Source organism: Schistosoma haematobium, chromosome 6 (assembly GCF_000699445.3).
Source record: "Schistosoma haematobium chromosome 6, whole genome shotgun sequence".
In the NCBI taxonomy this organism is placed as follows: Eukaryota; Metazoa; Platyhelminthes; class Trematoda; order Strigeidida; family Schistosomatidae; genus Schistosoma; species Schistosoma haematobium.
The window spans coordinates 21,026,078-21,098,166 of record NC_067201.1 but is presented as its reverse complement, the minus strand read 5'-3'; the positions used below and the strand labels follow the sequence as shown (position 1 = coordinate 21,098,166).

The 72,089-nt window shown below is 35.5% G+C and overlaps 3 protein-coding genes across 5 annotated transcripts in view; 1 reads left to right on the top strand and 2 right to left on the bottom strand.

Moving 5' to 3' along the window:
• MS3_00008766 (uncharacterized protein) overlaps positions 1-11,692 on the top strand; it is a 17,826-nt gene extending 6,134 nt beyond the window's left edge. Inside the window, exons 3-6 of the mRNA XM_051217109.1 lie at positions 2,529-2,647; positions 4,459-4,783; positions 6,917-7,266; positions 10,673-11,692. Of these exons, the coding sequence (XP_051065742.1) occupies positions 2,529-2,647; positions 4,459-4,783; positions 6,917-7,266; positions 10,673-10,858 (980 nt within the window). The 3' untranslated portion in view covers positions 10,859-11,692. The remainder of the gene's footprint in view (positions 1-2,528; positions 2,648-4,458; positions 4,784-6,916; positions 7,267-10,672) is intronic.
• A 4,168-nt stretch (positions 11,693-15,860) lies between these two features.
• Positions 15,861-34,352, bottom strand: DMAP1_1 (DNA methyltransferase 1-associated protein 1). Of its 3 annotated transcripts, none has more exons than XM_051217105.1 (12): positions 33,976-34,352; positions 33,358-33,940; positions 33,228-33,313; positions 30,108-30,228; positions 28,562-28,645; positions 26,885-27,106; positions 25,924-26,127; positions 24,597-25,007; positions 23,607-23,675; positions 21,327-21,399; positions 19,503-19,657; positions 15,861-17,392 (listed from the first exon to the last, which is right to left on the bottom strand). In XM_051217105.1, the coding sequence occupies exons 2-12, from the start codon at positions 33,457-33,459 to the stop codon at positions 16,880-16,882; spliced, it is 2,040 nt and encodes a 679-aa protein (XP_051065740.1). In that variant the 5' UTR covers positions 33,460-33,940; positions 33,976-34,352; the 3' UTR covers positions 15,861-16,879. The 3 variants fall into 3 exon arrangements, with proteins under 3 accessions (XP_051065740.1, XP_012796371.3, XP_051065741.1); XM_012940917.3 differs by having other exon boundaries at positions 33,358-33,478; positions 34,309-34,352; XM_051217106.1 differs by lacking the exons at positions 33,228-33,313; positions 33,358-33,940; positions 33,976-34,352 and having other exon boundaries at positions 24,376-25,007; positions 26,885-30,729.
• A 4,776-nt stretch (positions 34,353-39,128) lies between these two features.
• Positions 39,129-69,362, bottom strand: MS3_00008763 (uncharacterized protein). The gene is made up of 8 exons (XM_051217104.1): positions 69,125-69,362; positions 68,780-69,076; positions 61,119-61,427; positions 55,511-55,835; positions 53,043-53,323; positions 50,809-51,302; positions 46,990-47,716; positions 39,129-40,770 (listed from the first exon to the last, which is right to left on the bottom strand). The coding sequence occupies exons 2-8, from the start codon at positions 69,069-69,071 to the stop codon at positions 40,364-40,366; spliced, it is 2,835 nt and encodes a 944-aa protein (XP_051065739.1). The 5' UTR covers positions 69,072-69,076; positions 69,125-69,362; the 3' UTR covers positions 39,129-40,363.
• Positions 69,363-72,089: the final 2,727 nt, after the last annotated feature.

Here is a 72,089-nt window from a genome sequence, read left to right as displayed (position 1 = left end):
TTCGAATCTCTCCGCGGGGGTGGTGCGGGGTCATGGTTGCGCACTGCTGAGAAGTTCCATACTAGGACGAAACGGCAGTCCAGTACTTTCATGTTTTCAATGACGGTCTAGCTTCAATTAACTCATGATTTCAACTATTGAAACTGAACTTATTTCTGATTATTGATATCAATTCTCTTCATAAGTTTGAAATGTATCTTGGTGATAATTCTTAATTTTAGGTGAATTTTTTTGGTGTTGTTTTTATACTATGTAGTGTATAAGTTTGTATACATTACAGATATGACAATGTAACGTATGCCATTTAAATAGTAAAGATTATCTTATTGAAGTTGATATGTATATCCATTGATCATTTGTTATAGAATAATAATCTTATCATTTGAATCACATGTAAGATGATATATGAATTGAATAGTAAAGAAGGATTAGTTAAACGTATCATATATGTAATCGAATGATACAATAATGTAATGCATACTTTATTTTATTCATATCTGATCTTGAATGATATTACTGATGAATAAGTTAGATCCTGGGTTCGAATCTCGTGGGGGCAGGATTGTGGATGCGCATTACTAAGGAGTCTCATACTGGGACTAAAAAGGCAGTCTAGTACTTCCAGATTCTCCATGGTGGTCTAATTTCAATAGACTCATGATTTCAACTATTGAAATTACTAAAATCTCCACAAAACCCCTCCTGATGATATATAACCATTGATTATTTATTATAGAATAATAATCTTATCATTTGAATCACATGTAAGATGATATATGATGATATGAATTGAATAGTAAAGAAGGATTAGTTAAATGTATGATTTATGCGATTGTATGCATAGTTCATCTAATTCATATCTGATCTTAAATGATAATACAGATCATTAATTTAATAGTTGAATTCATGAATTGATTAAAGATAGATTACCATAGAAAACCTGGGGACATTGGGTGACTGTTTCGTCCTAGTATAGCAGTCCTCAACAGTGGGCATTTATGATACTATACAAAAAGAAGTAGAATCTAGGACATTTGAACTCGCGCACGAACTACTAATCTTTGACTGCTGAGCCGGTATTCAATGGTGTTAATGTTTAACTTCAACCAATTCATGAAATTGTGCCATCGACTCATGAAATCAACTATGAAATTACTACAACCTCCACAAAACTCACTTTTCGGTAGTAATAATCATCATGTGCTCACTAGTGAATGAATTCAGGAGGTATTTCCTGGACTTAAAGTGAGAAGCCGTGACCAGTGGAGTTCAATCGGGTCAGTTATGAGACAGTGGCGCAATTTCGTGGATTGGTTGAGGTTAGACATTAACAACACTGGATTATGGCTCAATGGTATAGAGGTTAGGATTTCGCGCGCGAGACCAAAGGTCCTGGGTACGAACCCCGCGAGCTGGATCATGAATGCACACTACTTTATTTACTTATTTGGACACATAAAAATTAGTACAAAGGGGGGCCGAATACATATGCGCCACACAAGTAAGTCACTTGATTTGTGTGTGGGTTATGATACTGTCCGGCTGCCCAAACCGAGTTAGGTGGTTTTCTAAGGGGGCCACGCACAAAGCCTTCAGTTTAAAGGTCTAATCCACGAGACAGTGGAGCAACGTAAGAAGATGCAGTCCCATGGTAGCCGCTGACCAATAATTGGTTCACACACCATTTTTTCCTCCACGATCCTAGAGCTCATGTTCACCATTGGTTTGGAATCAGGGTTTTCCAACTCCTCTAGATATATCCTCCATGTCCACCAACCAGATTAAAGCACCGGACATTCGCTTTTTGTCTTCTTAATTTCGTAACCAACTACTTTTAATAACATCATTAATGTTTGTCCTTAAAATGGTGAAAATTAGAATCTGAAAAACAGTAACCATAAACTTAAGATTACAAATACTCGTTACTTGTAAACGATTTTGTTCATCGTTGACCTTGTTTACTAACTAAAGGATAGTGTGTTTTCTTTTTCTTTTTTATGGCCGGAGTATAAAAGAAGCTCCCCTGAAGCTAGTCATTGTTGTCTAACCTGCGTCCAATATGTTTCACCGATTCCAAGCACCTCCAAGTTGTACCTGTTTATTTCTTCGGCAATTTGGATGATTTTCCCGGTCTCCCACGTTGTATGAGCATTTCGTGTACCTAACTTAGTGGTTACTCTAGTTGTTAGAATGGGGATCATCCTCATGACTTCCGAAAGAACTCGGCTTCCACCCTGAAGCATCATAACTCTTCTAAATGAAGACCTTCTAACTCCCAGAGCAGAGTTTAAATAGTTCAAATTATTTTTTTCTGGTTAGCGGGTTTGTTTTTAGCAAGTTAGTTTTCTACAGGATGGGGTCGCTAACCTTATATCCAACCCCCCATCTTTATCCAGCCTTTGGACCTGCAGTGGCTCCAGATGGGCTCCAGACGAAGTTGTTGTTTCCTTTCCATACATTTCATATTTATTACCTAAACTGTTTTTACATTTATTCTATCTATGTTTATGATATATACTTATTCATAGCTGGTGAACAAATTATCAAAAATCTAACTAATACATGTGGAATACGTAAACAAGATAATAAAATAATAGAAAAAATTCTTGGCGGTAAATCAGCTGAACCACATTCATGGCCATGGGCTGTAAGTTATCATATGCATAGTTAATTTGATATTTTCTTATGTTGGTACATTCAGTTGAATGTTTAAGTTATAAACCTTTCGACTGTTCTTTTTTTGTGCTTCTTTACCTAGACGATTAGTTCAAGTCTTTGAAAATGACTTGATGATATTAGATTCAATGGTTATGATCATGAGTCAATTGAAGCTAAACTACCATGGAAAACCTGGAAGCATTGGACGGCCATTTCATCCTAGTATGAAACTCCTCAATTGTGCGCATCCACGATCTCGCCTAACATGATTCGAACCTAGGACCTATCAGTTTCGCGCGCTGAGGAGTCGCACAATAGGACGAATTGGCCGTCCAGTGCTTCCAGGTTTTCCATGGTGGTCTAGCTTTAATCAACTCATGGATTCAACTATTGAGCACTACATTTGTTGGAATATTTTCACTTCTAGTTTATTGTTTAAACAAACAAAAAACGAATATCTTGCAATTCTTACACCTTATATACGATGGATGACTAGAATACTTGTAACAGCTAAACTTATAGAAATCTAAGAACCATACAGTAAATACTTCATTTACAAAATATCAATCAATCGTCTCAGACTTCATAGTTTCTTTGTTTTTACAGTAATCATTCTCTGTTCTCGTTCTCTTTCCTTCGATCTTCTTAACCTTCTGGTATCAGGCATTTCACTTTCGGTTGATCATACATACTACTTATATCTGTCGAAATCAGTAGCACATACCACAATTGTATACAAACATGTGTACGATCAATCTCAACTCTTCAGTGTAGTTTTATATCATGCAAGATATGCTTAATTTCTCAGGTTAAAAGTTCACTCTCTCTAATGGCTACTAGTTATAATGTAGTGGACGAGAACAAAATTGGGAACAATCGAATGTATTCGAACATAAAATTACAGCACATCTTAGTAAAATCTAAGAACCATACAGTAAATACTTCATTCGCAAAATATCAGTCGATCCTTTCAGACTTCATTGTTCCTGCAATTCCATACTAATCATTCTTTGTTCTCGTTCTCTTTTCTTCGATCTTCTTAATCTTCTGTTACTAGGCATTTCAATTTTGATTGATCATATATACTACTTATGTCTGTCGACATCAGTAGCACATAACAAATGGTGCTTAGAATTAGATGGTGGTTGGAGGTAGTCAACAGGAAACCGTGGATCCAGGTTTCGTGCTACTTGGCACCTATAATCTTGAGGGAACTGGTGCTCGATCCCGTGTCATCTAGCTTCACAGTCAGAGACGTTAACACTGAGCTATCCGAGCCGCGACCAACCTCCCGTAGGATTGGAATGTAATCACAATTGATTGATTACTGGGTGGTGACCAATGTCATGTGTGTCAAGTCCTTATTAGTGCAGATCGAACGCTATCGACCATGATGCAGTGTGGCCACCAGTCTAGGTGACTCGAATTATTTACTGTAATCGAATAAAGGATATTGAATACAATTATGATTTTTATATGATCCTGTAATGCATTATAAGCGTTTATTTCAAACCGAGATCTACACTATTAGATGTTCTATGTCTTCTTTAATAATTAGTTGAAAAAATTCTGATGACATTGTTCAAAATGCTGATAAGAAATCAGTAATTAAGTCATCTAGTTCAAAGAATACAGCACTAACAAAATCAGCTCTTTTTATACACCAGTCTTATAACAGTACGAGTAACCTTTATTTAAGTTGGGTTGCCATGACAACAAAGTACATATTGCCGAAGTATGTTCAATCTTAAATTAAACAATTATTAACAAATTGAATTCATATTTATTCTTATATTAAAGGTTCGTTTATCTGTGAAGTTACCACATCGAAGACCAGTTACATTCTGTGGTGGGACATTAATTGCACCACAATGGATATTAACTGCAGCTCATTGTGTTCTAGTGGAAAATAAACATATTCCAGTTGGAAAACCAGTTATGTTAGCTGATCATATGAAAAGTACAATCTATGCACATTTAGGTGATCATGATCGATATAAAAAAGAAGCTGCACAAGTTGATCATCGTGTTACTGTTGCTATACTTCATCCAAATTATCATAGAAAATTACAAACTGATGGATATGATATTGCATTGTTACGTCTCTCAGAACCAGTTAAAACATGTATGTCTATTCCTGACGTTATCTGCTATATATATCTTATAGTTTACACCATTAATTAATCTTAGTTAGATTACTTTTGAAAACCTGGAAGTCATGAACAGTCGTTTAGTCCCAGTAAGGAAATACTCAGGGGTACACATCCATAAATTCATCACTGGGAACCGAACTCATGGCTTTCATTCTCGCACTTGAAGGTCTAACCTCTAGACCATTGGACTGGAATCAAATAGTGCATATGCTTAACTTCAATCAACTCACGATATTTGATGACTGACTGCTAACAGTTTCAAACTCGAGATGGTTGAACTCCATTGGTCACGACTTCTAACTAAAACTCCAAGAATTCCATCTTGAAAGTAATCATCATTGGGAACATGGTTACTGTTAGTGGTAGGAACGTTTGTGGAGATTATTAAATTTCCTTTTTCTATGTTACAAACTACTCCTAGAAAACCATTAAAAGTCAAGAATATGTTTTATTTGTTAAAGTGTTCGATAAAATTGGTACATAATTTTGAAACCTTTCATATAAGAGGCTTTCGAAACATCTAGTCTATCCAATAAGTATTCGAAAGGAGATTCCAGGTCACATTAGTATTACTTACTTACTTACTGAAATGGTTTGAATTATTTTTGCTGGTTAGCGTTTTTTTAGCGAGTTAGTTTTCTACGGGATGGGGTCGCTAACCCCATACCCAACCCTCCTCCTTTACCCGGGCTTGGGACCGGCAGTAAGTTCGGAAAAGCTACAGGTGGAGTTTCACATTAGCATTACTGACGCCAAAATGCTTAGTCCTTATGATGATGCATTTGTCAAACCTCTGTTTCCATCATTCAACTGCATCTCTAGAAGTTCCAGAAAATCAGAATTTTCAACTTCCTACTCGTCTGATATTATATAGTTTACGCATTGTCCCAAGATTATTGAGTACCTTTAGGGTTTTGTATATTTCTACAACATATAATAATGATAACTGGTACAAGAACAGAAAATGAATAATAATCAATCACAAAAAAGGGAAGAATCTACACATTGAACAGGTACAACGAGTGATTTACAGTTATACTAACATAGAAATCACATCATTTATTCATCGGTAGTTAGACAAATATAGACCATCATGATCAAACTGATTGAGAGTACTAGGGGTTGTAGAACACTGATATTGTCAGTCGGTTAGTCAGCTAAAAACGTAGGACAAGGCACATATATGCATTGGTCTAAGATGCCGTACATCATTAGCACAGTAAGATGAACACTGAATTCATAGAAGTAGTCACTTCAATGGTAGTAATATAGAAAAGAAAGACTGCATATAAGGATCTAGTACAAGAAGAGAGAATTAGTTGGTAGAGAGGTAGAAAGTAATTCTAATCGCATAGTTTAAGGAAAGACAGAGAGTGTACATAGCTACGCCATTGTGATCGATTCTGATCCATGTCACTTACAGCCTCCAAACATTGATATTGACAATTCTTTTGTTTAATAATTATTAGAGGTTCATTTTAGGTTTTTTACTAGATATATTATCCAAATTCTTGACATTTTTTTATTGAGATCATGAATTGATTTATGTTAGATCATCATTGAAAATCTGGAATTATTGAACGGCCGTTCCGTCCTAGTATGGGACTCCTCAGTAGTGCGCATCCATGATGCAGCTCACGGATTCAAACCCAGGGTCTTCAGTCTCGCAATCGAACGCTTAACTTCTAGACCACTGAGCTGGCTGGCATTCAATGATGTTAATGTATAAACTCAACCAATCCACAAAATTGCGTGACCATCTTGCATTGTAATGAGGTAAATACCTGTATTATCCAACATGGATTAACTCCATTGGTCACTGCTTCTCACTAGAACTCTGAGAATTCCCTCACGAATCTAGTCACTAGTAAGCAAATGGTAATTATCAGTATGCGGTTGTGAAGATTATTAAGTATTTGATTGAGATCATGAACCGATTGATGTTAGACCACCATTGAAAACCTGAAAGCACTGGACCTCCGTTTTCCATCCTATTGTATGACTCTTCAACAATGCACATCTTCGATCCACGCTCACTGGGTTCGAACTCACGACCTTCAGTTTCAAATTATTCATTTTAACTTCTGTTTTTTTCTTTTTTGTAGCACCAGAAATTGATTTTGCATGTTTACCAACAAAAGATTTAAAATTAACACCGAATTCCAAATGTTATGCTGTTGGTTGGGGTAGTAATAAAGGTGCAAAAATACCAACATTTGATAATATACATAGTATATTAGAATCATTATTTTTACCATTTCCATCATTATTTACAACACCATTTAGATTTGGTAGAAGTGAATCAACAATATGGAATATTAAAAAATTAGAAGAAGAAGAATCATCAAGAGAATTACATGAAGTTGAATTACCAATTGTTTCTATAGAAGATTGTCGTAAACATTATGCTGATATTAGTTCTAAAGTTCATGTATGTGCTGGTGCTAGAAATAAAGTAAGAAATGATTTTGTTTATTCTTTTGGTATATACATTAAAAATGAAGAAAATTTATGAAAATCTCAATCAAGAGCTTAATAATCTTCATAACCATATACTTATTAGTGACTAGTTTCATGAGAGAATTCTCAGAGTTCTAGCGAGAAGCAGTAACCAGTGGAGTTAATCTGTCTTGGATAATACAGGTATCTACCGCGGTAAAATGGAAGATGGTCGCGCGATTTTGTGGATTGGTTGAGATAAGACATTTACATCATTGGATGCCAGCGTTCGAGAGCGAGACTTAAGTCCCTGGGTTTGAATCCTGCTTGCGGAGATCGTAGATGTGCACTGCTGAGAAGTCATATAATAGGACTAAACGGAGATCCAGTACTTCAAGGTTTTCAATGATGATCTAACATTAATCGGTCCATGATCTCAATCAAAAACTTAATAATCTCCACAACCCCATACTGATAATCACTAATAATAGAATCCATCTACTGATTCATTCTGTTTGAAACTCATCAGTTAGATGTACTTGCAGTTCAATGTTCATGTACATATAGAGATTTGATCATTAAAGTGTTAATCTCTAGTATTAAAAAAAGAACCTATGAGTAAAATACACTTTCGTTGATATAAATAAATGAATAACTGAGAGTACTTACATACTTACTTACTTATGCCTATTACCTCTCACAGAGGAGTATAGGCCGATCACCAGGCATCCTCCATCCAACTCTGTCTTGGGCAATCCTTTCCATTTCTTTTCAGTTGCTATTCATGTTTATTAATTCTTCTTTTACAATAGTGAGACGATATATATTCAAAGTATAAATACATGAACTGAGTATCTATCCTAATATACCTTCTAATTAAGAAATTATCTGATTAATTGCATATACAATTACAACATATAACAATAGGCTGATGAACTGATGATGACTGATGCTTTTAATATAGTGAATCTGTCAGTAAAAGAACTGAAATTGATCGTTTAAGGATAGTTTAAGAAAGAAGCTACAAGATCACATATGGTTCTAGATTATACTTAACTGACAAGGTATTTCATCTATTTTTTTGTTGTTGAAGAAGTTGATATTTTAAGTGAAATACTAACCCCCTTCATTTAAGATCAACATTAGAAGTGGTATCACTAAGCTATTTGAGCTGCAACTGATTTAATGTAGAAGTTAGATATTTCAAATAATCAATTATTGTGTAATAACTGACATGTAGTTTCTTCTTCTCTTTAATACTGATGTAACATCCAAACGTAGTACGCTTATTATTCAAGTCGATTATACCATTAGTAACATTGTTTATCGTTTGATAGGAGTTGATTAACTCTAAAGAATAGTTAATTATCAAATTAGTTAACATACTTTGATTAATCAGTCTTCAGATGACAATTTTTCTAATGTTTATACGGTGGGACTGTAATTTATGGACGAGTCAATCACGTATAAGATTGTAGGTCTCGGATTTTGGCGCGAAAATCACTCATCCATTTGATTAAATAAAGTTTTGGTATTTTAGGTGATATCAATTCATGATGAAAACCCGAAATCTAATTCCTAACCTTAATCATCAACTGTAAATCATAGTTGTAATTCCTTATACTGGTTTATAATCCTCATTTGGTCTTGGTTATTAAGTGAACACTCTCAAGGTCAGTCTAGCGTCACTCAAAGGTCGTTCATAAATTATAGTCTCACTGTTTGTACTCAATAGTAAGAATGATTGTATGAATTCGCTCATCATTTATATTTAATCATCAATCCATCATCAAGTGTTCATAAGACCGATGACATCCTGGATTAAAGAAAACATCAAAAGTTTGCAATTTATTGGGGTTTCCCATTCTTCGTAGGGTAAATCGATGATGAGCTAAATTTATGAAAATCATTAATGAATATAGTTCCAGTAAAAAAAAGAGGAAAAATGACAAGTTAGTTAATGAGCATGATTACTGTTGACTTGCAAAGGAATTTTCAACGATGGAAACGGATATCGGTCATTCATTCAACAACAACGTAGAACTTCGTACGTACGTACATCAGTTCAAGTTGCAATACCACATTAACACACAGATACTATTGTCGATTCAAATCCAAAAGTGGTAGAGGTAATAAAAGTATAGGCAATAATCTGAAAGACTGCGGTTTGAAGATGTTATTCAAGAAGTACAACTCAGTGAAGTAAATTTGGAAAGAAAAATTCAGAAACTTAGAATTTGGGAGAACACAGAGAGTGTATGCACCTGCACCATTGCAAATAATTTTGAGCCATGTCATTCAGGGTCTCTAACCATCGATTGCTATCACCTCGCGGATTCCAAACAGATAGTCTACACCTAACAACATGGCTCAGTCCATTTATCAGTGACTTCATGGATTTGTGTCATGTTTTGGTCTGACCGCCCCTAGCTTTCTTCTAACCTACTCCTACACCATAAAACATCGCACGTCGAGGCAGTCGGTTGTTGGACATATGTAACACGTGTAGTAACCATCTCAACTGATGAAGTTCCACTACTTCATCATTTGAATTACCATCCTTATGTAGTACCTGTTTCCTAACAACTACATTACTTACTCGGTGGTCGCAGGATATACGAGCAATGTTTCGAAGACATCTATGATTGAACACTAGTAACCTACGAATATCAACTGCTCTTACCGACCATGTTCACTGCCATAAAGTAAGACGGAACGAACTGCTGCGCAGTAAACCTGTCCTTTGGTTGATAGACGGATATCTCACCTACGCCATAAATGACCCAAGTTGGCAAAATCTAGTCGAGTCTTCTGTATCCGTGCTGAAATTTCGTTACACATCAGACCACAAAGGCTGACGAGACTCCCAAGATAAGTGAAGTGGACGACACTCTCAACTACTTCACTCCCTATCATTAGTTCAGGTGCCGATGCAGCCCAATCCTGAAGCAACATTTTGCATAAATGATACTATATTATTTTATTATATTTTATCATGTCATATGATAAAAAGTAAATTGAGATAAACTATGATTAGTATATTTGAATAGGTTCAGTGTTTTAACTATTTATTTTATTTTATTTGAACACATAAATATTGTTACAAAGGGGCATAGAATACATAGGCGCCACACAAATAAGCCTCTTGATTTGTATGTGGGTTGTGATACTGCCCGCGTACTTGGACCGAACTCTTTAGCAGTATGCATCCATGATTCCGCACACGGGACTCGAACCCATGACCTTCGGTCTTATATGCAAACGATCAATCTCTAAATCCCTGAACATGATGATTAACTTGTTGACATTTCTTCATACTCTTCGTCATATACTTATTCCTTCTTGAATATCTACTGATTTTCTATTCAATTGGGCAACTGTTTTTCTTTTCGTTTCTTTTTTTTAATAATTCGAATCCTTAGGATACATGTGCAGGTGATAGTGGTGGTGGTCTTTATTGTTATTTAGAAGAGACTAATCGTTGGCATGTTGTTGGTGTAACAAGTTTTGGTTTAGCACGTGGTTGTGGTTTAAATCCTGGTGTTTATACATCAACAACATCACATATGGATTGGTTATCAAAACAATTAGCAACAAAGATATTTTAAAAAAATCAAAAAAAAAGAAAGAAAAAAAGGAGAAAAAAAGAAAAACATCAATGAGAAAAAAAACATACTATTGATAATAATAATAATAATAATAATCTCTATCAGTTACTTTATTAAGATTTCTTCTAACGAAAAATCGATATGAATATGATCAATTGAATATATTTTTTATTGATTTTATTATTTATGTAAATTTATTAGATAAATTAGTAATTAAAATATACCCCCCCCCATTTTGTTTTGTTTATTTAAACATATAAACATTGGTATAAAGATTCATGAAATAGATTTATGTTAGGGGTGAGATACTACCCGGGTGCTCACCAAACCGAAGCAAGTGACCTTCTTAGGGAGCCACAACCCGAGACACTGACTTAAAGGTCTAGTCCACAAGGCAGTGGAGTAACGTCAGGAAATGCAGTACCATGGTAGCCGGTGACCAACGATTGGTTCATACACTATTTGTTCCCTCAGGATACTGGAGACCATATGCACCATTGGTTTGAAATCAGTTTTAAAACTTTTCTAGGTGGACTCTGTGTGTCCTCCAACCCGGTTAAATCGCCGGATATTCGCTTTTCGTCTTCTCAATTTTGTAAACGACACCCGTGGTGTGAGAAGGCAGTGAGTACGACTTACCTGGCAGTGGCTGTATACCTGGAGCGCCCGTGCGGTAGGTGGGCATTCTACCATTGAATCACCGACGCGATGTTCTAGGTTCTACAGCACATATGACGAATGCATCTGTATGACCTAATGTTCTAACCATGAGACATGAATATTGTAGGTTTGTTCGTTTTGGGAATCTTTGGTGACCACCACTGAGGATGAAACAACTAAGGTATACCATATGTTTTTATGATGCTGTGATTAAAACAATCAACTGAAAACCTGAGTGCAATAGACACCTGTTTCGTCTTAGTACGGGACTGACTCTTTGACCTCACCTGGGTTCGGACCTAGGATCTTCAAGACTAGTGGAGTCGCTTAACCTCCAAATTACTTAGTCGTCATGTATTGCTTTACATTTTTAACTTAAGTATATTCATGATATTACGTGACTATCATTTGAATCCTTGTGAGATCGTGGATACACATTACTGATTAGTCCCGTACTAGGATGTAACAGGTATCTAATACTTCCTGCTTTTTATTTAAGGTCTAATGAAGGCTGGTTCGTGATATGAAACTTCAAATACTTCAAATACTATCCTGGTGCCCAAACCATAGCAGTTGGTTTTCTTAGGGAGCCACATCCGGAGCCTTCGATCCGAAAGTCTCATCCACAAGGCAGTGGAGCGTTGTAAGGAGATCCATTCCCATGGTAGCCGGTGACCAACGATTGATTCATACGCCATTTGTTCCTTCAGGATACTGGACCCCATGTACACCATTAATTTGGAATGAGGATTTTCCAAATCCCCTAGGTGGAACCTCCATATCCACCAACCCCATTAAAGCGCCGGACATTCGCTTTTTGTCCTCTCAATTTAGTAAACAGCACTCCCAACACGAAAAGGTGGTGGGTAGTGTTGAGTCGGCTTTCGAAGAACTTCAACGGAGCCTCCAGAGGCCTAAAAGGAGCCGAAAAGTTCTAGCCAATCACAGCACGGTGGAGCATTCTAGAATTCCAACATGGCGTGCTACTATTGGTCAGTAGCATAATATGTCGTTAACGGATTGGCTGAAATATGATGTTGATTTAACAAACGTTAACATCTATAAATACCCATTTTTTCTGTACAACAATGAACCTTGGGATAAAGTATTTTCTCTCTGGTGTTCAATTCGCTGTGTAGTTCTAGTCCGCGGGTTACCAGAATAGCTTAGGAAAACGAATTTAGCGTTCGATCGACAAGACTTATCAGGTAGGACTTCCCTGATAGTGGTTGTATACACGTTGGTCCATGTGAGAGCATTTAGAGAGGAAGAGTTGACTCTTCACAATCTCGGCCGTACCAGGGCATTTGGGGGCGATCCCATTTTGTAGTCATCAGAGTTTTCTTTTTTTTCTTTCTAAAGATTTTAAACAGTTTTTATTGAAGATTGATATATATATATATATATATATATATATATATAAATGTTTTTGTGGTAACTTTAAACTTGTCTAGTTACCACTTGATTTATTTGTCAATTGAAATATGACTTTTACAAATATTGGCACTGTACCAAACCGATGATATTTGACCAAAATGAGCAACCTAGCATCTTTATTGGTTACTTTGTTCGCCTAGCCCGTCCAGTTGAGTCTAGAACACCGATGACAGCTTCTACTATGCAAATCTTTTATTTCAAACATACTTGGTTTATATACCAACCAAACAGACCACATTACACCATAAAACAGGAAATAACGTTTGTACAAAATCAAGCCCAAAGTGGCTGTGATTGTGAGAGACTGTAATCAATAAACTGAACATAACTTAAGAATAGTAAACCGTATCATAATAGTGTCTAAACCAAAATAAAGCTTATAATAAAAGGAATATGAATATACATAATCTAATTACTGAATAGTTATACAATAGGAATATATATGTGTAATATTAGTCCATTAATAGTCCTCAGAAGGTATCCGTAATTTAATCTCCATTAGAATATAACACCTCCCTCTTTTTTGAAGATTCGAAGTTTAGATCCTGACCTATAACTTTAAATTCTCCAGCATTTTCTTCCCCACGAAATAATGTTGGATCTTCATATATCCAAGTTACAATTAATGCGACTTTATTTAAAATATATTTCTCGCATTGAATAAAGAATTCATTGGAAGTGACTACATGTTGAGAATGAACAACATTTGATCTGAGGTCATCAGGATTTGATTCTTCTGAGACACATTCCTTAAATTCATTAAGAATCTCATTATATATATATATATATATATATATATATATATATATATATATATATATATATATATATATATATACGTGGATTGGTTGAAGTTAGACATTAACACCGTTGGATGTCGACTCAGTAGTCTAAACGTTAAGCATTCGCCGTGCTAGACTGATACGTCATGGATTCACTTGATGTTGTTTTACTTGTATCTTTCCATTGTTATTTACGAGTGCAATTGATGAGTCTCATGTTGGCATATGTGCGGATTACCTTGATATAGCCTTAAGTCACAAGCTTTTTAAGCAAAGATGGATTGTGACTAACAGTGGAATCATTTGAAGTCTTAAATAACAATGGGAAAATACAAGTAAAGCGACATCAAGTGAATGTCTACTTCTAGAAATGTTTTGTATAAAATGATAGATGAAATAAATATGTTACTGAATAGTTTGAATTGGATATGATGAATACATCTAGGAGTTTGTCAACTAACATTTTTATTCCCTCAATTTACTTTGAAGTTGAATAAACTACGTATAGAATCTATGAAATACTAAAAGGTTAAAATCCAGCTATGAATAATAATAATAATAATAATAATAATAATAATGTTGTGAATCAACATGTAAGATCCAAGTTTTTTTTCTGTAAAAGATACTGGAAACCCTTTCTATAATTGTATTTCGTACACTGTGAATGAGTTGTAACATGTTTACTTCATACTTAGGTCATGAACTCACTGAATGTGATTATCTCATCAAAACTTTAAATGACTTAATATATTAACCACATGGATGAGTAGAGTACAGCAGATACTCCTTTAAAGGTATCTATGATTCTGGGGTCATAGCTTAAAGTGAATGGTAGATTCTTATGATTGGTTAATTATGGTGAGCAGTGATTTGTCTAACGTAAACTTTATACGAGTTCACTAAACATAAATCTCAGATGAGAAACATCATTATACCATTGGTCTATATCGGGTTAATCAATGATAAATGAAGCAGTTGAATGCATTGACCAACTCAATTATTTACATCATGCTATCAATGCTGATGAGCTGATAACCAACAATTTAGTATCAGTACAGAGAGCATCTATCAATTTAAATCCTACATTATCATATATATGTACCTTAGGTATATGTCACGTATTGAACTATCGTCTACCATGAATTGAATTACTAGCTAATACAGGGGAAAAATATTTCACTTGATGAGATCCAGAAATTATACCGATTTATGAAGTTACCAACTGTTGGTCCCAGTTATCTAACATTTCTACCTATAGTGCTCTTAACACTAAGCATCATTAGCTGGAGATCCTTGGTAACATTCAGATTTTAGTTACAATGAAATCCTTTTTTTATTAGTTCTATCGAGTTGAATGATACGGTAAATTAAAACTACACAATTCTAGCAGCTATATTTATAATTAGACTATTTAATTATTTTCACAACTACGGCAGATAATAAACAGTCCTATGACTCGACTTGGTGTTTAGGACTGCAATTGACCAGTCTCTTATTGGCATATGTGCATATTGCCACGATATTACCTTAATTCACAAGTATTCTAAGCAAAGATGGATAATGGCTAACAGTGGAATCCAGGATGCGCGTATCGTCTTGTTTATACAACCAGGTGGCTATAAGGACTCAAAAGCTAAGTCGATAACGCGATGACACTTAAGGCGAACAGCACTGAGTTGGAGTCCTGCAGTGAACATCAACTCCGAGATGCAGCTACATCCAGCTGATGAGTCCCAAATAGGACGAAACGCACATCCTGGATTCCACTGATAGCCATTATCCATCTTTGCTTAGAATACTTGTGAATTAAGGCAATATCGAGGCATATGCACAGTATGCACATATGCCGATAACAGACTGATCAATTGCAGTCCTAAACGTCAATGGGAAGATTCAAGTACACAATACCAGATGAATTTAAAATTCACCCCATTACACAAGCAAGTGGCTCAGTAGCTAAGTGGATAACGCAATAGTATCGACAGACACAAGTACTATCTAACTCCAATCGGAAGTGGAAAACCTGGCAAGAGAATGCCACGAAGGTCGACTTGAAGAAAATGGAATTAGAAATTGTGAATTAGAAGAATTATACAGAATATTAAAGACAAATGATGGAAACGTGGAAATGAAGTATTTCATGTATGATTCCTATATATTACCGAGACGCTCTGTAATTTTATGTTGGGTTTTCGGTTGTCTTGACCTGTGCTCTCTTTCATTAGTAATAGTAGATTTATTATTTATTTATTTATTTTAACACAAACATTGGTACAAGGAGACACCAAATACATATACGCCACACAAATCTCATTTGATATGTGTGAGGGCTGTGATATTGCCCAGGTGCCTAAACCGAAGCAGGTGGTTTTCTTAGGAAGCTACACACAGAACCTTCGACCTGGAGGTTTCATCCACAAGGCAGTGGAGCAACGTAAGAAGATGCATTCCCATGGTAGCTGGTGACCAACGATTAGTTCATACGCCATTTGTTCCTTCAGGATACTGGAGCCGATGTGCACCATTAATTTGGAATGAGGGTTTTCCAATTCCCCTAGGTGGACTCACCATATTGACCAACCCAGTTAAATCCCCGGACATTCGCTTTTCGTCCTCTCGATTTTGTAAACAACACCCCCGCCACTAGAAGGCAGTGAGTAGGAATTTCCTGGCAGAAGCTATATACGCGTGGCCATGTGAGAGCATTACGAGAGGGAGAGCGGACTCTCCCTACTCTCGACCGTACCAGGGCATTTGGGGGCAATAGTAGTAGAAGTAGTAGTATGAGGAATACATGTATTCAGTTTATCATAAACTTTGTCTAAAATAACAATCTTGACTTCCTAACCAAAGAATAAAAAGATATTTTGAGGTGTTTCTAGCAAATCTGAAAGTTCAGAGTTCAATTTAGTATGGAAAACAGTTTTTAAATGATTCTTAATTGTTAACCATTCTTTCTAACTGACATCAATTAGGTAATGAGAATTACCTTTTAAAGCAAAGAACATGGTAAAGGAAAAAATATTTATTATGAAATTGTTTCATTTTGAAACGATAGAACAAATGAGATCAATCGAATAAATATTTTTATGTACACATACACAACAAAGAATTTTTGTTTGTTTCTCCATAAACAACAGTTTCAATCAACAAGTTGTCCTTTAATTTTAAGTTTCTTTAAAACACGTCCTTGTTCTAAAGCTGCTGCTCTTCTACGACGTTGTGAACTACCGATACCATCCCCGGCTGATGATGAATTATCCGAGTCTAGATTTCCAGTGCCTCCACCACCTCCTGACAATGCTGGAGATGATCGAGTAGTTGTTAATCCACTAGAATTATACTGTCCATTATCTGAAGAATTCACGATAGACGATGAGTTTAATCGACATTGTTTTGTATCTGATTTCTCCGTTGTTGTATTCATAGGTGGAATACCACTACTTCCGCTAGTCATATTATGCATACCTAAACTTCCAGCAGCCGCAGCCAATGTACCAGCAACTCCAAGTGAATGACGCGGTAGAATTGGACGTTTTGAATCGGCTACACGAAGTGCTGACAAAATCAATGGATCAATTAAATTATAATAAGAATCTTCAGGTGATTCTGATATACTAGGATTTGGAAGACTAGCAAGTCCACAAGGTAATGGCTAAAAGAGGAAATTAGACATTAAAAAAAAGAAACGCTTCGTTCAACTATACACAAAAAAATCTAGAAGAACTTAAAATACACAATTATCAACCAGGAGAGTAAGTATTAACGATTGTATGTAACTGAAAACTTTATCACATTCTACAGAGACATAGTTTTCAGGAAGTATGTCTACAAGGATAAAAGTTACTACTCTATGCTAGTACGTTAAGGAATACAGTGAGTTAGTAAGAGTTACTCTCCATTACTTTTTGTGAAATTGATCCGCATCAACCTGATGTAACTATTCTGAAACATCAATGTTGGTGGACTGCACATGCTTTACGTATATCGTTTCAGTACCTTTCACATAAAAATGTCAATACCGAAACTGGATGGAGAAAACTGACATTATTAGTTTATGATATGGAGTCGTAGTATGAAAGATAGTTCTGTATACGAATGACATTCACTAGTTCATCCCAACTTGCTAGTTGAAGTTCTAGAGGTTATAGAACTCAGTGATTATCTTTGTTAAAAAAAACCCTAATCTTTCCGATTACTGCTTATACTCTTACCGCCTCTACAACTACGGGATTTTAATCGACAACTGCATCTCTGTGTTATTGTGGTGTGGCAACTCGAACTGATGTACGTACGTACGAAGTTCTACGTTGTTACTGACTGACTGAATTGTTAAACAACATCTATTTGTTTACAGTAATCAGGCTCAATGAAGCTAATTGATTGTGTGAAAGTATTTAGTTCGTGATATGTTGAAACAATCTAATCTAAGCACATGTTGTTGATACAAAAGACTGTAAGTGATGAATTCCTGTTGTCGTATATGCATCATGAACAAATTACCTCGATATAGTCTGTTTAGTTGAAAGTCACACTTCAAAATGTCACATGGATATCTGTTTCCTGTGGGTTAGACCTAGAAAATGCATACATCCAGATTGACTAGATCAGTACTAATGCAGTAACCTTTTCAAGTTCTTCAATCAGAAGTAACCATCACAATATGATCAACTGAAAAGTGACAACTGTCCACCAATCTCTAACAACATTTTTCATTATATTTTCATTATATGGTATGTGCTTTGCACCTTCGAAGTACAAAGTACTTTTACAAGACTGGAAGGATTCTAATCCTGCACTCACTCTGGATGGTGAGCAGATAGAAGTAGTCGAGAAGTTCGTGTATGTAAGTAGCTGCATAAGTGCTGGTGGGGGCGTGAGCGATGAGATCAATGCATGTGTAGTGAAAGCCAGAGCGGCTTATGCCAATCTGGACCATCTTTGGCGCCTTCGTGATGTTAGTCTGGCTGTAAAAGGTCGAATCTACAACGCGTCGGTGAGAGCAGTTTTGCTCTATGCTTGTGAAACCTGGCCTCTCCGAGTTGAAGACGTTAAACGACTCTCTGTGTTCGATCATCGCTGTCTCCGAAGGATTGTTGACACCCAGTGGCAACACCATGTTAGTAATGCAGAGGTTCGGCATCGTGTGTTCGGGCACGCAGACGATAATGCAATCGGTGTCACCATCTTGAAACATCGACTTCGGTGGCTTGGACATGTTCTACGAATGTCGTCCCATAGAATTCCACGTCGTGCATTATTTGCCGACTCTGGGACTGGTTGGAAAAAGCGGAGAGGTGTTCAGTGTATGACATGGTGTCGTGGTATGAAAGAAAGCTGAAAAGGGCTGGCCTGTGTTGGTCCTTCACGACTCCCTGGTTGGGGTCCGAGAGATGGTGCAACACAGTGGCTAGAGACGTTATCAGATATGGCTCAGAATAGAAGCCAATGGCGATCCTGCTGTAACTTTCTTTCACTTTCTTCATAAAAAATGGTTGTTTCTTCCCTAACTGAAAGATTTCTCTTCATTGTACCTTTCCGTTTCCCCCATTATTACTATTATTATTATTACACGACTTCACACTAATCTGCTCGTTATTGTTCCTTTTTTTTCTCTTCGAATCCTCATTGTTTTGTGTGGCGCATATATATTTGGTGCCCTCTGGTATGAATATTTATGTATCCAAATAAAATAAAATAAAACCTCTAACAACACTTGAAATCACTCTCGTTATGACTAACAGAAAAAAGGTGGCAAGAATTACTTTATTAGGAGCAAATGTTTCTAGTCGTAGCCGAGCTGAGTGTAGTTCCAAGTCACAATTTAATAGAGCTAGACGTAAATCGAATAAAAGTAGAATTTTTGAACGTAAACCATTATATGCTTCAACAATTTCTGCCGTTGCCGGTGGATTAGGATCTGGAAAAATTGTAAAAATGAAAATATTTCACCGATATCTAATCAACCAAAAACGAGAAGAATAACTATATTTGATAAGAAAAAAGAACCAAGTACACCCTAGTCAGTTAAATGCAATGTAGACCACCACAACTAGATGGTCTGAACCTAAGTACACGGCTCAGTTTAACAGTTCGTGTCATTCATGGACTGATATCATGTATTGGTCTGGCCACTTCAAGCTATCTTCCAACCCACTACTACACGCGCCATCATCTCGCGTCAATGTATTCGGTAGATGAGCATATGTAACACATGAGCTAACCATCGCAGCTGATAAAGATTTACTAGCTCGTCAATCGATTTTCTATAATTACTTAATTCTTTGTGCCTGACCTCAAAACTGTTAAGCTGGTGGCTGCGAAATACATGAACAATGGTTCGAAGACACCTACGATCGAATACTACTAACGTATGAATATACTCTATTTTTTAAAAATTACATCTCATGCCCATAAAGTAGAACAGAGAGAACTAGTGAGCAGTAGACTCGTTGTTTATTCAGTGAATGAGTCTCTTCTTACAGTAAAAGTGACGTAAGTTGTCAGAAACATAACTGCTGAATGGTTTAGAAGCGACCGACAGGTAACCCTGCCGTTTCACATAAGTTACGTATTAGTTCGTACTCTTCGCAACAAGGAGTATCTGTAAACTTGTAGGAACTGATAACCCACACCAAATTCGAACAGACATCACTCAATGTCACAGTCAAAAACTTCTCCGGTAAACTACGTGGACTGTAACTGAAGTATCACAGAATTGATTGGCCGATGAGTACGTATAACCAATGAAATATTTGTCTGGTTTAGTTTAACTACCTCTGTTTTTGACTAAAACCTAGAGTAATTTCGTTAAGAATTTGATCTTTCACTAGATTTTAAGTAGTAAATCTATAAATTTCATGCTGATAAAGGTGATATGAAATTGCGCTAGTAAATCTACTTCCTCAAAGTCAACACTATTTAAGACCATGAGTAAGCACTTATAAGAAAGACTATGAGACAGTAACTCCGCCGGTAGCTTTTCCAGGCTTACTGCCGGTCCCAACCCCGGGTAAAGGAGGAGGGGTGGGCATGGGATTAGCAACCTTATCCCGTAGAAAACTAACTCGCTAAAAAACGCTAACCAGGAAAAAATAATTCATACCAATGAGACAGAGTTGATCACACAATGTCTAGCTTGAACCTCATTGGTTTGTTGCCAAAGCATAATTTTACTGAAATACAAACATTTACCTAATTTTCCCTGTGACGAAACTTGGCCAAGTCAATTTTAATACACAGCATATAAATATATAAATTCTCTTAAAACAATTTGAACGGTTATTAATCCAAGTAAAAACATAAATTGAGATCGTGAATAGACCAATGTTAGATCATCATTGAAAACCTTTAAACACTGGACGACCGTTTAATCCTAGTATGGTACTCCTCAGTAGTGTGCATCCACGAGACCTGAGGTCCTAAGTTGGAATCACGCGTGGGGAATCGTGGATGAACACTTCTGAAGAGTTCCATACTAGAACGAAACGGCCGTCCAGTGCTTACAGGCTTTCAATCGTGGTCATGATCTCAATTATAAACCTAACAATCTCCAACGTCCTTATACTGATAAGAACATTAAAACTTACCAATTTGTAAATGACCTAAGAAGTTTTCAATGATTCTTGTCTTTTTCTGTCCTAAATTACTGGGTAATTTCATCTGAAATATTTGATGAAAAAAATGATGAAAAGTAAATGACTGAATTCTATTGGGTTATGACTTTTCATACTAGAAATTTTCTTCAAAATTAATCATTAATAAGTCAGCCAGTCAGTCAGCCCTGCCCTGTCATATGTAACACAGAACTTAGCACAAATATTCATAGATCAAAGTTGCCACTTAACATTAGTAAAACAAGATGAAACTATCAAGACAAAGCCCAGAGTAGTAGAAGTAGTAAAAGTGTATTAGTGGTATTAGAAAACACTAGGCATAGACAATATGATTCGAAAAAGAATTGATTCATGAAGTAGAACATAGAAATTTAAAAAACTAGACATAAAAAATGGCAAAGAATGAATGTAACGGATTCTTATCACCGAAAGTTTTCAAACATTAGTCACAGTAATCACGTGAAATGCAAATAGGTAGACTACAACCGCCTTTATGCCTCAATCCAACAGTCAATGAGTTCATGAACTGACGTCTTGATTTGCCCGCTATCCTGGTCAGCCTTCTATGGGCATTATTAGTATGAAAAGTTCATAATTGTTCAATAGTTAGTTTGCACCACAAACTGACTTTTCTAGCTATACAACATTGGAGAAATCACAGAGTAATCAACAACTATCTTGTTCTGACATTTCAAGAATTCTAATAAGAAATCACGAGCAGTAGAGTTCAATCGTGCCCCAGGATGTGAGACAAGCATTATCGATCGTAAACAAGTAGGTGACAATCTGTAAGTACAAGTGAAAATTCAAAATTTTTTACACTACAAACAGTCCCAAGGATTGACTGTCTGTACAAACTTCAATTTTCTAACTGTGTAAACATTGAAAATAAATCTTGGCTTATGTTGACGTGATTTATTGTTTGTCTAAATAAATAAACATTAGTACGAGGTACCAAATATATATGAGCCACTCAAATCATTTGATTTGTATGAGAGCTGGTATACTGCTCAAACTCTCAAACCGAAGCAGGTAGTTTTTTAGGGGATTACTCCCCAAGCCTTTGACCTAAAGGTCTAATCCACAAGACAATGGAGCAACGTACTAATCATGCATGTCCACTACATTGTGAACATGTAAGGCTATTCACATTTTAATTATCGACAAGGATAAGAGAGGGCAAGAGTGGGGGAACTAAGAACTTATAAACAAGAATTTTATCAGGATAACTAGGCTAATTTCACCCATTTATTCATCATACTCAATGTAGGACCTAGATACAACATTGTATCAATCCACGAGTACACACGTATCACATCAATGTAGTGTGAGAGATGAAGCATCATCATAAAATAAGTGCCAAGTAAGAAGGAATTGATTCTAAATGAAACGACATTTCAAAAAAGAAAAGAAATGAGATCGAAGAATTAAAAACCACAAGTGACAATTAACTCAAGTTGTAAATAAGAATAGAGAAGAAATGTAAATACACTATCCAATGCCAATAATTGTTAGGTCCCGATAAGCATGATGAATGGTAACTTTGGGAATCCATTATGGACCAATACTATACGTATATTTTTATCGTATAATTGTTATGTAACTAAACTACTCATATCCGTGTCCCACTTATTATGAGCTTTGTTTTGACCTATGAACTATTATTATACCATTTGCCATTCTTGAATTATGTCCTGCCTATTAATTACTACCCACTTCATTCACAGCCACATCTGGCTGATTCTTGTACAAATGTTGTTTTCTATTTTATGGTACGTTGTGGTCTGTTTGATTGGTATATAAACTCAGTATGTTTGATATATAATGATTCATATTCCAGAGGCTGAGATTGGCGTTCTGGACTAAACCAGCTGGGCTAGGCGGAAAGCAGGACCAATCAGGAAACTAGACTGCTCATAAGGGTTTACGCGTTATTGGTCCGATCGATAAGTCACTGCTCTCTAATCAGCGGTCAGAAGTTATAACAATAATCATTAAGAAAGAGTATTTTGCCGGAGCCAATCAAGGAGTATACACTTACTTAAACGACTAAAAGTCAAGTAACTTCACAAACTGATGTCATGTCTTGATATGACTATACTCATAGCTTCTTTATAATTACATTGAATATTAATAAGGTTTGTCAAACAATGATAAAATGATACAATAATTTAGAAAGATTAATAGTAGTATGTAAAAATTAGGCCCTATTCATCAGTGATGAGTTATACGAAGTAAACAGACACCATTTACCTTTTGACTACGTAGATGAGCACCGGGATTTTTGCTAACATCCAAAAAGTTTATTGAATATTGTGTATTCTGAAGAAAAAACACGAAAATTCAAATCAAAACTTTTTTGAGCAGAAACACAATATGGAAGAGGAAAATTTTCGATATCTAAGACGGGATCTTTACCATTCATTGTTGGCATATGTGAGTATTGAATAGAGTTCCTCGATATACCCATTATGTCACAAGTTTACATAGATCAATGTCATGTATATCAAATCTCTCTTAGTGAAGATCGAATTCTATCGATCAAGTTACAATGTGACCACTAGTCAAGATAGAATTTAATCTTCACTAAGAAGGACTTGACATACATGGCATTCTGGAAACCATGAGAAATGATATTCAACATTATTTATGACTAAGCTATCTGGACAAATTTTGGATAACCTTCTCATAAATGAGTAAGTTTATTGTAATGGTACTCGTCAGCTTTCAGAAAAAAAGAACCAACTATAAACCTTGAGAAGATTCACAAATCACTTAAAACCACTGGATACATTTAGTTCTTAGTATAGTTTCAGCTATAGACTCTTGAATTTTAAGACCTGTCCAACTACCGTCTACTTAGACGAGTGGTGTTAATTGGAGTAGCAGTGTAGGTTGTAAGAAAACTAAAAATGGTCAAATTAAAATGTCGGACTGTTTCATGAAATCATTGACTATATAGGCCTAATATTAGCTACAACACTTTATTACAATGATTAATCACTAATGTATATTGACTCACACATCGTTGTCTAAATTGACTTCAGACTATGAAACAAAGGAATCTTGATTTTCAATCCATAGGTTGTAGATTTAAACCCAGCTTCCACTGAATTCAGTTTGAACGGACACAAAAAAGAATCACAAGCCTCACCTATATACACACATAAACTCTATGCCTTAAATCCAAGTACCTATAACGCTTAATAACATGAATTAAGTCAAGGAATACTTTCAACTCACTAGTGCAGTATTAGCTGTATTCGAGGCAGAATTTAACGAAGCACAAATATCTCCGGAGGATATCGATGCTCCAGTATTAGCACCACCAGCTACTCCTAGACTTGTTAAATTAGTACAACTAGAATCTGTATTGATGAGTGAATTTGTATTTCCAATTAACTGACTAGATGATGATGTAATATTGCCAATACTGTTATTACTAGCATTTAAACCACTAACACCACTGGGTCGTTTACGTTGTAATCCAGTATTTCCTGTTAGTGTTGTTGATGTTAACAATGAATTATTGGAAGATGATAAACCACCGCCAACAGACGAGTGTGTAGATGTAAGCCAAGAATTTGTATCATCTGTATTCGTCTCATAACCTGTATGCTCAGATAATTCACATTCCCGAGTTACACTGTCAGCCTACAAAATAAAACCAAAATGAAAAGGAACTGGTTTGAGAAATAATTGGCATTCATTAAGTTTTACATAAATGATAATAATAACGAAAAATATTACAAACTTTGTACTTTGTACATTAAAAAGTCAATCAATATTTCCATAGTATGTAAATTTTTCTCATGTTTAACTCATTCTTTGTGTAATTAGATATGAGCTACCCTCTAAGGACGAGGGCTAACGATATTACTATCCAGAGTTTCCTAACCCAAAGTAGGTGCAATGGGGCTCGAACCTGAGACCTAGTGGTTGAAAAGGCAAGCAAAGTGTTCTAGATAACTGACAATAATCCAGTGAGTTTTGTTATCTACAGATATTTATTTATTTATTTAAACACATAAACATTGGCATAAGGAGGCACCAAACAGATATGCGCCACATAAATCATTCGATTTTTGTGAGGGGTGGGATACTGCTCGGGTTCCCACCAAACCGAAGTAAGTGGCCTTTCTAGGGAGCCACAACCCGAGACACTGACCTAAAGGTCTAATCTACAAGGCAGTGGAGTAACGTCAGGAGATGCAGTACCATGGTAGCTGGTGACCGATCCCATTTGTTTCCTTAGGATCCTGGAGCCCATGTACATCATTGGTTTGGAATGAGGATTTTCCAATCACCCTAGGTAAATCCTCTGCATTCATCAACCCGATTAAAGCGCCGGATATTCGCTAATCGGTGATCAATAATAAATCATCTTCAAACACTGTTTTATTACCGTAAACTACAGTTTATTTACTAAACGTCTATAGACTTTATAAAAGAGATCTCCATTAACTACATTACATATACTGTAAGATTTAGAAGTAATTCCACTAGAGAACAATAAAAGAAACAAATTTACCAAAGAGCATAAAATTTTCCTTAAAAAATGTACATTTACCAATGAGATAAGTTTTTGTAAATCTTGTTTTTTACGTTCACGTTCTTTACGTCTAGCTTCAATTTTACGCAATTCCATAATTAAACGTTGTTCTTCTTCAACTTGATCTTTTGTACGACCATAAAGTAAACTTAATTGTTGTTTACGTCGACGTTCATGTGCTGCATCATATCGTAGACCTTGTGAAAGATTTGTTCCACGAGCCTTAAGAAGTATAATCAGACGTAAAAATAAGTACTTGGTAATTGAAATGATCTGTAGGAATTCTTACGTCACTTAGGTTTTATACCAATAGACACTTGTCAGTGAAATGTATTTAATAGAAGTATTTTTAAACAGATAATGGAAATAATATACATCACCAAAAACAGTATGTTGAATATATACATTAGGATTTTGAAACCACGAACTGATCTTGGCTAGACCATCAATGAGAACCTGAAAGCACTGTGAAGCTTTTTCGTCCTAGTATAGGATCCCTCAGCAGTGTTCATCCATGACCTAATCACGAGGAATGAAACCCAGGATTTTTGGTCGTACGCACGAACGCTTAACGTCTAAACCGCTGAACCGGTATCCAGCGATGTGAATGTTCTCTTTATTTATTTATTTAAACACATAAACATTGGTACAATAAGGCACTAAATATATATATATGCACAAAACAAATCATTCGATTTATGTGAGGGATAGAATACTGACCGCGCGCCAAAACCAAAGCAAGTAGTTTTTTTAGAGGACCGTACCTCGAGACACTGACCTAGAGGTCTAATCCACAAAGCAGTGGAGCAACGTCAGAAGATGGAGTCTCGTGGTAGCCGGTAACCAACAATAGGTGAGTATACGGATGATATTGCCTTACAGTGCATTAAAAACGATAGTTCATTTAATGCTTGAACATTTAAAGTCCAGTTTTTTAACAGCAAAAATAGAGAAAATATAAGAATAACATTAAGGTTACCTTATCTAATTGTGTTAGAATTCCATAATATCTTTCTTTGAGATCTTCAACAGATGGACGTCCAGGAAACTTTTCACAATCCCATCGATCTCTCATATGAATAAAACGTAAATCAAAACGTTTAGCTAATTCCATCAAATGTGCCGTACGCTCTTCACTCCATTTTAGATCCTTTAGCATTGTTTCGTACTCTTCGGTAGTGTATTCAGGAACAGTGACATGCTAACACCAATTTTTTTCACAAGACATAAATAACAAGAAAATAACTTGAGTAAAACAAAAGAAAAGTATAGTGACACATCGATTTCACTAGTAAAATAACTGTTAGAATTCATCTGAAAGAAACGCTAAGTTCATAAGGCTTTAATACAGTTAGAATTAATACGTTGTGTACTAGTTATATCGCATACATAGGTCACCTTGTTTAATCCTCATCACTTTGAATTAGAATAAGATTATACTATTAACGTGATGAAATAAGAACAGTAGAGTTTCTTAACAAAATGTCGAAACAATACATGGTAAGTGAATTTTAAAAGTAAGGCATATGGCATGATGCAGTTTTACTTTCAACAGTTTTGTCACTAGTTACCATTCTGATAAGGTTTCAATTCACTAAGCTATGTGATTATTGAAACCTAACACCAAGGAATTATGACAAATCAACAGACAATAATTCAACATGACTTTGTATTATTGCACAGTACTAAATCATAAAGTGACTATCTCACCGGTTTCTTCACACAATCCAAACGTTAGCAAATAATATGCAGTTTGGAAGCTGCAAAAAGTAAGCAACCGGTAGGAGGTATTTCAAGAGGATATCAACCGTGGAATTTTTATAAGCACTAGGGTTTTTAAAGCACACTATCGAACCTCAGAGGTTTGTTACGAATTATAATTAGAACTATGGGAATTACTCTTGACTATGTGGAGAATGGAGCATGTGTCACTGATGGTAATTTGTGATCGTCGCGTAGTATTGCGAATCAGGATGATTTCAAAACATAAACTAAGAAATATCGACTTAGGGATTTAAAAATAAAGTGACCGCTACAGGGCTTGATTGTCGTAGGTTTGGTTCATGGCAGGAGAATGAGGTATTCACTTCTGGGTAGTTCCAAACGGGAAACAAACAACCGCTTCATATTTCTTTATTTTCACCAGATAGTGACAATACATCAGTTCCTGAAGTGATTATCTGTTTATTTGAGCAACGTTGGTAGGTGCAGATTACCTATCTGTGGTCAACCCGACTATCATAAACAATGGTTGTGTAGCATAACTTAGAATCAGTCTCAATGGAGCAGATTAATTCGCTTTTATCTAACCCTACATCATAAGTTACGCTTTTGATTTATCTCTTCTCGAACCATATTTTCAATGTTTGATGTGGTATTACCATTTCTACTACTTTTGATATTCAGCATGATTATTTGATTTCGTTGAACTGATGAGATGTTAAAGCTTGGGTGGGTGCATATGTGACAAATTACACATTGCTTATGACCGAGTGACTGAGCTTATGTGAATCCGTAAAAGTAAGTTATTTTCATCCTAAAACTAATCTCCAGAAAACATACCACAATGCTTCATATGATATTAAGTAGTTTAGCTTTATTTTGAAAAAGTGTATAGTTAAGAAATGTTTTGATACATATAGTGTCAATATATTACCTTGTTGTATCGTGCAAAATAATAATCTTTATTAGCCTCTGGATCAGCGCTTTCTCGTCTCCAATGATATAAGACTAAATTATCCTAGTAAGAGAAAAATGAAGTATCCAAGACATAATCTACTATGTTAATTCAATTGTAAGTCTTGATAAATAGAACATTCCTGTTAATTATTATTACGGTGTTTCACTGTGAATAAAGATAGACTGTAATACAATATTTAGTAGTGTACAAATAGCATATAAAGTTTAAAGGAATTACTCAACGCGTAATTTATATGGTGGATTGACTAACTTTGAGATAGATACTTTAGCGAAAGACAGTAACCAAAAAAATTTGATTGTGTATCAGTAATTCTAATGGATAATGGTTATAAAGTATCGCGAATCGACAGTAATTTAAAATGTAAGCTATTGGATCTCAACTAAATGTCCTAGCATGTTCGCCGCAAAATTTGAAGATCTTTGACTCGATTGAAGGTAGGATATGTGATCCACATTATTAGCACTAAGATAAAAACAGCCATGCAAAGTTGATTGGTCTTCAATGTTCCTTTAGACAGAATTAATCTGTTATATGAACTACAAGTGTACGTGCAACAATAAAAACTATCAATGAAAATATTGACAAATTTAGTGGACTGTTAAAAAACGCATGAACAATAATTCAAATGCCCAAATTAAAGTAGGTTGTTTTCTTAGGGTACCACACCCCGAGACACTGACCTAGAGGTCTAATCCACGAAGCAGTGGAGCAACATTAGAAGATTCAGTTCCATGGTACACTGTGGCCAAAAGTAGGTTCATACTCCATTTGTTCCCTCAGGATCCTGTAGCCCATGTGTACCATTGGTTTGGAACCAGGGCTTCCCAACTTCCCTAGGTGAATTATCCGTACTCACCAACCGGGTTAAATCGCCAAACATTCTCTTTTCGTCCTCTCAATCTCGTAGACAACACCCCTAACGTGAGAAGGTAATGAGTAGGACTTCCCTGTCAGTGGTTATATACGCGTGACCATATGAGACCATTTCGAGGGGGGAACGAACTCTTCCCCCATCCTCGGCCATACCAGGGCATTTGGACAATTAAGTTATACTTAAGTATTTGAAATCAATAACTAGTTGGATTTAATTAGATTGGTAAAGCTAAATACGAATAAAGTTGAATTTAACGTGAATGATCGACTACAAACGTTAGCCTCGTTTCTTATATTAGCATTTTATGCATGGCGACCATTAAATCAGCTCTTGGAACATTAAGCATATTTACTGAGTACGTGTTTATTTAATTCGCCTTCCGAGTTTACAGTACAAAAGTTCAAGTGCGGGCTAAATAAGTCGACAATGCAATCTCCGAAATTGATAGCAAATGGAGCTGATTTGTTTTGAAAAAAACAAAACAGTCCCTATCAACATTCTATTTACAACCTATTGAGTAACTGATAAACTATATAAAAAACCCGAAGTGTTTACTAGTTAGGAATAAAAAGACAGCATTCTCACTCAAACATTACGCAATATAGTATGTAAATACAAAAGACTAACTTGTCTAGCGGAATTTGTAAATGGTGTCCATTGCCAAGAACGAACTCGCCCTACACCAATCACAGCTTTGGGTTGTTTATAAAGAGGTGTATTATCAGTTGGCATAATCGGAGGAAGATTACTAAACGCAAAAATAGAATTGGTAAAACATCTGCTACAGTAGGACTCAAAATGAAATATATAGTTTGACGACTACAAATACTTATCCCAATCAAATATTTATTGGATATTTACAATACACAACACTGAATTAGAACGACCTCAACTGATTATAGGCATCGTTGAACGATTGTTCCCATATTTTGGAACCATTGAGTTAGTAATTTTGAGGTTAGATACAAAGTGATAGATAATTATAGCAAATCATTTGACAAGGTGGTGAATCTTTATCGGCTGATACAGTTAACACATGTATTACGTATGTCTATCCACCGACTAAACTGACGCGAGATGATGCCTGGTGTAGGAGTAGGTTGGAGAAGAGCTTGAAGTGGCCAAACCAACACATTATATCAGTCCATGAAAGACACTGATTGTAAAACTTAGCCATGTACCTGAGTGTACACCACCTGGTTGTGATTTACCTGATTATCGTAACCATTTATTAAAGATTTTCATCATCCACTCGTTTTCTTCTTTCAAATCCTAAATTTATAAATTCCTCATCAGTTTGGTTTAATTTCACTAATTTGTATTCTCTTCTCGATGATCAATATTTTCTACTACCTCTACTACTCTGGGACTTGCCCTGATAATTTAATCTCCCTGTAGTAATGTTGCATGGTAACGTGAACCGATGTACACATGTGCTAGGTTCTACATTGCATTTAACTGACTGCGGTGCAACCGAATCTATCTTTTATCAAAGATAGTTAATCTTCTCGTTTTTGGTTGGTTAGTTTCCGGTGAAATATTTTCATTTTCACAATTTCCCAGATCCTAATCCACTAGCAAATGTAGAAATTAATATTAATACTGTTATCACCACTATTAATGGGATTTGCACTAACAATTTCATCGCACTGTACTAATGGTGTATGGCAACTTGCATTGATGTACATATGTGCCAATTTCTATGTTGCGTCTGATTGATTGACTGGTCAATAGTTAAAACTAACGAAAAAGGGAAATTCGCTAGCTAAAGATTGTTTCAGAATAGCTTTATACACCATATTTATGCAGTGAGAAAACTGTGACTTTAAAAGACTACGGTCTTCCTTAAGAATTAAACCTGTATTGTTCATTATTCAGTATAGAAACACAAATCTTTGGATAAATGATAGACTGAGCTACATAAGTTTGAGCTTCAGAGTACATATTTCCTAGTTTTTAGACAAGTCTCTCTAATCAATATTAAATATCTACAACGTTTAGGTTCTCATCGTCCGACTGCTCAAGATATCTAAAACAATGCACTATACTGTTATTCATTCAGTTTCGTTATAGAATTCAATAGTAATGATGCTGAACAACAACTAGATATGAACCAATGTGACACAAGAAATCACGTCGATGCCTTGAAATCTTTCAAAGCGAATAATAAACAATCAAGTTCCGGCCATTCGAAACTTGCTGAAGCCACTACTATAGGGATTCAGGAATCCCACCAATGTGTTTAAAAGGAGATGGTGGTTAATCTTTCTCTGTCTTGGTGACCGATATTTCTTTATTAAACAGTAAAATTTTATTCAGCTTTCAATTAATTGCATCAGCAAGTCTTTGTATTTCAACTGTCTTCTAGATCGGCAGTCTTGTCTGAACTAAGCTTTACTTATTTTATTCCCGCATAGTATTAGCATTTATTCATTGTGTAATCACTTGTTCCTAGCTCTCTGGCCTGTCAATGTTGTAGAATGTTTTTCCACACAAGATATATACTTACGTCCTATTTAGTCTATTAAGTTTACTTACACCCTGATCATGTCAGCTTGTTAAATAGTACAAGTTGTAAGCAGCGGACGAGAACCAAACAAAAAATGAACTCAAACTATTCTTCTCAAGTCTGTTTTCGCTCTCTTGACGATGATAAAGGGATGTATCAAAAAAATTACATGGAGATAATGGGCTATACACGCGCTCGATTATCAGTTAACTTTCAAAGGAAGATATAAATAAATGGATTAATATATAATAAATACTTTAGTGCTGAAAACATCGCGATACGAACTGTATTATTTTCAAACAAGTTTAAAGGTTTTTATTGAGATCATAAACCGATCAATGTCAGAACGCCATTGAAAACATGTAAGCACTGGATGGCCGTTTTGTTTCTGGTTTTGAATGATGGCATAACATTGATCGGTTCATAATCTCAATAAAGCTTAACAAACTCCACAACCATGTACTGACAAGTTGGAAAGTGCTTAGAAATGATATTTATGGAATACTTCTGTCTCATACCAAATATATTTTAGCGTACACACCATTTCACTCAGGTTGCTCGTGTGAAACCTGGCGATGATACCCAATTGAGGAAACTGAAGTACGTAGAGAGGGCGTCAAACATCTGGCCCACTAGCTTCAGGTAAAATGTTTCAACCACTAAGACACACAATCGATCTTGCCTGTCTCCGGATCTCATTTAATGAATTCATCACTCAAACCTTATGTTTTTGAATTCCTATACCAAATGACCTCTAACCTGTTTTTATATATATATATGGTTGTAGGTATCTGACGAGATACATCGAAATATGATGAATTCACGTTATTCTGCATTGACGTTTGTTATGGCTTTATTCGAATTCGTAAAGGGGGCCAATTGCATGACACTGATTTACCGAACTGTTACACCATTATACAAAAACGATCGCACAAAAGACGAGTTTGAGTGTGAACCAGTCACTGAAATAACTTGTAAAGCTCAAACAATAGCATGTACTTCTTTCGTTTAAACACAAAGCTAATACATATACTGAAAGAAAAAGCTCAGTCTGATGATTATATGTACGTCAATTCTCTAGACACAAAGATCGTAATTCTGGTTAAAATAAATGAAGATGTGTATGATTCAGTAGTTCTATGGATAGATAAGCTAATAGCTCAATACATACAACTATAAAATTCAACGGACGATCATTTTTTGAATCAGGATGTTATTTTAATGAGATGAAAACTCACTTGTTAAGAGTGCTATGTAAGCCCCAAACTTCACGAGGAACATGATCGGGTCTTTTTGGTGGTGGGTTAGGGCGAGAACTTTTCCTCTACAACGTTAATAACATTTGAAATCGAAATAATTTGTACTTACTTTCTCTGCACGACTCAGAATGGCTTCTCTATCAAGCATAGACTTTCTGGGACTTGATTCATTCAGATCGAGAATATCTAGGACATCTATTGCAGTACCCATTGTTTGAAAGACAATGAAACTAAAAGCAAATTTTAAAAGTAAACTGCTTAAAGTATATTATGACACAAACATACAACTCTCAATACTAACCAAAAAACACAAGTTACCCACACAACTCACTGGTTCTTCATTATCGTCCATAAGGAAACCGATAATGTGAACCGGTTAGAAAATTAGGATGCTGAAATTTAGGACTTAGTCTGTTAGATTAAAAGTTTGAAATCTACTCCGGATCGGATTTTCGATATTTGGTTCACCATACGTACGTACAGAATATGCGGTTTGCAACTTGAGAATACAGGTGGCACCCAACTGATAAATTATCTTTTTGACGAATCAACTGTTCGAGACTTGTAACATTAACTTCAAATGGTTTAGTTGATGTTAAGGAATTCACCATAAAATTCTAAAACGGTCTTATGACTGTTGCAACAATCTGAGCCCTAATGGGATTTTAGATTCCAGGTAGGTACACAAGTAACTAAGAACATGAGGTATGAATATGCACTATCTTACTTTATTTTAACTAACCAGGAATCGTCCACTATTAAAATCATTAACACACTGCATCCAACGGACGTTATTGCGATCGCAAGATTGATTACCCAGATATACAGCTAGTAAATGCTCGAAAGAAAACTGTTTGGCCTAGCAGACATAACAACTTTTCTTCATCATAAGCATTACTGAAAGCAACTTGTGCGAAATACTGGTCCAGTGATGAAAATTCATCCATTGCGGATACATATGTCAACGTGCTACTACTGTATATCAAAAACTTTGAGATAAATAATGGACAGCAAGGTAAAAAATTGCACACGGAAATTGATAAACACACGTATAACATACAGGAAGATGACAATAACACTTGAGTAACGCAAGACTTGTTTCCAGCGCTTTATCTATTAATATCATATATTCAACACTTTTAAGACATATTTGTGTTTACTTTTTTATTTTTTGAGCTCTTTTTTTTATTTTCTCGATGAGGTTTTAGGTCTGCAGGGGTATTCAGTGAGCAGTAGTCTAACCGCTAGACCGTACTTATTCTAGTCAGTTGGATAGTTTTTGCGAATTTATGTCTTACGATTCGAATGCGTGCATCCGTTTCAGAGGATTGATTTTTCTAGAACCAACAGCTATCTAATTACCAGGCAAGGGGTTGTTTGGTCATAATGTCAAAACAATGAAGCGAAGAGCGAAAAAGACAATTCCATGTTGACCAGACCAAGCTGTATCCGTACAAAATGATGAAGTGCATTTGATTAGGCTGCATTCCGAATGCGTTTCGGGCTAGTTTTGGAGTTTTCTTTGACCGATAGACCAAGAGCATGCTCTGGAGAAATAATCATAAGAGGATTATCATAGATAATATAAGTTGTTTGTGTTCCCTAAAGTTAAGTGCTCATAAGATTATATTTTGACAGGTTAAACTTTTAGCCATCGTCTGTTGCCCTTTCCCCCACTGTTTTAAGATTCTTTCGAAGCTTCAGTGAATTCTTTTCATTTGCAAAGGACCATCTATTCTATACATCGTCAGAGTGTTTGAAGTTCATAGGGTTGGTTTTATCTAGGATGCCGTTAATAAAAATCAGGAAGAGCAGTAGTCCTTATATGATTCCATGTTAAACTCACGATGCTTAGACTCTTCAGCTCGCATGCATTCTGCGTACCTTGAGGCTCAGCATCTAATTCTAAAAGTCGATGGATATTACACGGACCGATATGCTTTGGTCATGACAGATTAATCGGCCGCAAGTTATGAGAAGACTGAACGTTAAGCAGTGACCTTCCCTGGATTTGTGTTGAGCTTCATGGATGATGTTGTTTTCCCGCTGTTCACTCTGCTTTATTTCTGTTACTATAATCATCCTGGTCACATTTCATCTCAATTTTAACGTTATATCTGATCATGCTGAGCTTTCCTTTCCCAATTATAATTTTACTATCTATCTTCATAATGAATATTCAAGTCCTCAACAAAAAAACTAATATAAGTTTCCCTACTAAAAAATAGCGTTCCAAACCTTTGTTTAGTCTACCTCACTGTTACAATGTTTACCCGGATATTATTAACACTAATAATTGTAATTATTATCACCTTAGGAAATAAGTATATATTTTTGATTGTGCAGCTTTGAAAATGAATTCGCCAAGAGAAGAATATGTAGAATCGTGGTCTAACTCGGCATCAGTACACTTACCTTTGTTACTAATAATAATAGATCTAATCCTAAAATCGTAGATTTGTCGACACGTGATTACCCAATCTATGAGATCATACATGGAAGTCACATCATTGCCTATGATGACGCGTCCTATCGTGAAATCATCAACAAGACGTTTAACAGTATTGAAGAATATATTTTGGCTGGGGATAGAACAGTGTATTTTCTGTGGACAGGGATAAATTACACAGAATGGCCACACCTTCAAGGTCGATCGATGCCACACCGAACAATTGTTCCCTCCTCAACCATCTCTGATTCTCTTTCTACGTTATATATCGGATGTAGATTTTCTCAGTTCTCTCATGTTTGGGTCTAAAGATCGTGTGGTTAGGAATCGTTACCACTACGAACACTTCGCTGAATGAATCCTCTTGCTTTCCTGTGTACGTCGTGATCTGATCATCCACCAGTCTTCCTATTACCCTTGAAAGTGCTGAGGGTATTATGACTAGCCAGTAATAAGTTAGATTTTTCTACTCTCCTTTTAAGAATATTGAAGGGAGAGCAGACCATTTTCAATTTCCTGAAATTTGTTGTGATTCTGCTTAGTCCCTGATTAGGTCGCACGCATGTTTCGGAATCGCTGAGCAGGTGTTGTCACATACTAGTGACTTTCCTGAGTGTTTAATGATCAACACAGTACTGTGCTGTTACAAACCGTTTGATGTCTTTGCGCACTCATCTTATTCTAAAAAGACGCTCGTAGATAACCAGTGAGCTTCTGTGAGGTCAGTCAATCCACTGTGCTGCAACAATTTCGGCGGGTTAAATGAGTTTTTGTAAACTGATATCTTTTGAACACAAATTACCTTGTTTGCTCCAAGAGAATAGAGTTGTGGAATATTGTACGATCAAGATCTTAGTCGATATAATTGCATCTCGCTATGCTACTAGAATAATAGAACCGACCCAAAGTCTCAGATTAGCCATAATGTGACTATTTAATCTATAGGATCTTACGTGGAATCACACCATTCTCTATACTGGGTTGTCCTGTTGTGACAGTCATCAGTATGGTGTTTAGGACTTCTGAAGAACAAATTTAGGCTAGAGGTAGATTAATATATTTAATATGGAATGGAAGGAGTTACACAAATTGACCACGGCTTCACGGTCAGGCTATGCCATATTGAATAATTATTTCTGCGCTCATTATTCCCCACCTTCTTTAAATTTTAAACATTGAATGTAACTTTCCTTAGTTGTCATGTGTTGTACTTCGAAGATCGTTTAGTTATGAGACAACACCATTACAAGATAACCTAAACATCACCAGGCAGTCGTTCACTTGGTTATATTATAATTTCTATGCAGAAGTCTGAGCTGTGAATGAAAGAAGTTTTGTTATAAAAATGAAAAAAGAGCATAGACAATAATATTTATTCTAATGAACGAGTTGTTTTGAAAATAAGTAGGATCAAGACACTTCTTTGACATTCTCTGTTGTCCTCTTTGAGTATGTTCCCGTCAAACAATTTTTATCGGGTAGCAGCCAGAAGATAATACATATATGTAATAACAACAGAAAACAGTCAAATGAAGTAACAATAGATAGTATGACCTGTTCCATAGCCTGATAAATATTCCAACTTACCCAGAACCAGTAAATGGAAGACGGCTTAGGGCTTTCACACTTTCATTGATAGCTGCCTAATGCACGTCCCTAAATGAACAGCTTTCAGGAGACCTTCTTTTAAGTGCATAAAGCATATTGTACAAAGTATATCATATAGAATCAAACCATTAGTAATTATGACAATAATATTGGAAAAAAATATGGTACTATTATATGTAATACTGGGATTGAGGAGGTAGTTGCAAAAACATCAACACGCCTACGCTATGACAAAACGTAGAAACAGAACACAACATCTTTTAAAAGATAAAGTACTAGCTGAATACTGTTTGTACATTTCTTTAAACACTCAGGTAAAAGCTACTTCTTACGTTCCACAGATCCAGAAGCGGATATGAAAACCCGAGCATCATGAAGTAGTTTCACTACTCGTCTACAGGACATTACTGAGTATTATGTCGATTTTTCAATAACCCTTCACAAATTTCATGACTGAGCTGGCTATGTATGGTAATTAGCAGTATTCAGATTGGTTTTATAACTAAGAATTCCCGGAACAGTATAGTTCAAGGCAAGCGGAAACAGATGAGCGTAACTGAATGTATTACATTTGGAAATTGTAATAAGCATAGAATCAGTTTCAAAGAAATCATCATTTAGTACAAATAACACACAGTCGGATTTTACTAAATAGCTATCTAGTCACAAATGTGTAGTTGGTGATAGGTATCTTGAGATAGCTTTTCACGAGTAGAATAGCTCTTTGATCTACTATCAGAAAGTTTTTGAGTGCTGCTTGAGGATAATAGTTTTTATTATTCATTTACAGAACACCTTACTAAAATGTGAGAACCATACATTAAGTACTTAATTTGCAAAATGCCAATTAACTGTCTCACACTTGACTGTTCCTTTCGCAAATATTAGTCAATCATCTCAGACTTCATCGTTCCTGAATTTTCATATAATTTGCTTTCTGTTCCCAATCTTTCCTCATCGATCTTCTTGATTTTCTGCTACCAGACATTCTATTCCTGACTAGTTTTATATACTACTTATGTCGAAATAAGTAGCACACTCAACACTATTACTTGATGTAATACTTCTCTGTTAGATTGATCATTTTTCACTTTGTGACTTCAATAAATACGAATAATTCATATATCGACTTGAGCTACACATCTTTTTCATCACTCCCACATAATTAGTTCTTTTAAATTATATCTATCATCATTTAGCTAATATCAAAAATATGCCAAGTAAACTATCAGTGGACGTGTAGAAGTTTAATATCAATGAACAGACATCTAGTGAATTTTCAGCCATTACCGTCAACCATCATTTAAATGTTGTAGAATAAGTGCATGAACAAGAACACAAGTAGAGATAGTCGAATCTGAGAACTGTATAGTAAATACTTAATTTGCAAAATGCCAATTAACTGTCTCACACTTGACTGTTCCTTTTGCAAATATCAGTCAATCATCTCAGACTTCATCATTCCTGCATTTTCATATTTATCGCTCTGTATCCTCATACTTTCCTTCTCGACCTTCTACTGAAATACATTCTATTCCTAACTATCGTTACATACTACTCATGTCGATATAAGTAACACACACTATAATAGTACCTTAAATCCTAGCATTAAGATTCAATATCAAATAGCTCTCTACTGAAGACATCTATAAGCTCCTGATTGAAAAACATTATCCAAATAACCTTATCGGTTTTTCCAGAAAGCTTTACCAACTATAATTAATATTTAACTTAAACAAATCAGAACTCTTTAACCTTGAGAAAATAAATCAATAAACAGTTGATTATAACAATTAAAATTGATTTTATTAAATTAAAAACAACATAAATATACCTGGGGAAAGAGAAAAGAAAGAAGTGGGCATGAACAAACCCCCACTCCCCTGAGATTTCATCACTTATCATGTCTTCAATAAATAAATAAATAATGCTAGTAACACTTTATGACGTAATAATAATGATTAATCAATTTACTTTTAATAGGCAACTAATAAAAATAAAACAATGAAAGGCTTTCACATTGGTAACGTTGACAAAAAGAAATAGACATTTGGCGGGAAACAAAAACTTAAACTATTCATTCTCATCATTTTTTAACAACAACAAAAATAATGTAAACAATGAATGGAACATGATTTGAATATATAAACCTATATGTTGTTTAAAACAGAAATTGAATTAGACAAAATGACTTGTAATATTGACTTTACAATAGTTAAATAGGCACCACCCCCTCTAGGATTAATGCTGATCCAAAGCTTGGATAAAGGAAAACAGTTGGATATGGTGTTAGCAACCACATCCAGTAGATAATTAACACGCTAAAAAAAACGCTAACCACAAAAATAATGTATATTTATAGATATGGATAGATAGATATATAAACTGAGTTCCATTGAACAAGGAGATTCTTTTTACAATTTGGCGCTTTGTGTCACACACACACATATTGACAAATGAACAACTTTGTTTTGTTTTGTTTGTTTCTAAACATTGTTTCAATGTATTCAATATAATCAAGTGGATATTTATATAAATTATTATATACTACTATACATACATATATATATATGCATAGTAGTATTCTTTTAAATGTATTATACTACTGAAATGAATAAATAAGTAATAAAATAAAACATTCATCATAAAATGGATTTTGAGCACACAGAGAGAGAAAAAAACAAAAGAAGAAGAAAAGACAATTAAAAACATTGACCTGAGTAAAAATTGAAGGTCAAACTGAAAAATGAAAAAAATACTATGTGATTGGATGATATTTCTAGCTCAAGTATCAATTATGTTTGTTTATGTTGTTTGTCCGTTTGTTTGTGTTTGTGTTGTTTTTCTGGTTGTTTGTTTGTGTTTGTGCTGTTTGTCCGTTTGTTTGTGTTTGTGTTTGTGTTGTTTGTCTGGTTGTTTGAATTGCTCGATTGTATTAACTTGTTGAAACGGAAAGCAAAAAAAAAGTAAAACACCCTGAGAAGTAAAATATCAAAAGTATAACGAAATGATCCTGTACGATAGTGAAGTTGAAATGTAAAAAAAAAAACTTTAATAATCAATTATTAACTTCATAATAATCTTCAAATAATTTAACAAAATGATAATCCACTTTAGAACAATATGGACAAATAATTAAATTACTATATTGACTAAAATAATTTAATGGATAAGATTTAATTGTAAGATTATTTATCGATTGATCAATATTATTGATTGGAAATTGATTTTGATCATGATATTGATGTTGATGAGGTAGATCATTTGATGATAATTGTAATGTACTTGTAGTTGTTGTAGTATTTGTTGTTGTTGAGGAAGGGGAGGACGATATTGTTGAATTGGATGATAGTGATAAATTATCTAGACGTGATTGACATGAACCACATGTTAAATGAGCTGAACAACATGGTACAGCAGCAAATATATCATAAGTGTAAAGACCACCAACTAGTAATGAAGTGCCTAAATGTTGAAAATAAACAAAAAATAAATATAATATCTATTAGAATATTCTTAAGTGATCAGTGTAACAACTGAATGTCGTGTCTATTTCCACAAACCTCTTCAACTAGTATATCATATAATCAAGAAATAGGCGAATTGAGATACGAAATAGTGTTATCAGTATAGGATTGTGAACGTTTTTGAGATTTAATTGAGCTCATGAACTAATCACTGTAAGATCACCATTTTATTTATGTATTTATTTATTTATTAGAACAGGTAAATATATGTTACAAAGCGGAACCGAATACATATGCGACATACATGTCACTTGATTTGTATGTGAGCTGTGATACTGCCCGAGTGCCCAAACCGAAGCAGGTGCTATTATTAGGGGGCCACACACGGAGTATTCGACCTAAAGATCTGATCCGCAAGGCAGTGGAGCAATGTCAGGAGATGCAGTCCCATGATAGCAGGTGATCAATGATTGGTTCATACTCCATTTGTTCCTTACGGATCGTGCAGACCATGTGTACCATTGGTTTAGAATCATGGTTATCCAAATTCCCTGGATAGATCTTCCGTGCTCACCTACCCGGTTAAAGCGCCGGACATTAGTTTTCCGCCCTCTAAATTGCGTAAACAATACCTCCACCGCGAGAACATAATTAGTAGGACTTCCCTGACAGCGTCTATATACACGTGATTATGTGGCAGCACTTCAAGAGGGAAAGCTGACTCTACTCACTCTCGGCCGTACCAGGGTATTTGAAGGCCATAAGCGATGTAACTCCTCAGCAGTGCGCACCTACGACCTCCCACGCGGGACTCGAACCCAGGACCTTAGGCCTCGAAAACCTGGAGGCACTGAGCGACCGCCTCGCAATGGTGATCAGTAGATTGGGCGTTCACGAGCGAGACCTAAGGTCGAGATTTTACAGAATTTGAATTGCATTTCTTTAATAACGCATTATAACATTATGGAGTGTGCTACTGATATCGACAGATATAAGTTGTATCATCAATCGCAAGTGAAATGCCTACTGGTAGAAGGTTAAGAAGATCAAAGAACGAGAACAGAAAATGATTACTATAGAGACGAAGGAACAATGAAGTTCGAGACGATTGATTGACGTTTTGCAAACGAAGTACTTCACAGATTTTACTAATATGTTCTGTAATTTTGTATTCACATACATTTGATTGTCCCCACTTGTGTACTCGTTCACTAAATTTCGTGTCACTGTCAACCAAGAGGGGAGAAAGGTGCCTGAAGCTGAGGTGCCACTTGGGGCGGTCTGGTTTAGGAAGATGAAGTCGAGTAGACTGTTCGGGCGGGTGGCATTGGCTTTGACGACTGCTGTCGACAGAGAGGAGCGGTGGGACGTGTGGCTGCTTAGCAGAAATTGAATGTAGATGGCTTGGAAAGTTGCTGGTACACAAGTGTTGAGCATCCCGGGTGCTAGGTGTACGTCGGATTTCAATAACCCAGTCTCGACATTTTGACGGTGAACATGACACAGCCAGCAGAATCACCTCAAGAACGACTGTTTGAAAGGGTAGACGTGTGTGTAGTGTGTGCTACCGACATCAGCAGATATAAGTAGTATGTATCATTAATCGAAAGTGAAATGTCTGTCGGTAGAAGGTTAAGACGATCGAAGAAAAGAGAATTATTGGTGTAGAAACAAAGGAACAATGAAGTCTAAGATGATTGACTGATATTTTGTAAATGAAGTATTCACTAAATGGTTCATAGATTTTACTAAAAGATTCTGTAGTTTTGCATTCATATACATTTGGTTGTTCCCCTATGTGTTCTTATTCACTAAACTACTATTTAGAAAGAAAATATATTAAATTTTTTTTAATTTGAGAGTATGTTTGTTTTTTTCTTATTACCTCATGACAACCAAGTGATTAAATAATTAGATCTCTTTGAAAAATATGTACTTTCCCCCCTGCTTTTACCAACAACAACAAAAAAAACTTTTTTCTCTTTTATGTACTTTTAAAATAAGATAAATAAAGGGGAAAGTACAAGAATTTTTTCATTCTACTTATATCCAATAATAAGGTCACGGTGTGTGTGTGTGAGAGAGAGAGAGAGAAAGAGGGGGGTACAAAGAAATGTATAATCCATTATAATCTTATTGATTTCAAAAGAAAAAAAATTTTTTAATGCACAGAATAATAAGAATGGGTTTCAATTAAACAGAATGATGGTATGACCAAGGGTGGGGATATTACGCTATCCCTATCGAAATGCTCTCATATAGCCAAGTATATATAGACACTGCTAGGAAAGTCCTACTCATTATATTCTCGTGATGGGTGTGTTGTTTACGAAATTGACAAGACGAAAAGCGAATATCCGATACTTTAACCGATTTAGTGGGTATGGATGACCCACCTATAGGAGTTGAAAAACCCTCAGTGCGAACCAATCGTGCACATGGTCTGCACGATCCTGAAGGAACAAACGGCGTACGAACCTATTGTTTGTCATTGGCTACCATGTGACTGAATCTCCCAACGTTGATCCACTGCCTTATGGATTAGACCTTCATGTCGAAGGCTTGGGGATTAGCCCCCCCTAAGGAAACCACCTGCTTTGGTCTAAGCACCCGGACAGTATTCCAGCCCTCACACAATTTGAATGACTTGTGTGGTGCATATCTATTTGGTACCTCCTTGTGTGTTTAAATAAAATAACTAGTCTGTCCCGTAAATTTGAAATCTCACACAATCACACAGTCCCTCAACCACTTGAGGAACTTCACTTGAAAACTAGCAATTATTGTTTGAACTTCAGTAATGAATTTATGGTAACTAATGCTAAATTAAGCAATGGGTAAACGGAATCCATGTTTGTTAGAAGAAGTTACAAAGCATTTACATAATGCATATGCATAGTCTTCAATAGTCCATTTACATCTTTTGCTGTGTTCTGTAGTCTAAACAATCTTCTCATCTAGTCTCCAAGTGTCCTACCAACACAGTACTTTTTCTGTACTGAAACTCTTCATTGCATCAAACAACTTCCAGACCACGTTCTGCAACATATGATTTACAAGCAATGTTGTAAGTAGCCTTCACTACAACTAACACCATATGTGTAGAGTGTTTATTGCCCACTTTGTATATCAAATATAGATTGGCTATCCTCAATAATTAGTCGAGATGATATGCACTATGCTTATATATAAGATGCTTGTAGGCAACCAGCAGGATACACTCCTCGAACAAGGCTTCGTGATAGTTGAAAATTATCAACAAGGTGTGGCAACATTTCTGTGAAAGCTGGTACTACCTTTGAAAACTTTGGATTAACTCACTCACTAAGCACTTAGGAATGAGCTACACTCTAATTATGGGGGAAAATGATACTATTCAGTTGTCCAAACAGCAGTAGACGGAGTGTGGTTCGAACTTGGGACTCAGTGTTTTGACGGCTGAAAGCCTTTAAACACTAACCCACTTCCTCACTGGAAGATATGAATCCATTTTACTCGGTTTAATAGTCTGAAACGTTAATACTGAGCTATTCCACGAACGACTGACCACCTGTAGACCTGGGATATTTATATTTATTTGATCACTGAGTTACTTACACCTGTTACTCTTCGTGGAAGATTACAGGTCACCCACCAGCACCCTCCATCAAACCATGTCCTGGACAATCCTTTCCAGTTGTTATTCATCCTTTTCATATCTGTTTCTATTTCCCGATGTAATGTGTTGTTTGACCTTCCGTTTCTCCGCTTCCCTTCAGGATTCCAAGTTAATGCTTGCTTCGTGGTGCAGTTTGATGATTTGCGTAATGTATGTCCTATCCATTTCCAACATCTTTTTCTAATTTCCTCTTCAGCTGGAAGTTGGTTTGTTCTCTCTCACAAAAGTCTGTTACTGATGATATCCTGCCAATGGATATTGGGTATCTTGCGTAGATAACTGTTTATAAATACTTGTACCTTCTTGATGATGGTTGTTGTACTTCTCCAAGTATCAGCTCCATACAGTAGAACTGTTTTGACATTCGTATTGAAGATTCTGACTTGATCATTGATTAGTAAGCCATATCATTATACCCACTTCTATTTGTCTGTCTATTATCTATTTTCTTTCAGCGTATTCTTAAAGGATGATAATGCCAAAAAAAGTTCACTAGTAACTTTTCCCCAATTCTTCAAATATTGATTATCTCATAAAAATGACCTTATCAGTGACTCATTTCTTTTTCAGACAGAATCTTATTTTATATCCATTGAAACAAACAGAGAAATGATAATGTATGTCTACAAAGAGATAGAGATAGAGGTAAAGAAAGAGAGAGGGAGGGAGGGAAGGAGAGAGAGAGAGGAAGAGAGCAGGCATGATGATTAGTTTCTAGACAAGAACAGACTATTTAACCTTAAATTGACCTGAAATAGTTTATAGACAATTTCTTATTATTATTTTCAATGATGAATACAAAATATGTATGATTTGACTGAATGTTGATTATACTGAATGAATCTTCATTAAAGAAAACCTTTTCATAGTTTAAACAATTAATTGATCTTTAACTAGACAACTATTAGAAACTAGGAAGCATCAAATATATATGTACCATATAAATCATTCAATTTGTGTGAGGGGTGGAATACTACACAAGCACCCAAACTGAAATAGGTGGTTTTCTTAGGAGGTCACACGCTGAGTCTTTGATCTAGAGGTCTAATCCACAATGAAGTAATCAGTCAGTTAGTCAGTCAGCAACAACGTAGGACCAGGTACATATATACATCGGTCCAAGTTGCCATACTTCATTAGCATGTTGGGAGATGCTGTCTCATGGTTGCCTGTGACCAACGATTGGTTCATACGCTATTTGTTCCGTCGGGATACTAGGGCCGATGTTCATCATTCGTTTGAAATGAGGGTTTTTCAACTCCTCTAGGTAGACTCTCCGTGTCCACCAACCCGGTTAAAGCACGGAACACTCGCTTTCCGTCCTTCAATTTCTTAAACAACACCCCTACTGCGAGAATATAATGAATAGAACTTCCCTGACAATGGCTATATACACGTGGACATATGAGAGCATTTTGAGAGGGGAAGTGTACTCTCCCCATCCTCGGCCGTACCAGGGCATTTCAAGCTAGAAATGAATGTTATTTCATTGCAATATTTGTTTAAAAATATCAATATTCATCTATTCGTAAGGGTTTGAATTATCGTGTTGTTGATACTCGATACTGGATTTTGATCAATCTCTGTTGTCTTTGTATATACTGAAAGAATTATAACAGTGTTACTACTTTTTTGTATTTTTAAGTTGTTACTTGAACTGAAATCCTCGATACTCGTTTCATCTTATTTAGTACTCAAAAGTTGGATGTACCAGTGGTGATGTTCACAATGAAATTCGAATCTAGTGCTTAGGTTATACCGAGATAATCTATTCAACATACACAGATGTTTCCTAAGCTCTTGTAATAACATCAGGCTAAATCTATACGACAACTTGAACACGAAAGTGAAGGATCGAAATATGGAAAAAACGCTTTACCGCAAGGTTAGTTCATGTGCAGAAAATCGAGGGTATTTGTAGCATTCCAGATGACGTTGGACTTCTGGAAAGTTCCGGAATCCTACTGAACATAGTGGCAGGATAAGTAATCATCTAATCAGATATGTGATATGTGACTCCACTTTCTAGATGTTTCGGAGGAACTCCTACTTAATATTGACTGGGTAAAATGTTTCCCAGAATTTTCAGGGCCCCTCTGGACTTCCTTTAGGAAATATCCTGGGTCAACCCCCCCCCAAAAAAAAAACTAATAGAATCACAACCTTAGAAACCACAAAATGTTATTTTTTCAGCATGAAAAACAATTGTTATAATTGTACATTTGATGCCCAATTTGGCTGATACGGTAAGAGCAATAAGACAGAGTATCATATTATTACTATCTGCTAGGTTCAAAGAGAGTTGTATACTACATGTGTGAATCCTTCTCTTTTATTGGATCAGTGATTAAAGGGTTTAACCTTCACCCACTAGGTCACATGTTTGAACTCCCCCCCCCAATTACTTACTTCACTTAAGACAATAGGGTAGTATCATTAGTTTTCACACTTAAAGTATTGGCTCGAATCCCAATACATTAACCTGTATCTGATAAATGAATTGAAGATGTTTAACATTTTCATAAATTAACATTTATTTTATGAAATCTACCAACTTACCAGACCAAGGTTTACTACAAATTTTGCATTTAATACGTTTTAAATCATTTACTCGACCAGTGGTCATCATGTTTTCTGAATGCATACAATTCAAGCATAGAGCATGCAAATAACGGCATTGCCTAGTAGATGAATTATTTGTTGAAAATCTAGATGGTATACTACTATTGTTATTATTATTGCCAGCACCTTGATTTGAGCCTGCACCCCCAACGGTACCAGTACTAATCATATTATGCTGTGTTGAATTTAATTGTTGCCTAGGTCCAAGACAACCAGGTGGTGGTGAGATAATCTTTAATGGAGCCAAAAGTTTCAAAGCTACTTCATTGATAGATTGATAATCATTTGTCGATGAAATTAAATGGTTACTGATACTACTGTTATCAGTGTTGTTAGTAGTAACATTGTGTGCCCGATGAGTTTGCTGTTGTTGTTGAACAGATTGATTCTGTATACCATTTGTATGCCAAGTGACCCGTAGGCCACCACCCTTACGATGACCTTCATTAGAACGATGACATAATGGACTGATGAAAAAGATACCATCTATCACAGGAAAATGATCATAAATTGGCAGAATTTGTTGACATGCTAAACAGTAGACTTCAGAAACTCGATGATTTGTTAACTGTGCTAATAGAAATGCACGTGTATCTTCATTTCCTGTACAACTGTCATCATCCATTTGAATGAAATAAGCATTTTGTTTATAATTTGGTAAATTCTAAAATTAAGGTAATTTGTAAAATGTCATTAGTATAATCAGAGAAACAATAATGTAACAATTGAAAAGTGTATAGTATGTTCCTTAGAATTGTCATATAAATCATAAGATGGATAGCGGCTAGCAGTGGAATACAGAACGCGAGTTTCGTCCCATTTGGGGCTCGTCAGCTGGATGTACCTGCATCTAAGTGTTGGTGTTCATTTCCGGACTCGAACCCAGTATTGTTCGTTTCAAACGCCATCGCGTTATCCATTTAGTTACTGAGTCCTGATAGCCACTTCCTTGTGCGATGGGGTGAAGTTTAAATTCACTTAGTATTGTTTAACTAAGTTTTCCAATTGATGTTTAGGACTGCAGTTGATCAGTCTCTTATTGGCATATGTGTATACTGTGTGGATTACCTCGTTTGAAGTGTTGGGGACGTTAGATCCCCAGAACTCACTTGGGAAAGGACCTAATTTTGTAATTTTATATAGAAAATTTGAAGTTCTTTTTTTCGTGCCAAAGGCGCTCTTTTCACCTTCATGTTGTAGTTCCCACTTGAGAGAATCTTGAATGCTATTGGTCCGTCGTGTCTTTTAGTATGCTATTTTGTAACTCTCCCCAAGGACGGTTTTGTGTTGTAAATATACGTTTTGATTTTTGTCTGTTGTTATCACTCGTTTTCTGGCTTTTGATGAATATACTTCCCTGTTCCAAGCTTGAACTTCTTCCTCTAGTTAACGTGGCTGGGTCTCATCGAATAGCTAGCTTGCTAGTTTTTGGTCACCGAGTCTTTGTTCCCATTCGCAGTTTAAGTGAGCTCGTAACCGTTTCAAACTTAGCATGAAGCAAACGGTACTGGGTTCGAGTCCCAGGGTGAACATCAAATCTGAGATCCAGGTTCATCCAACTGACGAGTCACAAAATAGGACGAAACACGCGTCCTGGATTCCAATGCTAGCCACTATCTATCTTCGCTTATAATGCTTGTGAACTAAGGCATTATCAAGGCAATATGCACAGTGTGTAGCCCTAAACATCAATGGGAAGATTCACCATAGTCTGTCCAATTAAATGCATGAACTAAGCTATATAGAATCTTAGAAAAATTAGGAGAGACAATTCTAAACTGATTATTGATAATAATGATGATTCACTTAATGGAACAGTTGTTCAAGACATGATGATACCATTTCCTAAATCTTCCTATAACCGATTAATTATTAATGACTCTATGGGAGATTTTCCTTACATTCTGGATAAATGATAGACAGTAAAGAGTGAATGAGAAAAGCAATCATTGAATGTAAACATACAGTTTATTTATCAAGCCTTGTGTTCTAAATTACTACTAATCAGGTCTCTTTATATAAATTTAGAACTACAATTCGCATGACTATTTTATACCATCAAATACTTCTAAGAAATTTTTTTAATAGTTGAGATCATGAGTCAATTGAAGCTAGACCACCATGGAAAACCTGGAATCACTGGACGGCCGTTTGGACCTACTATAGGACTCTTAAGCAGTGCAAATCCACGATCCCGCCTCGAGAGATTCGAACTCAGGACCTATCAGTTTCGTGAGCGAGCGCTTAACCTGTAGACCACTGAGCCAGCACTTCTAAGAATTACTACACTGTTCAGAAAATGTGAAAACTAAGAATAATGCACTGAAAAAAAACCCAACTCTTCTCAAGCTTTCCAAATGTTTCGTGAAGATTGTGTACACCGCAAGAATGATGCAAATATGACTAGAACAACTATCAGCCTGTTGTATTGACTTGGAAACTTCTCATGAGCTGAATCCGCATAAATCACATACATACATAATATGTTACTAGGAAGATGATATAAACGTTAAACAAAAGCGATGGATCTGAAGAACCTGAAAACTTCCACGAATATATGGATAAATGAAAATAAACATTGGAACAAGTGTATTGTAACATACGTGTTATACTTTATAATGACGGAAAGTAATTTAATCCATATTTTATTTATACTGTTACTGCTTTTCACATTTGACCTACTTACTTTATTTAGTATCGGATGCATTTACACATCTAAAGCTTTCTTGTTACTTAATCAATCTATGCAAATATTGGTCAATACTCAATGACTGATCAGTTGAAGTATTTCAATGGTACAAGAGAACATAACCCGATGAAAACGTCTCTGATTATTGTAACACTTAAAGTGATTCAATTTTGTCTTACATGAAGATTCAAAATACACCTTGAGGATAGGATAAGTATTACCTACCATGGATCTTAAATAAAACAGACAAGGTGCCCTATTAAACGGTTACAATCATTTAATACTAGTTTATCATTATCATAAAAATCAAGGTAGATTTGTTCGGTCTTCTAGTGCATTCTTTTCAACATTAATTAGCGAATTCATTTCATCCAGATTGTACTAGGATGAAATGATACCAACTACGTAGGACGTCTACTCTTTGAACACCATTTTTTTTTCTGAATTCAAAGTCCTTTTGAATGATTTCTCTGTAACATTGTCGTCTTAGCATTTGGAGAATATGGAAACTGTTGAACCGATCGACAACCTTCGATAACCAAGATGTCCAGGAGGTTTCAATTAATTTATTCACATTTTATTTCAGCCCATCATTAGTTTACTTACGTTGTTATCTACTTTATTTCAATTCGATTCAATGAAATAATATCAGATCTATGGAGGGTATTTATTTCCAACTGACATCAGTAAGGGAGGTGCCAACGGAGTCTAAATGAAATTCATCAATATGAACAGCAAGATGGTCACTAACTAATCACAGTGGATGACAGTTACTGAATATCTTGAATTAATTGAATTTGGAAATCTTCCACTGACAGGATCCAAAAGTCCTGGAACTAATATTTACCAAAGTAATGAATGTACACCGTTAAATTGTCTCAAAATGAACAAAATAATTCTTCAGTACTTCTAGATCTTCAATGGTATCTTAACTTTTATCAGTCCATAATCAATACCGTGAACAAACAAAACTACTCTCTATAAAAAAAAGAATGTTCCTCAATCAGATTCAATCATTTCATCAATGATATAATTCATTCATTATTGATTATTATTAAATAACTAACCATGAATACATTGAAATCATTCCTTTGTAGAAATATATTTCCTTTGGTATTGACAACCTTTTTCATTTTCGTCTCAATATTACTATTACCATGCCAATGTGTCGTTCTCGATTTACCGATTGAATCATTTGACCATGAAGGATTCGATTTAACATTATGATGAAAAGAAGTATTTGTAGTCGTCGTCGTAATAGTAGTAGTAGTCGTAGTATTAGTAGTACCTCCAACAGTTGAAGAGCTGATATTTCCAGAACCATCGGGTGTAGAATGATGACGTCGACTACCAATCGCTGAAAGAGGTCTATTCATAAGATTAGTGTTACCAACATTGTTGTTCTTGTCATTGTTATTAGTCGTATTGTTATTCACAGTAGTATCTAAACTTCTATCAAAAAGATCATCCAAGTTTACAGTTGATGAATAACTCTTTCTTGTTGTTGGCATAGATGAATCAATCGAATACTTGATAACATCATTTAACATAGTTGCATCGTCTTTGTTATTCAATTGACGAAAAGATAGACAAAACAATTAAAAAACAAACACTATAAGTCGCATTCAAGATTTATCAACTATATTTGACAATAATCTCTCAAGCCGTGTATTCAATCATCTTTTAAAATCTCATGAAACCACTCATTAGACTCATAACATTACTAATTGTAACGTCTGCAGCTTTGATTTCGCTGAAAGTTATTCAAGTGGGAATGAGTCAGCTATTTCATTTCATCATATGCTCACTAGTGACTAGCTTCATGATGGATTTCTTGCAGTTCTAGTGAGAAGTCTTGATCAGTGGTGCCTAATCCGTGTCCAGTGTGAGATAGCCATTCACCTCAAACAATGGATGAAGGGTTATGCAAGATCATGTATCGATTGAAGTTAGACATTAACACCGTTGGATACCGTCTCCATGGTGTAGAGCTTTAGTATTCACACGTAAGACTGAATGCCCTGGGTTCGAGTCCTGTATGTGGCATTGTGAATATGCACTGCTGAGTAATCCCACACTAGAACAAAAAGATCATTCAGCGCTTCCAGGTTTTCAATGGTAGTCTAGCTTATATCAACTCATGAATTCAGCTATTAAAATATTTCATTTATATTGAAAGTCCTATCAACTCTGATTGGTTAGTGAGTAATGAGATCCTGATATAGTTACAAGTTATTCTCTTCAAAATGTAAGATGAAATGTCTGTCTACCTTATGAAACAGGGAAATACCAAACAAAAGTTCTTTCCGTAATGTTATATACCTGTAAAGCTGCATTTTTGAAGATAGGTTGCTAGTATTTAATCGTAGATGCTTTCAATGTATTACTCTTGCGTAGTGAAATCACTGAGTAAGCAGTAATAAGTACAGGGTAAATGAAGTTTAGACTTGTGAAGCTCATCTGAATGATTTGTAGCAATTTACTGTGCTTCCACGAATCGAATGCATACCAACCAATAAGAAAGTTAAATGCCTTATTGTTGAGCTATTTTCTTCACAAATGATGATTTGAACCTTTGATGAAGCGTCACTTTCCTTATGATTTCAGAGGTGCTTCATTGATAAATGTCATCAACTTGAAAATCTAGGATTTGAAATTGGTGCTAATTGTCTTCACCCATATCATCTTCTATTTAAAAAGAGAGATATGACATACTAAGGAAATTGGACAGATCACCTGCTATCACAGAGCTACATGGTAGGTAAGAGATCCAAGTGTTGAGGGACTACTGTCAATTGACGTATTATTCACTTAATCAAGGTCACCCCGATCACGCAAATCCTTGCCTTGACGAATCCAATTATATATGCTCATGAGTTGTGCACATTATTATTCAACCTTTGGGAACAGAACTTTCTACACAATCATCATAAGCTTTTGTCTTTTCATAGATAGTTAGTGAATTGTTCATGGATGACTGAATCGAACAACAAAATATACTACTCATCACGATCGAATATATACAGAATAATTTAATTGTTGGATTCATGAGTCAATTGAAGCTAGACCACCATGGAAAACCTGGAAGCACTCAATGGATGTTTCGTCCTATTGTGGGACTACTCAGAAGTAAGCATCCACGATCTCGCCTTGCGAGATTCGAAACCAGGACCTATCAATGTCGCACGCGAGCACTTAACCACTAGACCACTGAGCCGGCCGGTATCCAACGGCATTGATGTCTAACTTCAACAAAATTTATACGGAATAAATAGAATATCATAAAATAATAAGTATTTACTTGGTAGTTTCCCTTTGATTAATGCTCTTGGTATCGATTGACCTGTTTGATTATTTGTAATTTCCCATGGTATACAATTATCTTCATTCCCTTTCATAATATCTTCTCCTTTCATTGATAACATGAATTGATCATATGAATTATCACTACAACGGCGACTAGGATCAACAGTATGTTCACCGGTTGATAAACCACTGTGATATCCACTACTCATACTACTTGATGTATTACTAGTTGAAAATTTAGTAGGATCATTTGTTTCACGACTTAATGAATATCGTCTGTAAATAATATTTTTGTTGTTGTTGAAAGGAAACAAGCGTAAAGGTACAAACACAAAATGAAGAAAAGTGACAAATGTTACAAATTCAAATAGGATTCATTCAATAAGTTCGGGTATCATTGGTTATTTCATCTTAGAATGAGATTCATTAGCAATGCAAGACTGATATTGAATGTAGGAACTTCAAATTTCCGAATAAGCGACAAAGCGGTACAACCTTAGAGAGTGATGAACCGCAAAAGGAATGCAGTAACCAAGTTTCAGGTGAATCCGAGAAAAAAGTCTTACACAACAAACTTTAAAGGGGGAAGGTGTGAGGACGGTCCACGGGTGAACTTGAGGAAGCTCTAAGAAGCTCGGAAAGAGCCGAAGATATTAAATCCAATCATTTTTTGGAAGAATATTCCTAAATCACTACGTGTAGCTTCCTTATTGGACAAATGCTAATAACCCCCTGTGTGCGGATTGGATAACTATAATGATGATTTCGTTCTTACTAAAAACTATAAATACCTGAGAGTTTTACGCCATAATTGACACTGTTTGGAATAACATTCCTTTCACTTGTCTTCTGTCTTCTCATTCGCGACTTGGAAAGCTTCTAGCGTTCAAGTGCTCAAGTTATACGCGGCATATAAAAAATCTAAGCTCTAGATATGACACAATTAGATTACTGAGCTGAGACCTGATGGTAAGCATTATTGAATCCAGTCAATTTGCAACTGCTGAAGAGTCGCATACTAGAACAGAACACCTATCCAATACCTTTTTAATTTTAATGGCATATTAACTAAAATCAATCTGTGATAAATATTGTATAATAGATCGTTTTTCGCACTACAAAATGATTTCAAATAAAGACTAGCCCCCGGTAACCACAGTGTATGAGATGGTTGAAATCGACCAAGTGAGAACCCCCCCCCACAGCAACACAAACCACTAGACATGAAAACTATAACTTATTTGAAACTAAAGTTTATTTCTTATACCTATTTCTACTTCTGACTTTAGATTCATCTAGGCCCCCAAATGCCCTGGTACGCTCGAAGGTGGGGAGAGTCAGCTCTCCCTCTCCAAATGCTCTCAAGTAACCACGTGCATACAACCACTGGTAGGGGATTCCTACTCACTCCCTTATCTCAGCTGGGGTGTTATTTACGAAATCAAGAGGATGAAAATCGAATGTCCAACGATTTAAGCGGGTTGGTCAATATGGAGGATTTGCCTAGGAGAGTTGGAAAACCCTCATTCCGAACCAATCGTGCACATGGTCTCCAGAATCCTGAAGGAACAAATGGTGTATGAACCGATCGTTGGTCACCAGCTAACATAGAACCACATCTCCTGACGTTGCTCCACTGCCTTGTGGATTGTACCTTTAGGTCGAAGGCTTCGTGTGTGGCCCCATGAGAAAACCACCTGCTTCGGTTTTGACACCCGGGGAAGTATCACAGCCCACATACAAATCAAGTGACTTGTGTGACGTATATCTATTTGGTGCCTCCTTGTATCAATATCTATGTGTTCAAATAAATAACTAAATAGGATTTATCTAAGTTGTATATTGTTGGATACTGTAAATTATTATGATTGTTATTACATGTTAACATTATTCCATGTATTCAATGAGTCTTTAAATAGATTTCATTCCAAATTCATTACGTGATTAAATGACCTACATCCCATAATAATCTTACATACTTCATTATAGTTCGATAAATGAAAAAAACTATAACACTCAGTCAGCTGGATAAATACCAATTCATTATGAACTGAACTGTACATTTGATCGACATCAGTAAAACTTTATGACAACATTATTATTATTATTATTATTATTATCACGGTTATTGCAGTAGTAGTGTGGTGTATGCTATTGATGCCCACAGATATAAGTAATATGTATCACCAATCGAAAGTGGAATGCCTGAAGGCATAAGGTTGAGAAAATCGAACGAGAATGAGAGAGAACGAGAACAGAGGGTGGTTGATATAGAAATGAAGGAACAATCAAGTCTGAGACAATTGATGGATATTTTGCAAATGAAGTATGGTTGTCAGATTTTACTAAGAGATTCTGTAATGTTGTGTTCAAATATATTTGGTTGTCCCTAATGATGTTCTCGTTCACTACAGTAGTACTAGTAATAATAATAATAATAGTAGTAGTACTAAACTGACTTACCTTAAAATATCACTGAATCGATCCGTAATCAATGGTGGTTGAACATAGGAATGTGACCTAACCGTTGTCGATGAATTTGTTATGGGTATTTTCGATTGAGATTTTAAATCATCTAAAAAATTTGGCGATAATTCCATTGATCCAATATAATTCACTGGTGAATTTGAAGTATATTGTTTACATTGTGAATATGGATCAGAGTGTAATAATGTTGATTGAATTGAATTTTCAGATTGATTTAATTTTTCAGTAGCATATTGAATAGCGCATAAAACACTTGTAAAATGATTAGATGTTGTAGACGATAATGTTTGTGATGTCTGACCTGTGAATCAGTAAAACAGTGAAACTCCTTTTTCTTATGATAACAAAATTAAATAAACTTCAAACTAATGATAAGCATTAACAAGATATATACGTGTATGTGATCGGTCTGATAAATACACGAACTGAGATTAGAAAAATTTCATCATCATACAATTGATTGATCACTTAATGGTGACCAGAGTTATATTCGTCTAGTGGGACTACTAGTCGACTGAATGTGACTGTATCCCGTTGTTTATGTTCAGCTCTAAACTTGATAATCTGTTAGTGTTTAAAATAAAAAATACTAGGTTCGAGTCCCGAACTCAACGCTGAACATCTATTTTGTTTTAGTATAGGACTCCTCGGAAACGCACATCCAGAAACCCCACCCCACCCCCAGGGATTAAATCGAAGACTGTTTAATCTCACAGCGGATGCCTAATCATTAGAACTAATGAGTTGGTATTTAATGGTGCGACTTCAACTCTAATCAATTCTTGACTTATAAGTATAGGATAGAGTATATTGTAGTATAGAGACTAGCCAATCACGATCGAGAATGCACCTTTTTAGGTTTATGGGTGAAATTCAAATATCATTTACAATGAGGAGAAGATAAGATACGTGTCCGTAAATGTTTAGCCCATTCAATATTCAGTGTTCAATATGTATTAGGTATCAAATATATATATTGGTCATTTTCCCATTCATTCATATGAGAGCAAAATCGTCACTGAGGATTTGATTTCCAACTCCTGCTTTCCCTTTGCTTATGCTTCCATTCGACAAGTTGGGATGCACAACAGTGGTATTCTCATAAAAATCATATCTGGATAGCTCCAAATGAATAAAATGAAATCTTCAATGAGAACTATCCTCATATATGAAGTACTCACTTACTAAATCCTGAAACAAACATTAACTTGGTAGCACTCTGTTTTAATGACAAACAAATCATATAATACTTTTTGTAATTCTCAGAGGAATTCACTCACATAACATTTTCACATTATAACTGATATCGATTCATGATGAAAACCCTAACGCTTAACCCCTAATTCTAATCCGAATTAAGAACAATATGGGGATTAAATTCACTTGGTATTGTTTACTTGAATCTTCTCATTATTATTTAGGACTGTAATTGATCAGTCTCTTATTGGCATATGTGCATACTGTGCGCATTGCTTCGATATTGCCTTAATTCACAAGCATTATATGTAACAATGGATAGCAGTTAGCAGTGGAATCCAGGACGAGCGTTTCGTCCTATTTCGAGACTCGTCAGCTGGATGTACCTGAACCTCAGAATTGATATCCCCTCAGGGTACACTCAGTTGACGAGTGCCAAAACGCGCATCTCAGATTCCAGTGCTAGCCACTACCCATTTTCGCAAATATAGAGATTCTTGAAAATCTTTTCGAAACGTTTCAAGAGTTCGAGAAGATCGACAATCTATATTCATAAGAATGAATTTATGTGTGAAAGACATGATAGATCTGTTAACGATATAAAATCTCTCTCACTTATAAAAACTATCTCCTAATTGGTTAGGAACTGACTGAAAATTCATCGCGATTGCTTTAAGTTCGACCCTCTACTGTATTCTCTTCAATAAATGATATTATCGACATTTCTTTCAATTAAAAAAGAAACAAACTGGTCGGATTTAGGAATCATGCATATATCATAAGGATGTATGGTTCTCTATTTATATAGTTGTCCTTGTGTGTGTGTGTGTGTGTGAAAGCCTCCACAATATCCACATGTAGTCATGCATACAAATCCACATGTGGAATCATCAACACCAAGAATAGATCTCATTGTTTTCATTAGCTAAATCATAAGATAGTTAGATCATATGATCTCAATACAATAGCTTATGATCATTCTAATGAGTTCATTAAAATTGTTTGATCCAATTCATGACAAATTATAAACAAATGGAAAATAACTAGTACACGGAATGATACACGAATAGACTTATCTTAATAAATTTGATAAACATTAAATCAAATTTACGAAATCTAGGTTACATAAATCTTATTCCCTTTAAAACGCATTATTTTTGTTACTAGGACTTTATTTCATATTTGATTACGTCATTGGAAATACTCCTAAAAGTACGCACTAACACTGTTGGATACTTATTCAGTGGTGTAGAGCCTAAGTGTTCTCAAGCGAGACCAAAGGTCCTTGGTTTGAACCCGATATTCAGGATCGTGTGTGTGTATTACTGAAGAGTCCCATACTAGGACTAAACGGTTGCCCAGTGTTTACAGGTTTTCAATAGTGGTCGAGCTTACATCGACTTATGAATTCAACTATTAAAATTACTACAATCTCCACTTATCCCCATACTGATATTTTTTTAAGTTTAACGAAGTATTTGATATAGCACAGTTGGAAAGTTTCTTTGGACTGACCTTTGTTCATAATTTATTTATTTGAACACAAAAATATTAGTGCAAAGGAGTATCGAATACACATGCGCCACATAAGTCACTTGATTTGTGTGTGGGTTGTGATACTGCCCGGGTGTCCAAACCGGAGCAGGTGATTTTCTCAAGGAGTCACACCCCGAGCCTTCGACCTAAAGGTCTAATCCACAAGGCAGTGGAGCAACGTAAGGAGATGCAGTCACATGGTAGCCGATGATCAACAATAAGTTCGTACGCCGTTTCTTCCTTCAGGATACTGGACACCATGTGCACCATTGGTTTGGAATGAGGGTTTTTCAACTCCCTTAGATGGGTCCTCTGTATCCATCAACATGGTTAAAACGCCGGGCATTCACTTTTCGTCCTCTCAATTTCATAAACAGCAGTAATGCTGCGAGATTATAGTGAATAGGACAGTGGCTGTATACGCGTGGTCATGTAAGAACTCTTCAAGAGGAAGAGCTGACTCTTCCTACCCTCAGCCATATCAGGGAATTCGTAGCTTTGTTCAAAAACCCCAAAAGGACCATAAAAATGAATTTGCAACATATGTATATAATGTTCAAAGCTAAATATTATAAACAAGAACCTTCTTCAGAAAACATTGTACTTTTTAGGTCGGAAAAGCATTCACATCTCTGACAGGATGATAATTAGGTATAAAACAAAAGATTTCTGGTGAATGACAAACTATCTAACTCAGAAACACATCATTTCTATCTTGTTACCTTATCTAGGTAAACGTCAATATATTTAAATTTACAAATATTTTTCTGAAGGTGATTACTTCCATTGTTTGTATATTTGACTATGCTACTCCCCCCTCTCTCACGCTCTCTCTCTCTCTCACACACACACACACATACAACATAAAAATATCTATATGTGTATGCATGTATCTATGTAAGTGCGCATAAATTGTTTACAGCATAATGATTATCAGATGATCCTATTTCATGACAACAATGTCCTTGAATCAGAATAAATTTGCAAACAAAAGAAGTAAATACATTTTTATGGACAAAAATGTGAAAAGAGTGAAAAATGATTTCGTTAATAAATTATGGTAAAGTGATAGCTATGAGTAGTTTGATCAGCTGTTGTTCTCTATTCATCCATATTAAAACTTGGCAATTTGTAAGTAAACAGATTATTTCTATAGTTGAGATCGTTATTCAATTGAAACTAGACCACCATGGAAAACCTAGAAGTTAGACATTAACACCATTGGATGCCGACTGACTCAATGGTCTAATGGTTAAGCGCTCGCATGCGAGAATGATAGGTCCTGATTTCGAATCTCTCGAGGAGTGATCGCGGATGTACACTTCTGAGGAGTCCCATAATAGGACGAAACGGTCGTCGAGTGTTTCCAGGTTTTTCATGGTGGTCTAGTTTTAGTTGACTAATGATCTCAACTATAGAAATTACTACATTCACCGCGAAATATGTTATTGTAGGATACTTAGCTAATTTCAAATGCTTTCTTTTCAACGCTGACTAGTCAATCTCTAGTAGCCAATGTGATATTTAATGCTAGTTGAATTCCATAGATCAAGCTACAATGTGCCGACCATTCTAAGTGAATTAACAGTATAGTTTTGATGCTGAGATGTTGAAGATAAGTGGTACAAAAATCTTTTTCGATCAATTTTTACTCTTAACATCTGCTTATCCCTAATGCTAAGACAGCTGATGCCTTCCATGAGATTCAAACCAATAATATCCGGTGTTACAATAAAATATGTTACTTATATCCATATAAGTAGTACATAACGATAGTCAAGAATAGAATGTATTTCAGTAGAAGATCAAGAAGGAAAGAACGGGAACAGAATGCAATTGGTATATGAAAATGCATGAACAGTGAAATCTGAGACAATGGACTGATATTTGCAAAGGAAACAGTCAAGTTTGAGATGATGGATTGATATTTGGCAAATTAACTATTTACTATATCATTCTCAGATTTTCGTGAGATGCTCTGTATTTTCGTGTCAAATATATTCCGTTGTCCCCACTCGTATTCTTGTTCACTACAATGTTAGTTCAAGACGAAGACTGTAATTCTAGTTCTTAAACAAAACATATAACTCCCAATTCCAGTTCTTCATGCTAATTTATAACTATTTCTTAACCCTAGGAAATGGTTGGAGTCCGTCAAGAGCACTTTAGTACAGCTCAAACATCATCCAGTCCTTTGTTGAATAATTAATAAGAGAGAAAATTTTAACGCTATAGATGATTTTTGCAATTACTCAAAGTCAACAATATTGTGAAGGTCAAATTCTCTTTTTTATTTTTTTCATCATAAGAATAATATCCCCCCCAAATGCCCTGGTACGACCAAGAATGAGGAGAGTCCGCTCTCCCTCTTCAAATGCTCTCAAATAACCACGTGCATACAACCACTGGTAGGGAATTCCTACTCACTGCCTTCTCGTGGCGGGGCTGTTGTTTACGAAATCAAGAGGACGAAATGCGAAACTCTGGCGATTTAACCGGGTTGGTGGACATGGAGAGTTCACCTAGGAGAGTCGGAAAACCCTCATTCCAAACCAATGGTGCACATGGGCTCCAGGCTCCTAAGGGAATAAATGGCATATGAACCAATTGCTGGTCACCGGTTACCATGGGACTGCATCTCCTTACGATGCTCCACTGACTTGTGAATCAGACCTTCATGTCGAAGGCTCCGTGTGTGGCCCCCTAAGAAAACCACCTGCTTCAGTTTGGATACCCGGGCAGTATCACAGCCCTCAAACATATCAAATGAGATTTGTGTGGTGCATATCTATTTGGTGCCTCCTTGTACCAATATCTATGTGTTAAAATAAATAAATAAATATCCACTTACCAGTAGCATTAGAAGTGGAAGATACTGTTGAATGAATTGATGATCTATACAATGTATATTGACCACATGCTGGACATTCATAAAGTCGAAATAAACCTTCTATAAATGATTTATGTAAAGGTGAATCATTGAAATTTGATAAAATGGATGATGATAATGATGATGATATTGTTGGTTTTATTGTTGAAATTGTTTCAAATGTTGATGATTTTTGTAGTAATGAATTATTGAATGAATTATTTAATAAATGACAATAGAAATCACAACATGCATCCCAATGTTCTAAACACTTTCTATGTATTGGACCATCTGTTTAAGAATAAAAAAAAGAAGATATCAGTTTAGGGGTTGTGGAGATTGTTAAGCTTTTGATTGAAATCATGAGTAAATCGAAGCTAGATCACTATGGAAAACCTGGAAGCACTGGACGGCCGTTTCGTCCTATCATGGAACTCCCCAGCAGTGCGCATCCACGATCCCGCTCGCGGGATTCGAACCCAGGGCCTTTAGTTTCATGCGCGAACGCTTGACCTACTGAACCACTGAGCTGGCATTCAATGGCGTTAATGTCTAACCTCAACCAATCCACGAAGTTGCGCGACCATCTTCTATTGTACTGTTTCTACCCGACGCGGATTAGCTCCACTGGTCACGGCTTCTCACTAGAACTTCGAGAATTTTCTCACGAAGCTATTCACTAGTGAGCACATGACAACAGACAACAACAAAAAGTGGATATTTCATCTAAATATTCTATATTTATCCCCTATTCAATTCTTTATCTTATACAAGATGAATGACCTTACATTTGGGATGAATAAAAGGACAAAACACCCAAATGATGAATCATCTTGTTTACTTCTACTGTTAATCAGTTATATTTTGGCAACCATAATATTTAGCCTTTGACCCTTTGCTACCTACCAATTACAAAAATGACCTTCAAAAAAAAACAAAAAAAACCCACATTATGTACAAATTAGGTTTAAATCTAGGCTGACTGATATGATGATAGACACAAACTCAATATCGCAATTATTCTATTGGTCAATTCAAATTTTTTTGTATAGACCGGTCATTAATCACAAAACAAGAAAAAAAAATAGTAAACAGACATGTATGATTCAATTCACTAGTTATGGAAAAGAGAGTATGACTGACACACATCTGTATTGTACACACACACATATATATACATATATACTAACTCGACTAGATGACATCATACATAGAACAAGCACACACACACACAGAACATACATGCGCACATACACATAGATATATACGCATAACGCACACCTAGAAAAAAAAAGTAATTTTATCGGACAAGTTAACAACAAAGAACATTTTCTAGAGAAAAAAATAGAAGAGTCAAAGCTACAATGAAAAAGGAAAAAAAAGAGAGAAAGAAAGAAACCAAATAATAATTGACCTTAAATTTGTTTTATTTTTAGGGTAAAGGCCATTTTCTATCTCATGATCAATAGAAGTACATCCATTTAAAAAATGGGAATATTTAGTTTTGTAACCAAAATATAAAATGAATTGAATATAATTTGTACTTTTTTATTTATTGATCAATTAGAATATTGAAAGAATACAAGTGTATTAAGATTTAGATGGTGGTTGGAGGTAGTCAACAGGAAACCATGGATCCGGGTTTCGTGCTACTTGGCACTTGTCAGCAAGGTGTACCTGTCATCTTGAGGGAACTGGTGCTCCCTGACGGATTCGATCTCGTGTCACCCAGCTTCACAGTCAGAGACGTTACCACTGAGCTATCCAAGGCGCGACTGACCTCCTGTAGGACTGAGATGTAATCACAATTGATTGATCACTGGGTGGCATTGATCACCACCCAGTGATCAATCAATTGTGAATACAAGTGTATATAATGATGGATAGTGACTAGTAGTGGAATCCAATTTGACGTGTGTTTCTTCCTATTAGGGACTCGTCAGCTGGATGTACCTGCACCTTAGAGAGTTGATATCCACTCTGGAATTCGAACCCAGTACCATTCGCTTCAAATCCCATCGCGTTATTCACTTAGCTAGATAGATAAATTATGGACAACATTTGAGCAACGCCAAACTGACCTTGTAAATGTCTATCTACTTACTAAAACTTAAAGAGGATTATAAAGTAGTTTGAACAATAAGGATTATAATTTACAATTGATGGTAAAGGATAGGAATTAGATTAAGGGTTTTCATCATGAACTGATATCAGCTAAAATGCCAAGATGTTATTTAACCAAATGGATGAGTAAATTTCATGCCAAAAATCCGAGATCAATTATCTTATACCTAATTGATTTGTCCATAAATTATAATCTCATTCATACTAGTGTTGCTAAGTGAGTTTATAGCATAATTATATTGTATACAAATTATAACCCCCAAAATTTACCCATATGTTCTATTCACTTAAGCTGTGGCTAATCTGTAAATTGTTTATTTCGTTTTTTTCTTTTAATGAAACCTACTAATAGGGTTAGTAATTAACAACAAATATACAAAAAAAAATATTAATTTGTATAATTGAAAATGGATAAGTGTATGGTGTTTTAGTTGTTGTTGTTGTTGTTGTTGTGGTGGTGGTGGTGGTGGTGGTGGTGGTGGTGGTGGTGGTTGAATGAATGAATGAATGAATCCATTAATAAGAATAATGAATATAGTCAATATCAAAAGAAGTACTTGTCCAGACCTATTTGATATATTAATTAGTGTTATATTACATATATATCTGGTTGATAAGTAATAGACTTATCATTCCCTCTACCACATACACACACACACTCTCTCTCTATCTTTACATCTCTGTTGACCACCTTGAAAAAAAACTTGAGGGGGGAACCAATATATAACTAGACAAGCAATAAAACACCACATTTTTTTCTCCAATATTAATGTTAACAATTGAGAATTGGGCTCCATTATACAATAAAAAGCTGTTTTTACCGTAAGAAAGTAAAGTGTATCACCTTATAGTAGTGGTAGTAATAATAATAAGAATGGTGATAACATGGATAAACACCAAATTACAAAATAAATATCAGTGGGTTTAATAACCATAGCAACTGTGCCTAAGGTCATAGTAATAAGATTATTATCAACAGTATTAATATTACCATTACTATTTCAATAAAGTGAATGATTACAGAAAAGAAAACACATAATGGATACTTCACTTTTCATTATTAATATATAATCTTTATGATTATAAGTAGTAAATTTGATTATTTTAAGATGAAATATAAATGCATTCAGCTGATGAGTCCCAAATAGGACGAAACGCTCGTCATGGATTCCACTGCTAAATACTATCCATCTCTGTTTATAATTCTCTACATTCTTTCAAGTTGATGAATATGAAAAGCTTAATAGCTATGAATAAGCTTTATTGATCATAGGATTAGATTATTTTATTGTAAGTGGCCAAATTACAACAAAGATCCTAGTTGTGGCTTACAAACATGATAAAAAGTCATTTAAATCATTTTTTAGACATATGGTCCATAAATATTAAAACCCCCAAATAATCAAGTATACCGTAGAGTAAAAAGGATCAACATTCCCTCACGAACTGCTCTCATATGATCATATGTTTATAGCCTCTACTAAGGAAGTCCTGCTTACTGCCTTCTCGTGGTGGTAGTACTGTTTACCGAAATGAGATGATAAAATACGAACACCTGGAGCCTAACCCGGTTTGATGAATACGCAGAGTACATGTACAGTAGTTCGAACACCTTAATTTCAAACTAATAGTGTGCAAAAGTTGTAGAATCTCGATGAAAACAAATGGTATCTAAACCTATTATTGATCATCAACTTATATACACAGGTATCTTTATAAGTTCTCCTACTACCTTATGGATTAGACCTTTAGATTAAAAGGTTGATGAGTAGTTGTTTGAGAATACAACCTTGATCGGTTTAGATGACCGGGCAGTATCATAGTACGTCTTGTGTCTAAGCAACTCGAACAAAATTAACTACGCTCATTTCTAAACATTAAACATACACAAATGATCTTATCAGTAACTCAGTCAATCATTATTAGTGTAAGGTCTATCATGATTCTACAACTGTCCGAATTACAACACCACACTCCAGAAAATTAAGTGAAAATTAACAGAATAAGATTAGATCAGTAGTAACGAAAGTCTAAGCATTAGAATTACAGTTCAAAAAAGACATAAATCCTATCGAAGAATTGTAAGTCATGTATGATACGATCAGGTATAACGGCTCAACTGAACACTGGACTCGAATACAAGACCTTCGGGCTCGCGTGCGAACACTTAAACTCTTCACCACTGAGACGGTATCCAACGGTGTTAATGTCTAACTTCAATTGATACATGATCTTACACAACCTTTCATCCATTGTCTGAGGTGGATAACTGTCTCGCACCCGACACACATTAGTCTCCACTGGTCACGACTTCTCATTGGAACTGCAGGAAATCCATCTTGAAGCTAGTCACTAATGAGTTTATAATATATTATAATTTAACGTAGATATTAGTTGATTTAGCCCACTGCACATTTGCATGAAGAGAAATCTCATTATTGGTTATTTTCAGTAGCTAATCGTTTGTTAAAGGAAAGATGAACAGAACAATATACCAATCACTGTAGTTGTTAACATTTTATGAGTGTGTAAGCGTACGCGACTGACAAGAAAATTTATGACAATAAATGCACATTCGGAAAGAAAATGGTCGCTGAGTAGTTTGAGCTGGCTATCAGTAACAGAGAAACAGTGATTGATGCTCTATACAATAAATTAAATGAACTCGATATAATGTTAAGGTACCATAAAACACATAATCTTCGGTAAACCCAGTAAATTTTCATAATTTGAATCCCGAATGGTCAGTTCGTCGTATTATGAGACTTCTCAGTAGTGGCTATTCATGACTCCACCACAGGAAATCAAACCTAGGATCTTCAGTCTCACACTATATCAAGTATGAGTAAGGTACCAAAAACATCGGAGGTGATTGCTCAGTATCGTGGATTGATTTAAATTAGACTTGGACATCACATGATTTCGGCTTAGTAGTCTAGGGGTTAAGCATTCTCATACAATTCTGTTGATCCTATTTTTGTTCTACAGTGAGGGTTCGTGGTTGTGTGCTGTTGAGGAGTTCGACATCGGAATGAAACAAATGTCCAGTGCATCCAGTTTTCCAATGATGATCTAGATAAGATCAATTCATCATGCAAACTGAAAAAGTCCTACAAACTCCACAAATACCCCCCTCATGCTACGAAGAATCTAGTTATTGTTTAAGAATACTTGTGATAATAAGTAGTTTTGTCGAAATTTAGACCTCATCAATAATACACATTCATTATGTTTTAATGATAAGATTCACAATAAAATCTATATAAAATAGAATTTAATTAACTGCTAATTAAAGACTTTAATTAACACCTAATACTGTTATATAATATGGATTCATCTCAATAGTAAACTACGTTCGGTCGGTCAATCATTCATTTACCATTAAAAATATCATATGGAACTTAAAAGTTAAAGACATTTGATTAATTGAACATGAAATAGTGAGCTTTCAATCATTTAATTACAAAGTTGAACGCTACTTACAATAAGATCAATAACCTATAATCGAATACATAAAGGGGGTATGTAGCTTAAAGCTTAGTAACTGAATTACAAATGAGAAAATTGTTGTTACAAGTAGATCTGCTGATCATGATAAAAGAAGAGAGAAAGTCAAGAAACACATGTTTATAACCGTTCTTTAGATACATAATCGCGTGAAGATTTATAGCTCAGATGGCTGATTTTGATGGAGACTTGTTCTCTGAGTCGGATGGTTTAATCGTGAAGCTTTCATCGTTCTTCTGAATGTCGTTCAGAAGAACAATGAATGCTCCACGATTAAACCATCCAGTTCAGAGAACAAAACTCCATCAACATAATCACGTAGTGTAATCAATGTGGTTTTATCTATGAAAATAGAAAGAAACCATTCTGATCGATACAAGGTAAAACATTCAACTTTAGGATAGAAAGGTCATTTTACAAACAGAAAATAGAAAATCAGTAATTATAAAGGAAAATATAAAATATATAGAATATATTTAATAGTTGAATCCATGATGCGCATTTCATCTTATCTAGGATTCGTCAATTGAATGTACCTACATCCTAGAGTTGACTTTCACCCAGTACTTTTGGCTTCAAACGTCCAACGTGTTGTCCACCTAATTACTGAATCCGAATAGCCAATTACATATGGGAGTGGTATGAATCTTGCATTAATTTGTAATGGTTTGGACGAAACTTACATCCTGGATTCCACTGCTAACCACATTCTATCTATTCTATGTAAACTTGTAATATGATGGATAACAGTAAGGCAATCCATACAGGATGTACATATATCAACTAAGAGTGATCAAAACTTAGTCACGAATATCAGTAAAGGGGTAACTCAAAAATCATTTTAAATTAAATTGACTCAACAAAATAACTGATATCGTTTGCTTTCCTCTTCTCTTCTTATAAGTCTGCTAATGAATCTCCAATTATCATTTGAGACGTAGGGATTTTTTGAAGATTATTTTGGATTTGTAGGTAATATTTGTCACAAATTAACCTTAGTTACAGTATCAGTGGAGTCCAATGATCATTGGACAGGCTTTACGTTCTCTTATAAGACTTTTCAACAGTATAGAAAAGTAATAATACCTCCACAAGATGAGTTCAATAAGTTCTGATCTCGTGATAAGCTTATATTCCTTAGGCCACTGAGTTGACATTCAATATTCTACAATCCCATGGTTCTTGTGAGATTTGATTGGTGTGGTACAACGATATCAGATATGAGACAAATTAAGGATTCATTATTATGACAGAAGTTATTAGGGTAAATCTGTGGTGATATCATTGATGAGTACTAGTTATTGAGTTCCATACCAGCATAAAACAGTTATCTCGTGCTCCATGATTTTCTCAATAGTTTTTCCTAGCCAAAATCAATCAATCAATCATATAGATAATCCTTAAAAAGAAAGTGTTAAATCCATAAATAAGAATGTTTTATGTTGTGAGCTACTTATACCCACATAAGTAGTATATAACGGTGGTCAGGCATAGAATGCATTTCAGTAGAAGATCAAGAAGGAAAGAACGGAAACGGAATGCAATTGGTATATGAAAATGCATGAACAATGAAATCTGAGATGATGGACTGATATTTGCATAGGGGACAGTCAAGTTTGAGATGATGGATTGATATTTGGCAAATTAACTAGTTACTATATGATTCTCAGATTTTCGTGAGATGCTCTGTAATTTTATGCTCGAATACATTCAATTATCCCCACTGATGTTCTTATTCACCACAGTTTTACTAATATTAGTATACTATTTGAAAAACATGTTTGAGAATCATACTCCTGAACACTATACCTATGTTAATAACAGAAGAAAATAAGAATATAACATTTTACTAGGATAACATATCTATTCAGTTCTTCCAAGTATCTAATAATGATCTAACTAAGATCAGTTCATGATCTCAAACAATAAGAATTCAACAATCTCCATGTATATCAATCCATTTATAAATGAATTTTTCAAAAATAAATGTAGTATATATGCATTGGACTTACTATATTTACAACCCGGAGTAGCGCATAACACTTGAACATCAGAATGTAATGATTGTAGGTCATTTTCATCATTAGAACAAACACAACATACATTGATTGGTACTCCACATGTATTCATAGATTGTTCTTGTTGTTGTTCTTGTTGTTCTTGTTGTTGTTGTAAATCAATAATAGAATGTACTAATTCACCTCGTATATCTTCATTTATACCAGTTAAATAAGATAATGGATAAGATAGACGTGTTATTGGACAATATTCATTATTTATATTTATATGTTGTTCTTCTGACATGTTAACTAACAAAAATAATTGAATGAATTTATATTTGAGTTAAATCTATGTACTATCATCATTATACAACTGTCTATAGTTAAAGACAGTTGCCAACTGTATTATCAATCATTTACATTCTTACTTCTTCTTCTTCTTTTCTTTTTCCAAGTTGTATGATTCCATAATCTTAATCTTTAAAAGAAAAGGATAGTAGGAAAGTGTGTGTTTTTCTTCCTAAAGTAAAAGTATCTCTATAGAATATGAGGAATAGATATATATATGTATCTATGTATGTCAAATGGTTGATATTCAAAATACTTCATTCTTGATCACATCATCATCATGATCTCAATTGAAAGTTCTTCGAATTTGTCCGAATAAAGGTCATATTTATGTGAATCAATTCTATACTGTACTTTCTATTGAATGAATCGGCTAATAGGAATAAAAATTAACCAATAAAAATTGAATTCATAAAAATACAAATAAATGATTGGTTAATTCAAAAATAAATAATATAAGATAAATAACCAATAAGAATTTAGCAAAATAATTCATTTAACCAGTTGATAAATAAAGAAACCACTAGGTCCTGGGTTCGAATCCCGTAGGGTGAGGGATCGTGGATGCTCACTGCTGAGGAGTCCTATACTAGGACGAAACGGCCGTCCAGTGCTTCCAGGTTTTTTTATGGTGGTCTAGCTTCAATTGACTCATGATTTCAACCTGTGAAATTTCTAAAAATCTCCACAAAACCCATTCTGATAATAATCAACTGCTCATTAGTGACTGACTTCAGGAGATACTCCTGGAGTTCTAGTGAGAAGCCGTTACCAGTGGAGTTCAACTTCGTGGATTGGTTGAAGTTAGACATTAACACCGCTGGACCCCAACTCAGTGGTCTAGTGGTCAAGTGCTCGCGTGCGGAACCAGTAGGTCCTGGGTTCGAATCCCGCGGGGTTCGGGGTGGTCTGCGCGCACTGCTGGGGAGGTTATTTGTTCATTGTTCTTTTATGTTATTAAGATAAGTATCAGAAAGGATTTTGTGAAGATTGTAGTAATTTCAATAGTTAAGATCATAAGTCAATTGAAGCTAGACCATCATGGAAAATCTGGAAGCATTGGTGTTGTGGACAAGAAAACAAGAAGTTCTAACAAACTACGAAAGCTATTTTTTCCGGGAAGTTATTTCATTTTATTCAAAGCTTGTAAAACACTGACATTTATTTTTTTTCGTAACTTATTCTACAGAACGTAAGCTTTCGTTCGATGTATGATTCATTGCCATACCCTTTTTTGTTCCGAAGCCATTGTAATTTAAACATAATATTTTGCACCTTACTGTCTACCCTAATTCCCAGTTTTGGACATAATTGTATTTTTCCTAATTATTGTACGCTGTGGTCGGGTTATTCACTTATTTATTCATGTACTTTTCTACACTAATCCGAACTGAAATCAGGATATCGGGAATAGATCGAGTAATGTTCCAGTTGTCTTGTCTTCTCTCATTCGCGTGCTTAACAGCCAATCAGGTGATAGAATAGTTTTCTCTCTACCCCACTTCAAACTCATGCGTACTAGCTTCAAGGTTAGGTCGGTCAGCCTATTACACCAAGGTCTTAATCTGAATTAGATAAGTATCCTCAGCACCAAAAGCGGGTAGACAGACCGAAGGACATAACAACTGGGCGGCCGTTTCGTCCTATTATGGGACTCATCAGCGGTGCGCATCCGCTCAGTGGTCTGGTTCGTTAAGTGCTCGCGCGCGAGACTGACAGGTCCTTGGTTCGAATCTCCCGAGGCGGGATCGTGGATGAGCATTGCTGAGGAGTCCCATAGTAGGATGAAACGGCCGTCGAGTGCTTCCAGGTTTTCCATGGTTGTCTAGCTTCAATTGACTCATGATCTCAACTATTAAGATAAGGTTTGAACATGATTAGTTTTTTCCCTCCAATAAATTTTACTTTTACAATTTCTCTATGAATCAATGAAAATAAGTAAAGATGAATAATGGTTAGCAATCGAAGTTAGGATGAGATTTTCGTCCTGTTTGGGACTCTTCAGTTGGAAGTACCTATATCCTGGAGTTGATGTTCACTATGGGACTCGAACTCAGTAATATTCGCTTCAAATGATATTATGTTATCTAATTAGTTACTGAGTCCTGAAACCAACAGTACTGAGTTCGATTTATAGAGTGAACATCAACTCTGAGATGTAGGTACATCTAGCTGACGAGTCCCAAATAGGACGAAATATGCATTATGTATTCCACTGCTAACCACTATCCATTTTTGCTTAGAATACTTGTGAATTAAGGGAATATCTAGGCTATACGCACAGTATGCATATATGTCAATAAGGGACTGATCAACTGCAATTCTAAATAACAATGGGGAGATCCGAGTAAACAATAACAAGTGAATTTGAATCAATGAAATGTTTACTTTTGAAAGGATTATGTGTTTACTTGTGATAACTCTGAGCTTCTGTCAGAACTTGTGATTAATGCATTTCAACTATGTCAAGTATGAAACCACTATCCACAGAACACATATGTTCTGCAACTGTAGAAATGATGTTCTTGCTTTGCTAATCTGTGCTTTCACATACTCATCAAATCCTCTTTATTAATCGATGATGCTGTCCACGTACGTGAAGTTTTCCACCTGTTCCAGAGCTTCTCTATCAAGTGTGATTGGATTAATGTTGTCCGTGTTGTATTTCAAGATCTTGATTTTCCGTGGTGTACGTTTAGGTCTACTGATGCAGAGACTGCTACTACACTGATTGTCTTCGTCTACATTTGTTGATGTGTATGGGATAGAAGAGCTGGGTCATCTAACAAGTTCACATAGTTCATCTGCATCCAAGCCGTCCATTGTGTTTCGTACTTCCTCATAGTAAGTCAGTATATAACACAAATTAAACTGTAGACAGATTTGACTAAATCATTCTAACGTTTCTTTGTTTCTAATTGATCCATTCTGTTAAGTGTACAAAATGGTAAGGCTCCAAATTTTGATCAAATAA

What these genes read in the sequence shown, in the direction of transcription:
- MS3_00008763 (XM_051217104.1), bottom strand. Translation starts at nt 69,071, where the DNA reads ATGTCAGAAGAACAACATATAAATATAAATAATGAATATTGTCCAATA. An exon ending in AATCAAAGGGAAACTACCAA is followed by an intron (nt 51,303 to 53,042) that starts GTAAATACTTAT and finishes TGAATAACAAAG; the next exon opens with ACGATGCAACTATGTTAAAT. An exon ending in TTGTAGTAAACCTTGGTCTG is followed by an intron (nt 40,771 to 46,989) that starts GTAAGTTGGTAG and finishes TTCAACATTTAG; the next exon opens with GCACTTCATTACTAGTTGGT.
- DMAP1_1 (XM_051217105.1), bottom strand. Translation starts at nt 33,459, where the DNA reads ATGGGTACTGCAATAGATGTCCTAGATATTCTCGATCTGAATGAATCA. An exon ending in TTCTGAGTCGTGCAGAGAAA is followed by an intron (nt 33,314 to 33,357) that starts GTAAGTACAAAT and finishes TTAACGTTGTAG; the next exon opens with AGGAAAAGTTCTCGCCCTAA. An exon ending in AAACATTTGCTCCTAATAAA is followed by an intron (nt 17,393 to 19,502) that starts GTAATTCTTGCC and finishes TTCCTCTTTTAG; the next exon opens with CCATTACCTTGTGGACTTGC.